This window comes from Panicum virgatum, chromosome 9N, assembly GCF_016808335.1.
Source record: "Panicum virgatum strain AP13 chromosome 9N, P.virgatum_v5, whole genome shotgun sequence".
In the NCBI taxonomy this organism is placed as follows: domain Eukaryota; kingdom Viridiplantae; phylum Streptophyta; class Magnoliopsida; order Poales; family Poaceae; genus Panicum; species Panicum virgatum.
The window spans coordinates 57,710,913-57,783,001 of NC_053153.1; the positions used below are offsets into that span (position 1 = coordinate 57,710,913).

General features: G+C 48.4%; 2 protein-coding genes across 2 annotated transcripts; both read left to right on the forward strand.

The window, feature by feature from the left end:
* Nucleotides 1–8,998: 8,998 nt before the first annotated feature.
* LOC120690841 (allene oxide cyclase, chloroplastic-like) lies at nt 8,999–10,271 on the forward strand. Its single transcript, XM_039973687.1, has 2 exons — nt 8,999–9,529; nt 9,628–10,271. The coding sequence occupies exons 1-2, from the start codon at nt 9,206–9,208 to the stop codon at nt 10,027–10,029; spliced, it is 726 nt and encodes a 241-aa protein (XP_039829621.1). The 5' UTR covers nt 8,999–9,205; the 3' UTR covers nt 10,030–10,271.
* Nucleotides 10,272–20,099: 9,828 nt separating this feature from the next.
* LOC120690401 (probable esterase D14L) lies at nt 20,100–37,193 on the forward strand. Its single transcript, XM_039973040.1, has 2 exons — nt 20,100–20,757; nt 36,367–37,193. Exons 1-2 carry the CDS (start codon nt 20,387–20,389, stop codon nt 36,809–36,811), a joined length of 816 nt encoding a protein of 271 aa, XP_039828974.1. The 5' UTR covers nt 20,100–20,386; the 3' UTR covers nt 36,812–37,193.
* Nucleotides 37,194–72,089: the final 34,896 nt, after the last annotated feature.

Consider the following 72,089-nt stretch of genomic DNA (forward strand, 5'->3'; position numbering starts at 1 on the left):
GCATACTCTTGCAACCACCTTTTTAATGTAGTCAAGTCCTTGAAAACAAGACCCTTACGAACTTGCTTGCTGTCCCCGACATCAGGAGCATCCAAAAGCTCATCATCTCTACCTTCAGCATAAGCATCAGCACAATCCCTGAGATCACTAAATTCAGGAACTAGTGGATCAATATTCGGACAGAAGCGTCTCATTAGCTCAATATCTTCTTCACTCAATGGTGGTAAAGGCCTGTCATCATCTGAATCAATTGCTCTTGCCGTCTCGTACGGCTCCTCATCATCCTCAATCTGAACATTGACACTATTTGATGCATGGCCGGTATTGGAGGAGGGAGGCACATGACAAACACCACCATTGTCGGCCTTGTCTCCTGCAGTTGAACCACAATTAACAATGGCATTGGAAAAGTATATTGAAATCAACAATAGCGACAATAATGATACATGCTAGTACGACACTTACTTGGATGGTTTTGGCTCAAAGGATTCTCCATAGGTGCCGTAACAATATCTTGAGGACCCTTGTCAACCCCATTAGGGGCGGATTCTGCATCTGGGACCACAACCGTATCTTGCAAATGCGTTGCATGGTCTACGATTGGTGGAGGGTCATGAGGTGCTGGAATGTCTTGTGCTGGGGAAATCTCAAGACACGGTGAACTCCAATTGCGAGGGGGAGAGCATACATGAGGACGTGGATCGGTTCTCATCTTCCGGACAACCACATCCAATCCTGGAATTTCATTGTTTTGAACCGCCTTGACAAACTTCTCCCATTGAACCTCTGACACAATTTTTAGCAGCCGCCTATAGTAAACTTGACCCATTTTACCATACTGAAGAACCCCTTCAATTGGGATTGCTTGCTCATGTGAATTCCATTCAAGCTCATCTCTAACCCTTGCAGTCAGCTCACTAAACGTCGGCCGCGAATCAAATATCAAAGGGACCATTTCCATTCCAGTAAAATCAGTATTGCTAAACCGATCTAGCTTCACACTTCCTCCATGGTACAAGGTGACTACATTCTCCATCTAGGTGGTATACGCACAACGCAAAAGTTATTATCGGTATGTTAAAAAAATATAACTAAAGTGTTAACTATATTTTCTAAGTTCAAAACTACATTGCTAACTTGCTAATTCTATTGCTAACTACATTGCGCTAACTATATTCAAAACTATACAGCAATATATTGCAAATTATATTAGAATAACTACAATTGCTAACTATATTGCAATAACTAAATATTCTAAATTGCTACTTCCATTGCCCTAACTAAAATTTCTATATTGCTAACTATGTTGGAGTAACTAATTTTTCTAAATTGCTAAGTACATTGCTATGTACCTACCTTAATTTACTAACTAACATTATCTAACCAATTCTATCAAATCAAAATTGAGTACAAAATTTTTTACCTTGCCGTGTGGGGGCCCGAGCCGCCCCTAGTGCCGTGCCCGCGACACCAGCCGGCCGTAGCAGCGAGCGCCGCGGTCCAACCCCGCGCCGGACGTCCGCAGGCGAAGGAGGAGGACCGGGGTCGGCGGCGGCGGCGCCGCAACGGGCGAAGGAGGACCGGGGTCGGCGGCGCGCACGGGGACGGCGGTGGCGGCTGGGAGCGCGGCGCAAGGGGAGCGGGGAGTGAGTAACTGAGGGGGCCGGGCCGACCGGGGGTACAATATAAAAGGTCGGCGCCAAGATTTGTGGCGCCGAGCTCGGCGCCCTTGGCGCCAACCCCCCCACCACGTGGTGCCAGCGGGGATGCCACGCTGGAAGGGTGCCTAGACCTCGGCGCCGAGATGTGTTACCTCGGGGCCACGATCCGTGGCGCCGAGCTCCGGGGTCCAGAAACACAAATCGTTTCAAAAAGGGCCTAAATGTGAAAATCTTTCGGAAAAAGGGCCAAAATGCAAAAAGTACGGCCCCCGTTACCACTCCATTTATTCTTTTCCCTTCTCTGCTCACTCATTTAGCTCCTGCCATCCTGAAGATCCTTCCTCTATCCGCAGCGGCCTCCCCCTCGCTCCCCTCGTCGGCTGTGGCGCATCCCCCCGCTCCGTCCTCGCTAGCCCCGGCGGCCCTCTGTGCCATCCACGGTGCCTCACTCGCTCCCTCCTCGCTCTCCTTGCCGGCCGCAGTGGCCTCCTCGCCGGCTGCGGCGCCTCCCCCTGCTCCCTCCTTGCCATCCGCGGTGCACTCCTCGCCAGCTCCGGCGACTCTTTGCGCCGGCCCCGGTGCCTCCCCCGGTCCCGCCCTCCGGACCCGGCAGTAGGTTGCGGCCATTTTCTGGGGCTGGTGCTGCTGCTGTTGCATGGTGTCTGCCAGCTGTGATTTGGGTAGAGGCAAACATCATAATCTGACAAGAAATGGCAGCAGCAAGCTCGAGCTTGGTGGTGGTAGCGAGCTGATTATGAAGGGGAAATCTTTGTTTCTAGCTGCTTGATCTCAATTTTGGGTGGTCGGGACCTTTATTCATGCTTTGCAATTTCGATTTGGGTGATCAGGAACTCTATTCCTGCTGGGGGATCTCGATCTGGCGAGGGGAAGTTCGATTTTGGTGTTTCCTTGGTTGCATCGAGTCAAGGTCACCACGACGGGACATCGAGCTAAGAAATCTAACGAGGATGTGGCAGCATCAGTATCAGGTGGCGTGATGATGCTTTGTACTTGTTGAAGTAATGGCACTGGCATATTCATGTAGTTAGTCTGGTGAGGCGTAGGAAGATTTGGCTGAGAAGCCATTGTTGCTGTGTCGTTGAGAAAGATGTAACTAATGATCTACATCTGTTGTAATTGGCGCCACTTTTTAGGATATGCAGCTTTCTTTCCCTCCATTAATTTCAGGTACTGTTGTTTGGCGCTTAAAAAATGTAAAAGTGCGCAGCATGCGGCCATGAACGGAGCGGACGTCTCTGTTTTCTCGGCGTTGGGTTGTTACGGGGCAAAAAAGAGAGGAAAAAGTCTATATCACCCCCTCACCTATGGGGGGTGGAATACATAACCCCCAATCTATGAAACGGTCTATATCACCCCCTGAACTTTCCAAAACCGGTCAAATTAACTTCTAAAACAGTTTTGAAAAATCATAGTAAATCACAGAAAAATCATAAAATAGAAAATCCAATTGTGTTAGACTCCAAATGAGTAGATCTACACAGTGAACATATAATGTGATATGCTTTAGTATATTTTTTTACAGGTATCATGAAAAGCATAGATCTAAAGCCACAACAAAAAAAATATACTAAAGCATACCACATTATATGTTCACTGTGTAGATCTACTCATTTGGAGTCTAATACAATTAGATTTTCCATTTTATGATTTTTCTATGATTTACTATGATTTTTCAAAACTATTTTAGGGGGTAATTTGACCGGTTTTGGAAAGTTCAGAGGGTGATATAGACCGTTTCATAGGTTGGGGGTTATGTAGTCCACCACCATAGGTGAGGGGGTGATATAGACTTTTTCCCAAAAAAAAGAGGGCTGGAAGCAATAGACTCCTTCCATGTGTGCGGAGACACAGATGGAGACACGCAAAAGAGACAGGCAAGCTGCAGTCGGCGTCTCCGTCTATGCTCCGATCTGCTAGTCCAGTCCTATCTCCCATCCACGCATACTCCCTCCGTAATGGTATTATAAGTCGTTTACATTTAGCATACTAAGGAGTGATTAATTAGGGGTAATTTTTCCATGTTTGTCCATAATAAATATAGTAGCGGGTGCATTATAAACAACAACAACCGTCTTGGCCCATTGGCTAGCACAACATGCCCTGAGGCGACGGAAGGTGGAGGTCGCCGGTTCAATTACCCACGCCACCTTATTATCCATCCATAGGTACACTTCGACAAGTGACGGAGTAGTAGTTTTCTCAATGGGTACAGGTACAGTACAGCTCGACATCCGGGGAGTAATTAATTAATAAATTAACAAGAGCCCCACATGACCTCTGTCGGTACCTCTGGACTAGGGTACCCCTCTTGCTATGTCAAAGACTTGCGTAGTTATCTGTAACTATGCCCTAAGGAGCTGAGCAACCGGACCCCTTGGGTCCGCCTCCACCACACTGGACCAACAGACCCGGACCCGCTTCCCGCACAGGGACGGGTCCGGTGTCACCACGTGTCCCGGAGAGGGGAGCGCTGAGCCAAAACAGCCGTGGGCCCCGGACCTCCCACGGGGTCCCGGACCCCCATATACTATCCGGACCCCTCAGTGGGGAGGGAACAAACACCCCGCCTAAGGGGGTCCGGAGCCACCATGTGTCTGCAGGCGCAGGCACGCGCGCGGCCACCTAGCTTCCTCGGGAAGACTCGCCCACCTACCGCATTCAGTGCGGGAGATATTAAGTGTGCTCTGCCACAGCAGAGCCCGAGGACACTTTTGCCAGGCTGTACTGCTGATCGCGCATTACCAAGGCGCATAGTACAGCCGCTGGCACCACCCACGCCACGCGCGTCAGTCTGCTACGCCAGTTAGACACGACAGCTCGGCAACGGAGTATCATAATGCCTACGCGGTAGACCCAACAGTCTATGCCGCAACCTACACTGCCTCAACGAGCGCCTCGCCGATGGGACAAGTGAAGACTCCCTTCGGTCAGAGAGTCTATAGTGCAATGAAGCGTATTCGGGAAGAGATTCTCAACCACTGTAGCACCATTAGTGTCTTTTTGATAGTAAAATATACATCCTTGTTGGGCCCACATGTCGGGATCCAACGCCTGTGTACGCGTCCTCCTTGTGCTATAAAAGGGGGACACCCGCTAGAGAATGGCCCATGTCTCAAAAGGGGCTTAGAGGCAGATGATAGACTCATCCACGAACTCTAGAGCAATAGAACTCTCAGTGGACGTAGGGTATTATACTCCGGAGGCCCGAACCACTCTAAATCCTTGTGTGTTCTTGTGTTCTTGCTTCATGAGTAGATCTGAGGAATAGCTTGCACTTCCCCGAGTAACCACCCTCCGGGATTAGGCGGGTGCACTACGCCACCCGGATGTGGCCCTCCTCCTTGAGCCACAACATCTGGCGCCGTCCGTGGGGAGCGCGCAAGCGTTGGCCAGATCTTCGCTAACCCCCTGGTTTCTGAGGTTGAGCTCATCCTCTGCAACGATGACGAGAAGATGAAGAGTGGCACGGCGTCGCCTACGCCGCATGCCCTGTCACCAAGGAAACAGTGTCCTCGGAGCAGTGGCGCACGGCAGCGGCGCCTGCTGTGTGTCGCTACTGCGACACCTAAGAGCCGGCATGGTGGCACGCAGGGGCGACACCTGCTGCGTGTCACCCTGCGACACCCCAGCGTCGGCCCAATGTTTTCTCTCAAGCAACCACCGGGAGCCCCCTCCGTCGGCATAATGTCGGCTCAAGGCTTCCTCTCAAGATGGAGCTGGAGCCGACAGCTGTGGCTCGGGAAGGATGTCTGTCGCCTTCTCCCTCGCCTGGCTCAAGCCTTCCTTGGAGCTGCTGCAGACAGGCATCGACCTCCACCGCAAGGCGCAGGGGCCCTGTGCCAGCACCAAGGTGGAGCCGGCGAATGTCTGCCCTTCTCCACGCTCCGTGCTTGTCCAAACGAGCACCCGTCCATCCGCTGCGCCAGGGTGACAAGCTGGATTCAGCTTACTATGAGCGGCCATCGGGCTGGCTTCCGACGGCAGTGGCAACGGCAGGGCCACTCCCATTCAAAGCCAAAGAATTTGTTCCCATGCTATCTGAGCGTGGGACAATTCTTGTGCTGGGAAGAGCCCTGCGAGCTCCCAAGGTGATGCTGGATGATGCTGTACAAGCACACCCAGGACGCCTTCGCCTCCGACGATCATGAAGAACCCCCAAGGTGGCCGTTCCACGTCGGCCAGGAACGTGCATACCTTGCGGACAATGGCTGAAGGTTACCCCAAGATAGGATTGAGCATGTTTCTCCTTTGAAAAGATATGGTGCATACGTGTGGTCCAGAGCGGTAAAGGTCCGCCCTTGTAAACCCGACCTCTGGCTTCATCGCACAACAGGTGACACCAGCAAGTGGTCCAGAGCGGTAGAGGTACGCCCTCGTAATCCCGACCTCTGATGTACACCACGAATCAAGTAATAAAGGAGATTTGTTTTCTCAGTCTGATTACACTCAGCTTGCATGTTTTACCTTCTCTAGTGCGGAATCTTTTCTCTTTTCGCTAACATCCAAACTGAGTTGCTGGCTGGTGGTCAGGCCGGGACACCCCTTCTAGCTGGAAGACGGTCCAAACTTCTAGGGACCTGCTCCGGGGAAGTGGTGCTTGTATCCTGGGGTGGAGAAGTTCTGCGTAGCCGCTTAGCCTGGTAATGTACCCTAAGTCTACGCACTTCACCGCCCTGTTACAGGTACCCTAGTATCCGAGGCTGCCGTACCTAGAGGTCCGGACTCCTTTCTAGTATAAGGCTTGGTTTCCTATGCCCCGCCATGAGGTTCGGTAGCGTATCTCGGTGGATCGATGGCGACAGCTCCAAGTCCACTCCGGTGGCCCGCTTCGGCGGAGACCGCTCGCCACGGTCGCTCCAAGTCCACTCCGGTGGCCCGCTCCGACGGAGACCGCTCGCCACGGTCGCTCCAAGTCCACTCCGGTGGCCCGCTCCGGCGGAGACCGCTCGCCACGGTCGCTCCATGTCCACTCCGGTGGCCCGCTCCGGCGTAGACCGCTCGCCACGGTCGCTCCAAGTCCACTCCGGTGGCCCGCTCCGGCGGAGACCGCTCGCCACGGTCGCTCCAAGTCCACTCCGGTGGCCCGCTCCGGCGGAGACCGCTCGCCACGGTCGCTCCAAGTCCACTCCGGTGGCACGCTCCGGCGGAGACCTCTCGCCACGGTCGCTCCAAGTCCACTCCGGTGGCCCGCTCCGGCGGAGACCGCTCACCACAGTCGCCTGGAGCCGGATCCGGGGAAGTGGTGCTCGCTCCCTGGGCGGATCGAGGTCCGTGCAGTCGCTTAGCTTGGTTCCGTACCCTAAGCCTGCACCTTTGCCGCCCTGCGGAGAGCGCGCTAGTACCTGAACCTGGCAACAAGTGCTACGGCCTTGAAGGGGTCCGGAGCACCCGCTCTCAACAAGAGCACGACAACGCCATCAGGATTGCGTCACGATAATGGCCCCACCTGCGGGTTCGTACCTCCCCCAAGGTGGGCCCGGGGGGCCACTGTCGGTACCTCTGGACTAGGGTACCCTCTCTTGCTATGTCAAAGACTCGCGTAGTTATCTGTAACTACGCCCTAAGGAGCTGACAACCAGACCCCTGGGGTCCGCCTCCACCACACCGGACCAACAGACCCGGACCCGCTTCCCGCTCAGGGACGGGTCCGGTGTCACCACGTGTCCCGGAGAGGGGAGCGCTGAGCCAAAACAGCCGTGGGCCCCGGACCTCCCACGGGGTCCCGAACCCCCATATACTATCCGGATCCCTCAGCGGGGAGGGAACAGACACCCCGCCTAAGGGGGTCCGGAGCCGCCATGTGTCCGCAGGCGCAGGCACGCGCGCGGCCACCTAGCTTCCTCGGGAAGACTCGCCCACCTACCGCATTCAGTGCGGGAGATACTAAGTGCGCTCTGCCACAGCAGAGCCCGAGGACACTTTTGCCAGGCTGTACTGCTGATCGCGCGTTACCAAGGCGCACAGTACAGCCGCTGGCACCACCCATGCCACGCGCGTCAGTCTACTACGCCAGTTAGACACGACAGCTCGGCAACAGAGTATCATAATGCCTACGCGGTAGACCCTGTCTACGCCGCAACCTACACTGCCTCAACGAGCGCCTCGCCGATGTGACAAGTGCTGACTCCCTTCGGTCAGAGAGTCTACAATGCAATGAAGCGTATCCGGGAAGAGATTCTCAACCACTGTAGCACCATTAGTGTCTTTTTGATAGTAAAATATACATCCTTGTTGGGCCCACCTGTCGGGGTCCAACGCCTGTGTACGCGTCCTCCTTGCGCTATAAAAGGGGACGCCCGCTAGAGAATGGCCCAGGTCTCAAAAGGGGCTTAGAGGCAGATGATAGACTCATCCACGAACTCTAGAGCAATAGAACTCTCAGTGGACTTAGGGTATTACACTCCGGCGGCCCAAACCACTCTAAATCCTTATGTGTTCTTGTGTTCTTGCTTCATGAGTAGATCTGAGGAATAGCTTACACTTCCCCGAGTAACCACGCTCCGGGATTAGGCGGGTGCACTACGCCACCCGGCTGTGGCCCTCCTCCTTGAGCCACGACAACCTCGTGCTGAATATTACTCGTACCACGTGTCGCGCACCACCGGCCACTTTCCTATAGAGAAGATCTTTTTCCTTTTTTTGAAAGGAAAAAAAACATATTCAGAGACACAAGTCCACGCGCGGCCGTGTGCGAGCAAAGTTCCCAAAGAAACGCAGATCTGAAAACAGCGACCGGCAAAGCGCTGCAGCTTGTCACGGCGCATGTTGTACTCGTGCCAATTTATGGGGAGCCACCCTGGCCGGTGGCTGCCGCTCGGCACCGCCGTGCTTAACCGATGACCGCGCACGCACCGGCCACTTTCCTATAGAGAAGATATTTTTCCTTTTTTTGAAAGGAAAAAAAAACATATTCAAAGATGCAAGTCCACGCTCGGCCGTGTGCGAGCAAAGTTCCCAAAGAAACGCAGATCTGAAAACGGCGACCGGCAAAGCCGCCGCCGCTGCAGCTTGTCACGGCGCATGTTGTACTCGTGCCAATTTATGGGGAGCCACCCTGGCCGGTGGCCGCCGCTCGGCACCGCCGTGCTTAACTGATGATTGCGCACGCACCGGCCACTTTCCTATAGAGATGATCTTTTTTCTTTTTTAAAAAGAATAAAAACATATTAAGAGACGCAAGTCCACGAGCGGCCGTGTGCGAGCAAAATTCCCAAAGAAAAGCACATCTGAAAACGGCGACCGGCGAAGCCGCCGCCGCTGCAGCTTTTCACGGCGCATGTTGTACTCGTGCCAATTTATGGGGAGCCACCCTGGCCGGTGGCCGCCGCTCGGCACCGCCGTGCTTAACAAGACCGCGCACGCACCGGCGCACCTAACCCCGGTCCGCGCACTGTCCTGCTTGTTAAATAAGCACAGCCACTGCACTGACCGCACCCCCACCCACCACTTGCCGGCCACCATCACCAATCCCCCCAGCCAGCGCGGATCGAGCGAGCCCGCCGTCGCCGTCGCCGAGCTCCGTCATGGCCGCCGCGCTGAGGGCTGCGCCGCCGTCCCCGGCCACCGCCAGGCCCGCGGAAGGCTTCGCCAAGGCGGTGGCGGCGTCGCGGGTCGCGGCAGGCGGCGGCGTCGGGGCGGCCGGGAAGAGGAAGGCGCGCGGCGTGGCGGTCCGGGCGTCGCTGTTCTCGCCCAAGCCCGCGGCGGCCAAGGACGCGCGGCCGTCCAAGGTGCAGGAGCTCTACGTGTACGAGATCAACGAGCGGGACCGCGAGAGCCCCGCGTACCTGCGCCTCAGCGCCAAGCAGACGGAGAACGCGCTGGGCGACCTCGTGCCCTTCACCAACAAGGTCCGATCCGTCGTCCGGCCCCGATCCGTCCTTCCCTTCCCCGTCTTCTCTCCAGCTCTCTCTAACCATCCGGCCTCGCCTCGCCTCGCCGCGTGCAGGTGTACAACGGGAGCCTGGACAAGCGGCTGGGCATCACCGCCGGCATCTGCGTGCTGATCCAGCACGTCCCCGAGCGCAACGGCGACCGGTACGAGGCCATCTACAGCGTCTACTTCGGCGACTACGGCCACATCACGGTGCAGGGCCCGTACCTGACCTACGAGGAGTCGTTCCTGGCCGTCACGGGCGGCTCCGGCGTCTTCGAGGGCGCCTACGGCCAGGTGAAGCTCCACCAGATCGTCTTCCCCTTCAAGATCTTTTACACCTTCTACCTCCGGGGCATCCCGGACCTGCCGCGGGAGCTGCTCTGCACGCCCGTCCCGCCCTCCCCCGCCGTCGAGCCCACCCCCGCCGCCAGGGCCGCCGAGCCCCACGCCTGCGTCAACAACTTCACCAACTGATGGCCATGGCGGCTTCTGGTTTCATGTGGAATTAATTGTGTACGGCTATGGCTAGTTTCCTTCGCTTGGACGGACGGACGGACGATTCGTCGTCGTAGACTCGTAGTAGTAGAGCAAAATAAGAGAGGAGGGAGAGAGCTGCGTGCTCCGCTTCGCTTGGCTGCTGGCTCCTCTCCCTCTCCTGATTGTGATCGATTAGCAAGCTAAAGCAGTTGAGATGGCGAAGAGGAGATATTTCCTTGCGTCTTGCGTGATCGGTTGACGCCGATGGGCAACTATAAGAGATGCTGGTGACCTGGGGATGGATGGGGAATTGGGAATCTTGACGTGGTGGGAGCTGCAATGGCAGCTACAGCGACCCGGCCAGCGCTGCTGCAATTGATGCCGCGGCGGGGTTTGCTGCTTGTCGGGGTCGACTGTGTGTGTGTGGCGACAGGCATTGGGCTTGCGCAGGTTTCAGTTGGTTGGTGGCAGACGCAGGACGGCTCGGTGACGCGAATGCAGAACCCTTAACCGCCACCATAGAACAAGCTCAAGACTCCAAGCGCACTGCTACTGTCCACTCCAAGCAGTTCGGATGCAGATCTGGCGAAGATGTTCTCTGCAGACCACAGGTCTGTGAAAACCCCTGTTGACTGTTGTAGCAGCAGCCTAGGATGTTCCATGTCTGGCTACGCGTCTAGTACTACTACTGCCTGTCGTCAGATATACCGGCCAGGCGTTGTGCAAACATGGCTAACCGCTCTGCCTCACCCCCGCGTGGGCGTGAATGAGAGATGCTCCAAATGATTACCATGAATAGGGGTGGTAAAGGGTATTCATTTTTAGTCTAGAAATTTAAAGACTGGACTTTAAAAAAATCAGGCTCTAATCTTATTCAATTTTAAACAGGAATCATCCAGCAAGGAATCTAAAACCAACTCCTAAAAAACACCACAGCTCGAGGACGCGCTGGGCCGCCGGTGCCACCCACTATAGTCCGTTCCAACCCAAGTTGTCCAATAATATTGATGCCACAAGTGTTGTCTCCTGATATTGTCCCACGACGGGTGCCAAACAAAGCTAGCTGCCACAGTCCTCTACCAGCGGCCATACCAATAAAGTGCGATAACCCTTAACCGCCACCATAGTTGCGAACGCTACCACGCGAGCTTAGCAACCCATGAAGCTCACCAACATGCACCAGCCACCACGCGAGCTTAGCAACCCATGAAGCTCACCAACCTGCACCGGAGTCGTGAATGTTTTTAACATATGTTATGATGCCGGAGTAAATCAAAATAAAACAAAAAAGTTTAAGGGTGATCGATATATAAGCAGTTCCCACTCACCTTGATTTCCTAGCCGGGCTACCTCAATCAGTATTCAGTGGCTAATTGTGAGCAGGCCCAGTCCTACTGGGTAGTTAAGTTTCATGGGCTTTTAGGGTGTAGCACAGATCGTATTCAGCATCCAAATAGGCCATAGCAGCAAACCACACAATTCTCTCTCTCTCTCTCTCTCTCTCTCTCTCTCTCTCTCTCTCTCTCTCTCTCTCTCTCTCTCAAAGGAGCAAACCACATGGACCTCTCTCAAATGAAAGTTCAGTAACGTACTAGTTGCCGGTCACATGCCCTGTGTGAGCACCTGCACCTCCTTTTACTACAGTTTTCCAACACTCAACTGCTCAAACCCCAAGGTCAGTCAAGAATTGAGATTCACAGGGAAATATAAGAGCAAGTATTATAGATGACGTATAGTAGGCTGAGAGCTTACGTGGAGGATGAGAGAGAAGGTGGCAGGCGTCTCACCATCAGGGTTCACCTTACCGTTGGGAACCGGTCCGGTTTGACCGGTTACCGGTCAAACCAGTCCGGTCTGGTTCCGGTTTGGGCCGGTACCACACCGGCCCAAATTCAAAATTCAAATTTAAATTCAAAAAAATGAAAAATTCCCAAAAAATTCCTAAAAATACTTCAAGGTGCGACGAATCTAATGGTGTCAAATTTTCTCAAAAATTCGTTCGTTTAACATACTTTTCGGGCATTTAAAATTAAAACAAAAAAGAAAAAGAAAAAAATGAGACGGCCCATTAAGGCCCACTTGGTAAACCGGTCAAACCGGCTGGTAAACCAAATTATGTTAGGAGGGCCCATCTATCTTTTTGTTTTGTTTACAAAAGATGGTCCAATTATCTGGGAGCGTGTTTACTACTCCCTCCATTTTTATTTACATATTGTATTAGGTTTGTGCTAAGTCAAACATGACTAACTTTAATCAAATCTAAGTCGCAAAAAAAAAACTTTAATCAAATCTATAGAAAAATATAGCAACAATGCAACATCAACATATACTTCTTGGTGGATTCAATGAAACAGATTTGGTATTGTGAATGTTTTTATTTCTTTCTATACGTTTGGTCAAAATTTGCTAAATTTAATTTAGGACAAGCCTAATACAACATGTAAATAAAACAGAGGGAGTATCTCCCAACAACCGGGTCAGATTGGATCTTTCTTGTTTGATTGGCACTTGAACAATACATAGGGAAAAAATAGCATGTTAGTACTCCAAAAGTTTAAAGATGTTAGATAATCCCTTGGAACATTTTCCCCTCCTTTTACCCTTTAACGACTAAAACTCAGGTTGCTTTATATCATAGTAGATGTCATGCTTTAAGTTTTAGATTTGAAGCACCTAACATCATTTTAATCCCATAAATAAGAAATATATGTGCAAATAGTCTTGAAAAGACAGTGCTGAAAATATCTATATCGTTTACAACATCTGTCATTTGACAACATTTCTATGAAAATTTCTCAAAAGTATTTTTCTAACATAGTAGGTATGAAGTCTTCATGAAATTTATATTATTAGAGGTACCTATTTTCCCGGCAAAAGGAAGGAGAGCAACCGTATCTTTACTCTTTACTGGGATAAAGCAGGGAACAAAAAAAAGGGTTTTTAGGGGTTATTTGGAAAACCAACTTAAGTTGTTGAGGTAGAAAAATGGACTTATCCAATTAAAAACAGAAGATACTCCACGAACACTTTAAATAATCTCGTGAATGCTTAGCCTCGCATGCAGCAGCATCTGGTGTCCAATCACTCGTATATATCCGTTGCTCAGCAGTACAGGTCCCTATCAGCTTTCCCTAGGATACCATCAAGTTGCTACCCTCTTCCACCACTAGCCACCAGGAAATTAGCCAATTCACTAATCACAAGCTGCGTTTTGTTTGGGCGCTTACACAGAAAGAAGCAAATAAAGTGGCGTGATCAAGTGGCTGTGACATCATCACCCTGTACTGTAGAGTACCACAAAGTTGCAAAAGGTACAGGATTAATTATAGAATTATATAGATGCGATGGGGCCAACTCTCTTTGAGGTCACATCGATAGATGCATGGTTGCTTTTTTTTTTCTCTACTGGAGTACAACTGCAGTATCGATCTGTTCATATATAGATGTTTGCAAATGGAACAAGCTGGCTACTCAGTGTCAAACTGTAGTATCTGTTCATAGATGTTTGCAAAGCAAATTTTTGGTATATTTAGTGTCATAATTTGGTTCGTCCCTACACCTTCGTATTATCAGCCCTCTGTTCTTTTGTGAAGACTTTATACTATACCTTGTGTAGCCTTGCAAAAACTTGTAGAGATCCAAGAATGAAGGTTCTGAACAAGAGACTATTAGGACACTCCTAGTCATGGGCAAGGGTTGTTATCCGTGTGACATGCCAAAGGCCTGTTATCGTAGTGGTAGCATCGCCGGAGGTACTCCCCAGAGGTCCTAAGTCCGATCCCCCTCGGGGGCGAATTTCAGCTCTGGGGTTAAAAAAACTCCCTCGCTTGTCCCACGTCCAAAGCACTGTGGAGCCCGGCCTAACTCACAAGGCGACGGGCCCCCGTGTATGGGTGGGGCAGGGGTTCGGGGTTTTTTTGGCCTGCTGTGAGAAGATCATTCTACCTCTCAAACAATGCCGTGGGGGCGGTCTCACCCCCAGCAGGTCAAATTTTTTATCCGTGTGACATCGATCTTTCGAGGAATATTGCAAAACCACGTACAGGGTGAATGACACACCAATTAAGAAGTAAGAACACATACAACAGAGAGCGAATGGGAGGTAAGAAAGCTACCCGGGGGCAGCAGGGGCTTTGCTCCTAGACTCCTAGTATACCTGGCCTCCATTAAACAAGCCAAACTAAACTGTTTTAGGACATGTTTAGTTGGTGAAATTTTTTGGATTTGGCTACTGTAGTATTTTCGTTTTTATTTGATAATTAGTGTCCAATTATGTACTAATTAGGCTCAAAAGATTATCTCATTATTTCTAGCTAAATTGTGCAATTAATTTTTTAAACTATATTTAATACTTTATGCATGTGTCCAAAAATTTAATATGACGGAGAATCTTAAAATTTTTTGGAAACTAAACAGGGTTCGCGTCACATTTCCAAGCCAAGACAGTCCTGTCAAGTCGACTTCCTCACCTTCCACTTGGTGGGATCGATCGACAGGGAAGGAAGGCAAGAAACAACAACGCAAGTGAGGCAAAGAAAATTACACGGGTTGTCATCAGAGGGAGGCGAATTAGTACATCAAGAAGGACAAAGCGTCCAGCGAGTAGGCCGGGCACCAATTAAGGAGCTCAGCTGAGGTGTACTAGTACTCTCAAGTCTCAACAGAAGATGCCTTGGCTGTAGCTACGGAGCAGGCCCGTCGCCCGTCATCCACTCGATAAGAAAAACACTCGCGAGTACTGTAGCAATGATCAGTTGGTCGTGTACCTCTGGATGACAGCCGTGGATCGGGATGGGACCTTTTTTGTTTGATGCTGCCTTTTGTGCCGTCAGTGGCGAATATGTGCTGATGTGCACGTTCGGAACCGTAGGGTACTGGGCAACTGCTGTACACCTCTCGTTTGGCGTAGGCTCTCAAGCCATCACAAGTTCACAGGATATACCTTTGTAAAAGGCCTTTTAGTATTATACCTAATAGTATTGTACCTAATAGCTCTGGGAGGCCATAATCAACCTGAGTTGTTTGAGTGGAGTTGTGTTCGGCACGTATTGATGCCCCAATTCTACCTGCCGGTGTTGTTGTTTCGTTTCTTTTTCTAGGTTATAGTCTTCCAGGACTATACCCTTGTATTTTTCTGCTATACTAATAGAAACACACTCATCGAGTGTTGTTCGTTCAAAAAAAAGTAAGATACAATAGCTATTGAAAACCCCTATTGATGGGGTTGGTCATTGTCTCTCGTAGCTTCACTCTTTTCCCCTCGCTACAGTAACCAAAGGGGCGAAAAGAGGCGATCGTCGTCTCCGGCGTCGATTCGTTCGATTCCCTTCTCCGGCGGCTACTCTGGCGGCTAAACGCGGAGGGAATCGGGTGGATCGACGCCGGGAGTAGTTTTAGCTGCTAGTATTAGGCTAGGTTAGTGCTAGTAGGCTAGGGTTTGCCGGTGGTGTTGGGCGTCAGCGGGTCGGTTCGTCTGCGGTAGCGGCGTCGGCGGTGACGATGCTCGATCCATGGCGGCTTCTTTTCCTCCTGATGGCCTTTGTTCTTGGCGCCGGCGTCATCCGGTCCGACAGGCCGTCCGTGAGGTATGTTTACCTCAACTCGATGTGTTCGGGTTGGTGGTGTTGCATCCTGTTTGGGTTTTGCTTCTTCCGCGTCGGTGGTTTTCGGTCTAAAGACGGCGGAGCTCTTCTTCTTCCTCACCGGTGTGGACGTCGCCGATGGTCTTTCATCGAGTTCATGTGCGTCGATCTGAGCTTCGGTGTACTGTCTCTTGCGGCATATCCATGGGTTGGGGCCTCCTCATTAGTTGGGAAGAAGTCTTCTCCCTCTGTTCTCGGCGCTCTCTGCTTCTTGCCTCCAGCGGCGGCGGAAGGATTTGGAGCTGCAGGGGACGGCGGTGGAGAAGAAGAACAGGAGATTCCTCATGTGGACCTAGTTGTAACTTTCTATTTTCGTAGGGGTCTCTTTGTAAGTTTGGGATGTAATCCTGTTAATATATAAACCAACCCGTTTCACAAAAAAAACCCTATTGATGCGTACTTTAAGTCATTAACACATCAGAGTAAATGATAGCCGAAATCCAAAATATACTACTATGTTTACCTGATAAAGTGAAGTTCTTTGGTTGGCTACTTTCTCATGGTCGGCTAAACACCAGGGCGAACCTCCTTCATAAAAACATTCGCACGCGAGATGAGGCTAACTGTGAATTCTGCCAGGGAGTCCTGGAGACCGACGACCACATCTTTGTCGATTGCTGTCGTGCTCGCGAGGTTTGGCATCGCCTGGGACTCTCTCTGGCGCCCGGCGTGCATAGAACTCCTTGGCTTGTCGGATGCCATCTGCCTCTCCCTGATCAGGCCCGCACTGACGCCTTTCTGGTGGTCCTTTGGCACATCTGGAAAGCCAGGAACGCGAAGATTTTTGAGCAACTAACCATTCCACCACGCGATGTGATTTGCAGAGCCATTCAAGACTTAGACGTCTGGCATTTTCGGTTCAAGCGTACTGCACAGCACATTCAAGCATGGCGTGATTATTTTCACTCTCGTTGTTAATCCTCTTGTTCTTATCCTCTCACCCCCTCTCTGTAATTTCGTCCCGGTATGCCGGGAGTGCTTATTTGTAAGCCACGTTTCGATCAATGCAATTAAGTAGGTGGGGATCCCCCCACCCCCAATTTTGTTCAAAAAAATGGGTTGTCATCAGAGGGAGGAGAATTAGTACATCAAGAAGGACAAAGTGTCCAGCGAGTAGGCCGGGCACCAATTAAGGAGCTCAGCTGAGGTGTACTAGTACTCTCAACAGAAGATGCCTTGGCTGTTGCTACGGAGCAGGCCCGTCGCCCGTCATCCACTCGATAAGAAAAACACTCGCGAGTACTGTAGCAATGATCAGTTCGTCGTGTACCTTTGGATGACAACCGTGGATCGGGATGGGACCTTTTTTGTTTGATGCTGCCTTTTGTGCGGGCGAATATGTGCTGATGTGCACGTTCGGAACCGTAGGGTACTGGGTAGCCCCGGGAGTTCGGGTAATTCGGGTCGGGTAATTCGGGTAATGGAAAATTCGGTATCTAAAAATGCTACTCGAAATTAACTCGAAAAAAGCAATACCCGAAATTTCGGGTATCCGAACCCGAAATTTCGGGTTCAGATTCGGGTTTTACCGAAATACCCGATCAATTGCCAAATCATTGTCTCTCTCATTAGGCAACAAGTAAAAAAGAGGAATGAAATATAAAAGTAAGATCAACATATCGCTATTATTGCACAAATCAAACAAACAAGCAATCAATAAATATAACAATTAAATTTCTTATTGCTTTGTTGGGGGTCAAGTGAGTGGATTAGACCATAATCTATTAGGTTTTAAAGGAGTTCGGGTAATTCGGGTACCGGAAGTCAAAACCCGAATTACCCGAATTAATTTCGGGTTTCTCAAATTCCTACCCGAAATAGTGATCGGGTAATTTGGGTTCGGGTAATTTGGGTTCGGATTTGGATAATTTGGGTTTGGAGTTCGGGTTCGAGAAATTGTGCACACCCCTAGTACTGGCAACTGCTGTACACCCTCGTTTGGCGTAGGCTCAAAAGCCGTCACAAGTTCACAGGACATACCTTTGTAATAGTCACTCAAATGAAAGGTCTTTTAGTGTTATACCTAATAGTAAGATACGATAGCTTTAAAGGGGGAAAACCCTATTGATGAGTACTTTAAGTCTTTAACACATCGGAGTAAATGATAGCCGAAATCCAAAATATACTACTATGTCTACCTATAAAAAAACTTGTCAAATAATTCAAAACTCCTTAGCTCCTATTGCGATATCCATTATCTATCTCTCTATTAGTACATGTTGAGCGCCTATATTTAGAAGAAATTAAGTTTAATGATGTAATCATATTCTCGTAGCTCAAAAGTATTTCTCCAAGCCATAATTAATTTAAACACATATACCACCAAAACATTAAATTAAAAAAATGAAATAGAGATAACCATAATAGTAAGACTAATAGAGTGCTTTGCAGTATGTACTTGTAGCTTTCTTTGGCAGAAAAAAAAACTCAGGTGAAATGCCATTTCTTCAATAGAATAGATAAATACTGGAAAAAATATATAGTAAAAGGGCTTCAACTGCCATGTCCTTTCTGCCAATTATAGATTTACCTTTGTTTATACCTTTTAACTATGCAAAAATTTTGGCAATCAAGTAGACTCTGTCTCCCCATCTACCAACAACTTCTTACTAACATTTATACAAATTATTTAAGAGGTTTGTTTTAGTCACCATATGGCTCAGTTCCGGAGGGGTTGCCGCCAACTGCTTATCTTTTGCCAAGAGAATGGACGGGCCAAATATTGAAATCAAGACATAATTACCCCAATACATAGTCAATGAGGATTGGATCATTGGAACAATGATATTGCCGTGTTAAAGTACTAGTACAAGAATACCTATGCCGTGCCACTTTAAACTGCCATCCGATTAAAAGTGAACCATTTTTTTTCGTGGGTAAAAGTGAACCATTTTTGACGAGGCAGCACCCACAAGTATAGTCCTTTTCTACCTATAAAGACAAGTGTATAGTTACTCCATCTTATCTTTGCTAAACAATGACCAATCATAGGAGCTTGCACAGCAGTATGTGCCGAACAATTGGCGGACAAGAAGCAAGGGTGAAGTCACCATACAGTTCGATCACGCAGCCCCCCTCCTACTGTTTTCGCCCTACTGTGGATGGCTGTACGAATTGCACAGGTACCGGTCTCCCGGTCGAAGTCGCCGTCAAGATGTTAGGACCAGACGAACACGTCGCCCATCCACGCGGCCCCCACAGGCAGCATACGTACGCGTTTCCCTTTGCTAATCACGTTCACCAAACCATGCCTTGGGAGTGATGATTGCGAGAGGCTAATAATAAGCACCTGTCCGCGCCCAACTAATCTTCCCAAGTCCCAACGAAATGATGCAATTGCGAGAAGGGGCTATAAGTTTTTGCACCCGGGCGCATCCCAGCAATTGAGCGGAAGCCGCCTCCATATTTTGTGGGATTTGTTTCCGCCTCCAGTTTACTTTAGTTAATGAGATTTACTCCTTTTAAGTTTTAAGGTGACTTAAATTTTGTATTTGCTTAAGTCACCGACATGGACTGTTGAATCCAATTCAGGATCAATCTGTGTCTTGTTTTATTTTTGTTTTGTTCTGTTTTTGTTTTTCTATCTTGTTTTGTTTTTGTGTCTAGTGTTACAAGTGACTTACGATAATGCAATATCTAAAATGAGTAGACACATCCCTTAGTTAATTCAATTCAAAGTATGCCGCTACAATTTGTCCGTTTACAGATCCCTTAGTTTTTTTTTCAATTTTTCCAAGCTTCAAATATGCGGCAAAGATATCAAAAGAGGAGGTTGGGAGATCTTGGAATCCTAGATGGAATGCTAAATAACAGCAAAGCTTATCTCCGCGGTTCCATAAATTGCAATCTGCAATTAACATTTGATTTAGCTTTTGGGCAACGTTTTCCACCCACTGACAACCTTTTCACTTCTGCTACCATTGTCCTGAAACATGAAGAAAAAGCTAGGCTTAGAGGGGGAGAGATGTTTCCGAGTGAGTTCCATGATTCAGTTCTTATATCTCAAAATAGATAGATTCATCTAAATTTTAGAGCAAGGATAATGAAAAGAAAATGAGCGAAGAGAGTGCCTAGTTAATTAGTTAACCGAAGTAGTTGTGTCCAAAGGTTGCTTGGACTAGGAGTAAGGTTTCCGAAAATTATTTTTATGCGCCCTCAAGTCAAAAGGATCGGAGAGGATCATGAATTCATGATCCGAATTCTGATCAGATCAGAAGCAATTATGGATGCGATTCTCAGCAACTAATCTTTGCAAGCAAACCATTCCCTCGATCTCCCCCACCCACGAGGACGCATCTGCAATTTCCCAATCTCTCGGAGGGCGTAGCAGCGGAGGACAATATCCAATTGGAGCGGGACCGGGCCGACCAGGGCAGAGCCGCAGAGCAAAGCCAACCAACTGGCAGCAACCCGCTTGCTCCCGCCGCCCCACCAAACCACCCCGGCGACCCCGTCCGTCAGCGACGTTCCCCGCCGAGCCCCCGTGTCGCCGTCGCCGAAGCCCAGAGCGCCCCGCAGGCCAGCAGCCACCGCGTTCCCCTCCCCGACCGGCAGAATCCGGTCCACGCCCGCCCACCATTCATCCGTTTCCCACTGTGCGTCCCCGCGGCCTCTGCTCCGCCGCTGCTCTGCTCCCCGCGCCCCGGGACGAGCCCCGCCGCGAGGAGGGAGAGCGAGCCGCGAGCGCGGGCGCAGGAGGGGGGATCTCCGGCATGGGGATCGTGGAGGAGGCGCACAACCTGCGGGTGGTGGGGGAGGGGAAGCGCGGGGTGATCGTGCTGGCGCACGGCTTCGGCACGGACCAGTCCGTGTGGAAGCACCTGGTGCCGCACCTCGTCGCCGACTACCGCGTCGTGCTCTTCGACACCATGGGCGCGGGGCCCACCAACCCGGACTACTTCGACTTCGCCCGCTACGCCACGCTCGAGGGCTACGCGCTCGACCTCCTCGCCATCCTCCAGGAGCTCGGCGTCGAGTCCTGCATCTACGTCGGCCACTCCGTCTCCGCCGTCATCGGCGCGCTCGCCTCCATCTCCAGGCCCGACCTCTTCACCAAGCTCGTGCTCCTCTCCGCGTCCCCGAGGTAATTCATAACTGAATTTTGCTTTGAATTCCCCTTGCTTAGAGTTCGTTCATACTTTGGCCCTGTTCAGTTTTAAGTATTAAATGAAGTCTATTTATAAAACTTTTTGCATGGTTGGGTTGTAAATCGCGAGACGAATCTAATGATGCTAATTAATCCATGATTAAGTAATAATTAGCGGATGACTACTGTAACATCACTGTTGCAAAATCGTGGATTAAGTAGGCTCATTAGATTCGTCTCGCGATTTACAGCCCAACCATGCAAAATTTTTTGTAAATAGACTTCATTTAGTACTTCAAATTAGTAAGATTTCTTTGCACTTTTTTGCGTTTACGACTTTTTGTGTTTACGGGGTGGGAACTAAACAGGGCCTTTGTTCGTTGTCTGCATCTGTTGATTGGGAACTGGGGAACAAATTGACTGCCGGCAGGCAGCTGTTGATTTAGCTTCTGCGCTTTAATTTTGGTGAATTGAGCTACGAGCTGTCTAGGTACTGCATGCTAGCAGTACGGAACTGTTGGATTTGTCGCTATAGGGGGGAATTAGAGCCCTTTTGAGGACTTGAAACAGGAAATCTATACTATATGCCTGTCAGCATGCATGGCTTGTGGTTCACCGTAAGTCCGTGACTAGGATAGCATGTGAACATCTCGTCTCGAAGGATCCACCCTTGTCTTATATGCTCAATAGGATTGCATAGTGGACTCACCTTTCCAAATCAGGTGGCCCTGTTACCCCGCCTAAATGGTGACAACACTTTATGGAGGATGGTGATCAATCATCTACAAGTTCTCGTAGCTGCTAACGGCCTAACATGACCCATACTTCTTTACTTTGGTTACAGATAACAGTTGAGTGTTGTACTATCGGATCTGAAATTAAACAGTTGACTTGAGAAGGAAATAGGGCCATACCGCCATAACTAATGATCATGATAAGGTGTTGTACTCAAACTTGTACAAGGTCGTTGTTATATGTGGCTACTAACTGCATGTTCTTTTCTTCTCTAGCTTAATATTGATCTTGTCACTAAAGTTTACCGAAACGAAATGCTAGTTGCATCTTTGATGGGATGTTAGACAAGTGGGTAAGCTGTGGTTACCATAATTTGCTTTACCAGGCAGCAAAAGCTACAAAATGTTCAGTGCAGCAGAGATTAGAGAACAACAGTTGTTCACGGTGGAGTTATATGAAAAACTACATGCTGTTACACAGGATATGGGAAATATAGTTTTAAGAGACCTGATTTAGCCTGGTTGAGGTTACATACACTCATAAAGAGAATAACAATGCTTTGGAGGAGAATAAAATTCTCTGTGTTCCTACTGTATCTAGTACTATGAAAGCTAATCCATTATAAGGTGCAGCACGTGAATTACACATGTGCAATTGATCCTTGTTTGGCGTTGTTGTTCACCTTAAACTGCAGAGGGCATCTTACTATCATATTTGTTGTGCTAACAATTTCCTAGCAAGAATTTGGATCAAAGAACAAATTAACAAAAGCGAAAAATGTGATGTGATGCATACCTAGCCATTCAGAATCTATTTTTAATTTTCTTGCAGCTAGGAACTATTAAACGTTTTTGTCTAAATATGGTGACAATTTTTATGACCCAAATGGCCTTAATCTTGCTTTCTTAGCTTTAGTTCCTGGATACCATAATGAGTTGTGAAAGGTGCAATGCCATGGCTAGAAAAATTTGACTGCTCGCAACATATGTGTAGAATTCTAAGGCCATCTTGATTGTAGTTAATGTTTGGTCTTTTCTAGTGTACATGCAAGATATTGCTAGATACCTACTGAAGCAGAACTGAAGGTTGGTGGTGCAGTGTGTACAGATTAGTAGAGTAGGGCTTCCTAAGGGAGCTAGGGACTTAATTAGATCACAGCGCATTGGATCTGGTTTTCAGTTATGATGAGCATGCTGCTGAATACTGCAGTTGCAGGGATGTGCACTAGACAGAACTGTGATACGAAGAAGAGAATTTAGTGTCCTGAATTATTTCTGCATCATTATTCAGTGCATTGTGAATTCTAATAACAGTAAAAAAAATGCATTCACATTGAGATTGGTGCTGGGCATAAGCTACTGGGACATTAAATGGTATCTGCTTTCCATAGTTCCATTCTAACTGCGACACTGGACTCAAAGTACCAGGAGAATAAACCATAAAGTTATCACAATACGGTATGCTCATAGCTGGATAGTTGCTGAAGAAATAAATCTGAACATTGTGCAGGGCAAGCATGGGCCTGCGTTAGAATTTTGAAGAAACATAAGCCAGAGATGCTATAATTCAAAAACCAAGCCATGTACTCCAAAATGGCTCCTGTATCTTGCTTGCCATTGAATCTGATGTATATGTCTAATTAATGATGAAAAAATTGTATGTAGTGCAATTTTGGGCTTAATATGCGTACAAAGTATTTAGTTTGCGAAAGGTTTGTAGATGGGGACCATCAGAATGATAATGAAAAAGTAAGTATTCAGGACAATCTTTTTTGTTATATAGTTTTTTATTCTTGACATACAGTGCTCCATATACACATAATACTTCCACATTTTACTTGGGGCCGTTTGGATCCTCTGATTTTGGAGGAATTGAAATCTACTTAATAATCTAGGCTATTTGGCTTAGAATTTGATATCCCACCACTTTCCGCAGTTTAGATATAAGCATATCCTAAATTCCTAGGGTGGGAGATGGAAATTGATTCTATACACCACCAAGCTATGTTTCTATTCCCTAACTTATAGCACGCGCTCACTCCTCTATAGTAGAAATATAGCACATAAGTATCTGCCTCATATAGCCAACAATAGTATACAAATATATTCCGTATATAATCATATTAGCTTAATAGATTTGTGTCTAAATTATGATTATTAGAGTGGAATTCAATTCCAAAGTTCCAAACGGGGCCTTAGAGGAATTACTTAAATGTAATGCTGGACCTAGTCAACGTGCGGTGCCACCTTTTGCCTGCTGAATCGGTTAAACCTCCTCGAATCACTGATACGTTTATAGTTCCAACAGTTTATCTCTCAAGTTCAAGGCTGAGTGCCATAAATTTGTGTACTGTGTAGCAATTGGAACAGGATGCATGACCTGACCCTTATCACATTTTTGCAAATGTCCTCCTAGGTGCCATTTTCTAAAGTTACTCAGATTGATTATGTAGAACCTTTTTTGAAGGAATGATTATGTAGAATTCATGAAGTAAAATATCATATCGTGGTGAAGCATGGACATTTGATCAATAAATTAGATTAATATTGCACTATAATTATAATTTGATACTGATGTTCTGTGAAGCAAGGTTAGGTTTGAGTGTTTTTTTTTCTTTTTTGGGGTGGTGGTAAGAGTCACAACTTCTTCTGAACCAACCGTGTAAAACTTGAAAATAAATTATACTTCTTGTAGGAGAGAATAATGAGATGTATTTGTGGCAGATCCACCTGAATTATCCCGGCTCAAGTGCGCTGGCCATCACCATAAAGGCAACACCGACACAAACGCACTTCAAACGGAACAATTCTTGGTCTGTCGGGTAACGTCTCGATACAACAACCGGTTCTCGGATCGAACAAGCATACTCCGCACGAAGGCGAGTCCAGCGATATTACAACCACATATTTTACAACACAAGCATAGTAATTATTACACAAGTCCAAAGTAATATTACAGGTCCAAACTTAGTAAAACAGTTATACAAGCCATAAGATTAAAGTTCAGAGTTTAAAGCAGCGGAAAGAAAACACGACGGCTACAACACGTCGCAAAAGCATGCCAAGCTAACCCAAGCAAGGTATCACTCATCGGAGTCATTGCTAGCCGAAGACGGATCCCATTCTATGGACCAGCCAGGAGGCAAAGAGCAGGGCCAAGACAGACTAGCGATCTGGTCCTCAAAACTCATACCTGAAAAAGGTTTCAACAACAAGGCTGAGTATACTAATACTCAGCAAGACTTAACCGTCAACGGATATACTTAATCCACCTAGCTAGACTATGTAGGGTTTTGTAGGCTCTGGTTTTTCTTTTGCTGAAAAGCAATAAAGAGTAGGTCCTTACTTCACATTTTAGCTTTCCATATTCTAGTTGATTAACCATTCTATGTAAGCAACTACTCCTATTCAACCATGGTAGAACTTTAAGCAAACATCAAGATTGATCATCATAATGTTACTCTTATAACTCTGTGTGGCAAAGGGATCAGGCAGTCCCAAACCGTGAGAAGCGGACGATTCGAATCGAATTTGTTAACCTGGCCAGGCAGACCTAACACACACGTTTGGAACACCGTCGGGTCGTTCCCAAACAACCGTTTACCTTTCATTCCGACCAGTGGATAGAGTCACTCTCCCCGACTGTCATACCTTGAAATTTTTGAATTTCAGGATGTGATTGAAATTAAAAATAAAACAATAATTTTCTCATAATTTTAAAATTTTTCCAACATTTTTTTCCTTACAGAGAATTTAGTGTAAAAAACAATTTAGTTGTTTTCTAAATTAATTGACATTGTTTTGTTTGTGTTGCATTCATGCTGAAATGTATTGTTTTATTGTTTGTTGTTCAGTTTGAATTTGAATTCTTGAATTCAAATTTAAACTAAATGTGTTAGAATCGTCTTCCAAAAAGGTAAAACATTTCTTTTTTCTCTAAACCAATCCAGCCCGGCCCAACTCCCCTTCTCCCTATTTTCTTTTTTTTCTCTTTCTTCTCCCGCGGCCCAGGAAACCAACGCCGCCGGCCCATTTACCTCTATCCCGGCCCAACCCGACGCCACCCCTCTCCCCTCCCTGTCTCGCCGCCAGGTGGCCCCCACCTGTCGGGCTCGTCCCCGAGCTCGTGCTCGAGCCGGACTCCCGGCCGAGTCCGACCCGACCGCGCGCGCGCCCCGCCTTCCCTTGGCCTGCACGCCAAGATGCCCGTGCGCCCCTATATAAACGCCGCCCCGCGCCCCTTGGAACCCCAAACCCGCAGTCGCCGCCTTTGCTTCGCGCAAGAACCCTAGCGCCGCCGCGCCATTGTTGGAGCTCGGAGTCCGCCGCCGCGCCACCGTTCCGCTGCTTCGATGACGACTTCGAGGCTTCCCAGAGCTTCATGTGGAGGTATAGGAGCTCACCAACCCCGTTTCCCCCTTCCTCGCACTCCGCTTCGCTCGGGCCCGTTCGCCGCCGCCGCCGCTCCGCCATGCGCTGTCGTGCGCTCTGCTCCGCCCGTGCTAGCCCGCGCCTCTGCCCTAGATCGCTTTGCCGCATCGCGAGCTTGCTTCCCAACCCAACCCCGAGCCGAACCGAGCCCGGACGGCCGTTTACGACCAAGTCCGGCGATGCGCCGCCGCGCACGCCTCGTCGCCGGCGCCTCGCGCCGCCGCCAGCTCGCCCGACCCGCTCGCAGCCGTCCGATCTCGATCCCAGGGTCCAGATCCAATCCAACCTCGGGTCAAACTAGCTTATACCGGTCAACTGTGGTGGTTTTGCAGAAAAGCCCCCCCCAGTTTCTAGGAAATCAACCCGCGGTCCCCTACAGTTCAAAAATAAGTACTAAATAGCCCTTGGTTTTATGTTTAGACCCCTGGACTTTTCTGAAATAGAACCCGCCGTCCAAGAGATAGAGTTTTGCATGCTGGCCCCTGTAGTTTAGGTTTAATTTCATTTTAGTCACTGGTTTCTTTAGAGCTAGCCCCTAGAAGTTTAAATCTATCGCAAACAAGTCCTTAGAACCTTGTTTTAGCCATATCTTTCACGTTTTAACTCCATTTTCATCGATTCTCGCGCTCACGTGATCCTTGCAACGTGTGCGATAGCTTTATGACCTTGTTATCCTCTGTGAGCACAGTTTTCTGTGTCTTGCAAATCTTTTCTGCTAGCTCTTAACTCTATAGTTAATCGCGACTAGATCCCTGAAGCATCGTTTATCCCATAGAATCGCCGTTTTAGTTCCGTTTTCCGCGTTTCTTGAGCTCTCATAACCATAGCAGTGAGCCCTATCCTTTAGTACGTTCTTTTAAAACCTTTCTTTTGTTATGGTGTAATGTTCTTAGTTGTATCTTTTTGTTTGCTTTGTATGGTTGCTCGTTGATTGCTCCGAGTAGAAGGATCGCTGTTTGAAGATTGAAGATCAAGAGTTCCAAGTGAGCAAAAGCTGAAGAGCAGTAAGAGTAGCTTTTCGTTAGAGAAAGACAAGTGACCCTAACCATACTTCTATCTATGTTTTATTTACAAGATGATATGATTTAATTGGAACATGGAGAACCACCCAAGAAAACCGTACAACCACAATACTACATGGCTCTAGTCTTGGCTAATAATTAGATGATCTATATGTCGTTCCTGGGGTGTTTGATTGGTAGATTTTGGGTTATCAATATTTGAGGAGCGGGTGAAGGAAGCTTCGTCTTCTGAGGTACCGCAGAAAGCAAGAGACCAGTGCGTACATATAGTGATTCTTTGTAAAGGCCTCATAGTGTCCCTATGCAATCACACCTCGGAAGTGTGGTATTGTGACTGATCAGCACATATGCGTGGTTGGGTTCAAAGTTCTTCAGAATTTTTACGCGAATTGTGGTGAAAGTGTACAACCTCTGCAGAGTGTAAAACTGATATATCAGCCGTGCTCACGGTCAAGAGCAGCTTGGACCCTCACATGATTAATAAACTTAAAGATGGATTTAAATAATTTTCTGGTTATTTCTTGTGGCCTTGCTGAGTACCAACCATAAGTGTACTCGCCCTTGCTTACTGCTGCTCAGAAGGAAAAGTTGATGTGAAGTCTTTTGAAGATGATGCTGAGTTCTAGGCGTACGCAACCCCCAATCGATTGCCTGTGAAGTTTGGAGTCTCCGTTTCCAGGATAAGCTGTAAACTCTGATAGTCTTTTAGTTGTTGTTTTTCTCCTTTTCGTGATATTGTACTTATTAATTCACTTATAATGTCTCTATATGTATGAAACTTGATCCTGTCATACATATAGATATGCATTCGGTTTTGTCCTTAAAATCGGGTGTGACACCGACTACAGGGCACTATCTTCCTCCCTGTAGCCGTGGTGTTGCGCAACATAAACATAAATAAAAACATATCTCTAAGAGAGAGTGAAAGGTATATCCACTCACTAGTCCGATCGGCTACTAGGCTTACCGCGTACCATATTTACGGCATGTGGCTAGTACGTTCAAAAACTTAACCACCGCTACCACACACCGCGACCTTAGCAGAATTCATCAACACAGACGGGGTCTCACCCAAGGTCATGATATCGAACACGACCCCGTCCGTCGTCCTTATATTGATAGCAGAAAGTAAACAAGCAATTCCTATAGAGCTCGCGAGTGACAGGCAATCACTTGACTTTTACCGGTCCTGTAAGCTTAGCAATTATTCGAACTCAGGTCTAGTGTTCAGTACATAGGTTCCTAGGACCATGCATCTAGGGTTTCAATTTAAATCCTAAGAACTGTAAATGCACAAGTAAGTAATAACAATAAATTGTAATAATTTGAAATACTGGGTTATGTCCAGGGCTTGCCTTCTCGGTAGTCGCTAACTAGATCAGCCTTGGGCTCTTCCGAACTTTGGTCCGGGGCTTCAGTTAGTACAGCAGCGTTCACCTGGGCTTCTGGATCACCTTCTTCAGACTCCGGGATCAACTCGTACGTCCCGTCCGATAAAACAGTCGTATCTATATGTGATGCATGAAACGGTATTATAAACACACACACACGAGGTGAAGACACTGCAGTCTAACAATTTGCAAACAAGCTTAACACATGGGCAGTCATTTATGGAGTAGTTAATTAACATCTCTTACTCCACAAAACAACTTGATCAACTTCACAAAAGAACTACACTATCTTCATAAAGCAAGTGGTAGTTGTTTCCTATAGCAATTAAAACATGGTTTGCTAATAAATCAACAACTCAATAGTCAAACAGCAACAAATTCAGCAAACATTAATCTAAACAGAAGGTATACAGAGTAATTAATCATGAAAATTTCATATGAATTCATATAGCCAATTATTCAGAACAAATCATTTATTCAGACAACACCTGGATCAATATTGAATTCTTCAGAACAAACAACAATACTTATGAAGCTCAAAATTTTTCAGAACATGTTTATTATGCTTATGAACGTTCCATAAATTTTTGAGAATTTATTTAGACACAAAACTGAAGTAATAATTTTGACAATATTAAACCACATATGGTAAAACTAATTAGTACAGAGAGTTCTATAATGTTTCTAGTTTTAAACGTTTACAGGAATGAATATATGACCAAAATAGAGTTCCATAAATTTTCTCAGATTTTTATAAGCAAAGAAACTATTTACTATAATTAAAGCCCACTAAACAAGCATTAAATCAAAGATATAGTTAGACAGTTCTAAAATTTCCCAAACTTGGGTAACAGCAATTTTGTAGTAACATGTAAGCATGGAAAAAGTTTCACACTCAGAACTCTAATATTTCTACCAGCACAAATATATTAGCATAACTAGTAGATCAATGAATCTTGAAACTTTGAACAAGCTAATGATGTCAAATAGGCTTCAAATTTTTACCAGACACTAGTACTATTGCAAGACACAATCAAGCCAAAAATCACATGTAGTTATTGAGTAGAACTCCTAGGTTGAATAAAGCCTATTTATTTATTCCTTTTTCTTGGATTAAAATATAGACCAAAAATGAAGATGTGCATGTAACAAAACTTGTAGTTCTTGTAACAAGGATTCCAAAACATTTGGGTTTGTATTTTTCTGATTTGTCTACGAATTTCTAGGTATTTTCAAAGTTCAGCCTAGAAACAAATGAGACAGGATTAAAAACTTGCATCCAGGACCCTAGAATTCTAAAAGTATTTGCAGGGGAGGAATGGCGCTGCAGATCCCGGTGAGGTCCGGCCTTGAGTCGAGGGGGAAGGTTAGGAGAAAGAAGGAGGAAGTCCCTGCGCACCTTTTGGTGGTCTTGGATCGGTGTGAGAAGGTCAGGAAGGTGCTCGACGGCGGTGGACAGGGAGTGGCGGCGGAGGTTCAACGGCGGCGTGGTTCTCCGGTGAGGGATTGGCGACAAGGGGAGGCTGGTGAGCTTCGCGGGACCAAGGTGGAGCTCGCTAGGGGTCCAGAGGGTCAGAAAAGGTCGGGAGCGGCGGGTTCACGGCGGCGTCTAGCTCACCGGAGTTCGGGCGGCGGCAATGGTGTTCTGGGGGCTCTGGGCTGGGAGCTAGTGAGTGAGCGAGTGGATTGGGTTGCTGGGGTGCTCTGGGTGCTGGGGCGCGCAAGAGATGGGGGTCCGGGGTACTGCGTCGGGCTGGCCACGGTGGCGGCGAGGTGGCGGCCGCAGAGCTCGTCGGGGTGGCGCGGCGAGGGAAGGAGGGGTCCAGCGCGAGGGGAAGTGGGTCCAGCGCGAGGGGAGGTGCCACATGAGGCGGTGGGGGAAGCAGGAGGTGGCCTGCGGCCTCCCACGGCGGCGGCGCCGCTCAGCAACGGCGGCGGCGCCGCAGAGAGGCAGAGAGGCAGAAGATGAAGTTTGGACTGATTTGCAAAATCAAAAAAGTTCAAGGGTCCCACTGTAAAACTAAAATAACTTCTAAATTAGGGCTCAAATGAAAAAGTGCCCAACATGAAAGTTGTTCAACTTTTCAAGATCTACAACTTTGGTGTTGTGCAAAAATTGATTTGACCAAAGGTTAAAGAGTTATTTCAAAAACATAAAAAGATTTTGAATTTAATGGACTTTTGTCTTTTCCGATGCAAATTCACCTCAAATTCAGACTAAAAAGTAAAATTTTCTGCCATGTAATGGTTGCACTAAATTTTGCAAATAAACCCTCCACCAAAACAATAATCACACATCCTATTCAAATAAAACTATAAGAATGACCCTACATCAATTCATATTTACACAAATAGGCTTGATATTTTTAAAATAGACCCTTGCTCAAGCAATTTCACACATGAAGCACAGAAAATAAATGATGTTCTACTGTGCAGACACCTAGGGTGTCACAGTATTCCTCCAAACCCTAGAATGGTGGGATATATAGATCCTATACATGGGCCTCTATACATAGGCTCACATATACACCAACACCCCCCCGCAATCTGAACTACCAGTGCAGCGGTATTCAAGACTGGACAACAAGAAAACCAACACCCCCCCACAGTCTGAACTACCGGCGCAGCGGTGTTCAAGATTGGACAAGAAGAGAGTACAAAGGGCAAATACCCCCCCCCCCCCCCCGCAGCCACAACTAGCCACCGGCTACGTTGAGGCTTGAGCGAAACTCCGAGAAGGTCGAGGAGGGCAGTCTTTTGGTGAAGATGTCAGAAAAATGGGGGGTAGTCGGGACATGGAGTACCCGAACATCACCGCACGAAGTGTAGGTCGATCTCCATATGCTTCGTCCGCTGATGCTAGACGGGGATGGTGGATAGATACACGGCGCTGACATTGTCGCAGTAGACGAGCGTGCTCTTGGCAAGCGGACTGTGGAGCTCCGCCAAGAGCTGTCGTAGCCAGGACGCCTCCGCCACGCCGTTAGCGACAGCCCGGTACTCCGCCTCAGCACTGGAGCGGGAGACAACCGGCTGCCGCTTGGATGACCAGGAGACTAGGTTGCCGCCCAGAAAGACGGCATAACCAGAAGTGGAGCGACGAGTGTCCGGGCAGCCAGCCCAGTCAGCGTCGGTGTAGACCACCAGCTCAGCAGAGGACGAGCGGTGAAGCACCAGGGCGAGGTCCACAGTGCCACGGACGTAGCGGAGGAGACGCATCAGCGCAGCAAGGTGTGACTCCCGGGGATCATGCATATGGAGGCAGACTTGCTGAACAGCATAGGTGAGGTCCGGCCTGGTGAAGGTGAGGTACTGCAAAGCGCCAGCCAGACTCCGGTAGGCAGTAGGATCAGCCACCGGATCACCCAGATCAGTAGACAGCTTCACCTGAGTGTCGACAGCAGTGGAGCAGGGCTTGCAATCAGTCATCTGAGCCCGCTCCAAAATATTGAGTGCGTACTGCCGCTAGTGAAGGAGAAGGCCAGACGGGCGAGGCTCAACAGTGATGCCCAAGAAGTGGTGGAGCTGACCTAGATCCTTCATAGCAAACTCCTGCTGCAGAGAGGAGATGACACTCTAAAACAACTGTTGACTGGAGGCTGTGAGTACAATGTCATCGACATAGAGTAGCAGATATACAGTCTCATCCCCACGGTGGTAGATGAATAGAGACGTGTCAGACTTGGCCTCGGTGAACACCAATGTCAGCAAGAACGTGGCGAACCAAGAGTACCAAGCCCGAGGAGCCTGCTTCAGACCATAGAGAGACTTGTTGAGTCGGCAGACCATATCCGGACGACTCGAGTCCACAAATCCCGCTGGCTGAGAGCAGTAGACAGTCTCTGACAGAGTGCCATGAAGAAACGCATTCTTCACGTCCAGCTGGTGCACAGGCTAGGAGCGCGAGAGCGCAAGCGAGAGGACCGTGCGCACAGTAGCAGGCTTCACCACTGGGCTGAAGGTCTCATTATAGTCCACACCAGGTCGCTGAGTGAACCCCCAGAGAACCCAGCGAGCCTTCTAGCGCTCTAGTGTGCCATCAGCCCGACGCTTATGCATCCAGATCCACTTGCCAGTCACCACATTGCAACCAGAGGGACGCGGCATGAGGTCCCATGTTTGGTTGGCTAGAAGAGCCGCGTACTCCTCTTCCATCGCGCGACGCCAGTGAGGATCCGCCAAGGCGTCGCGGACAGAGGAGGGTACCGGAGAGACCCGCGGCTCTCCCTCGGTGGCAGAGAGAGTCGCGGCCTGAGACACCATCCGCCGAGTCACCATGTGATGCATATGCCGAGGATCCCGATGGACGACGGACGGGTGGTACATCGCCGGCTCGGCTCGAGAGGGAGGGGGGCGGCGACGGCTCCGGTGGAGGCGTCGCAGGAGCCTCCGGAGCAGGAGGCAGTGCTAGTGTCGGCACCGAACAACGCCGGTACACCTGCACCGGCTCAGCGTACCGCGGCGGCGCTGGTGTCGGCGCTGAACGATGCCGGTACACCTGCACCGGCTGAGCGTACCGAGCAGGTGCAGGGGAAGGCACCGGGCCCACGCGTGGCGCAGCAGGAGACACCGGGTCCGCGCGCGGCACGAGCGGAGGTCCAGGGGCCGCGCTCGGAACAGCAGGGATCACCGGGAACTGTGCCGGTGTACCGGGAAAACCTGCAGGGAAAGGACAGACAGGAAAAGGTGGCTGAACCACTGGGTCAGTCGGAAACAGAGACTCCAGCTCGGGGTCAGGAGAAGGTGTGGAGGAGGTGGAGTAGGGGAAATCCGACTCGTCAAAGACGACGTGTCAGGAGATCAGGATGCGGCGAGAGGTGAGGTCAAAGCATCAGTACCCCTTGTGGTCGGGGAGTAACCAAGGAACACACAACGAGTCGAGCGAGCAGTGGCAGAGGTGTTAGGGTAACACGCACACCCGAAAACCCGAAGGTGATCATAGCGAGGAGGGGTTCCGAAAAGAGCGTGGTGTGGAGTCGGAGCAGGAGAATCAGTGGACGGAAGATGGTTGAGCAAGTAGGTGGCGGTGTGGAGGCTCTCAGCCCAGAAGTGCGGGGGCAGAGAGGCCTGGATCAGAAGGGTGCGCACGACGTCGTTCGTCGTGCAAATCATCCGCTCAGCCTTGCCGTTCTGAGGAGAGGTATACGGACAAGACATACGCAGCTGAACACCCCGAGAGAGGAAGAAAGAACGGGAGGTGGAGTTGTCGAACTCCCGCCCGTTGTCACACTGGACGGCCTTAACGGTGAAGCCGAACTGAGTGGACACCCAGGCAAAGAAGTGGAGGAGGGTGGGGAAGGTCTCAGACTTGGCGCGCAAAGGAAACGTCCCAAAGTAGAGCGAGAAATCATCGACCACCACCAGATAATACTTATAGACAGAAAGGCTAAGAATAGGAGAGGTCCATAGGTCACAGTGAACAAGATTAAATGCATGCGTCGCATGCGAAGAAGAAGAAGAAAAAGGGAGACAAACATGACGACCGAGCTGGCACGCATGGTAGAGGGGCTCAGCAGGAGCCCTAGCACCAGGAACATCGGTACTACGATTGAGCTGAGCCAGAACGTCGCGGCCAGGGTGACCAAGACGGCGATTCCAGGTGGTGGAAGACGGTGTCGCGGCAAAGGCGGCAGACTAAGACGGCCAGGGCGAAGAAGAAGGCGAGAGTGGTGCAGCGGAAGAAGGAAGACGAAGGGTGTAAAGGGGCCCCGTGCTGTCACACCGGAGCCGCGGACATCTTGAGGCCGAATCCTTTACAGTGAGGCCAGAAGAATCAAACTCGATGAAATAAGAATTGTCAGCTATAAACTGACGAATGGAAAGAAGATTATGAACCATATGAGGAGCAACAAGGACATTGGGAAGACGAAAAAAGCCAGGAGCAGAACCCACGGCGGTGACAGGAAGGCAAGACCCATCACCAACCATGATGGAAGAAGGATAAGAGGGGTGTGGGGGTCGGATAGAAGAGAGGATACCGGCATCTGGGTTGGTGTGGAAGGAGGCATCCGAGTCGGCGATCCACTTGGTGCTGACCGGCGGCGTCCGCCTCATGGCGCTGAAGGACTGCGCCAGTGCGGCCTGGTCCCACCCCCAATCCAGGTTGGCTGCTGGCTAGGTGGAGCGGGCGGGGTCCAGAACAGCTCGAACAGGGGAGCATCAGCGGCGAGCATGGCCGCCGGCTGGGGCTGAGGACGAGGGCCCCCCTGACCCTGAAACGGCCACATCGGGATGCGCCCTGGCCATGGGGTGCTAAAGGATGACCAGGGCGTACCTCCAGGGCCAGGAGCAGGAGTGGGAGCCGGAGTCGGGTCCGGAGTGCCCCGAGCACCACCACCACGTCCCCTCCGCCGACGACGCCCTCGGCCGGTGAGAGGAGCACCAAGGAGTGGGCCGATCCAGGGTCCAGATCTAGATGGCAGAGTCTGGTTGGAGGACGAAGCGCCGTGCTCGGTGAAGGGGACGACGGGCGGGACCAGGAAGTGATGCGTCTCCGCGGCGACCCGACGAGTCGGAGCGTCGGCCGCGGAGCGCTTGCGCTCCTAAGCTAGGGCAGACGTGCGGGCCCGCTCTTGAGCCGCCGAAGCCTCGGACTTGGCAGCGAGGAGGGCCGCGGCGAGTTCGGCGGTGATCTGCCGCCCGCGGAAGGCGGCGGCGGCGAACGGCGCGTCCGCGGGGGGCATACCAAATGCAGGCACGGCCGCCGCGGGCGCGGGAAGGGGAGGCGGCACGGGCGCGGGCAGAGGCGCCGCAGGCGCGGCCACAGGCAGCACAGAAGCGCCCTGGGGCGGCCACGCGCACGCAAATTTGGCGGCAGCGGCGCCAAGGGCGCCAGGGAGGCCGATCTGGGCTGCGGCGGCGAGGGCCAGGGCTCCCTGGGCAGCGGCGGCGTTGGCGCCCACGCTCGCACCATGCCCTCCCTGGGCGGTGGCGGCAAGGGCCAGCAGGGGCCGCGCCGCGCCTTGGGCAGGGGCGGCGGATCTGGTGGGACGGGCCTGGGGCGCGACGGTGGCGGCGTCAAGCGGCCCGCAGGGCACGGCATGGGCGCCGGCGGGGCGGGCACCAGGGGTGGCGGCGCCCAGGCCCTGCCCGCCTGCAACAGCAGCAAAGGTGCATGGCAGCAGGGGATCCCGCGCGGCCGCAGGGCCCGCGACCCCCGCGGCAGGGGTGCGCCAGGCAGGGGTGGGCAGACCAGCGCCCAACGGCCTGCGCCCGCCGCGCTAGGGGTTTGCGCGCCCGATCCAGAGGCAGGGGCGGCGCCCACGGCCGGAGGAGCACTGGGGCAAGGGCAGCGGCGTAGGGCGGACGCACAGAGCCCGCGGCGGTGCCCACGGCCACGCTGACCCCTGCGCCACCAGGAACGGCGGCAAGGGCGGCGGCAGCGCCGGCCTGGGGCCACGGCCGCGCCGCGCCTGAAGCAGGGGATGCGGCGCCGGCGCCCAGGGACCCCCGCCGCGCCAGGCCGGGAGCAGGGGATACAACACCGGGGGAGGGGGCGCCGGGAGCAGAGGGCAGGGGAGGGAAAGAGGAGAAGGGAAGGAGGGGCGGTGCCGGCGGCCGGCCGGCCATGGTGCCGGCGGCGGCGGCTGCAGCTAGAGGAGGAAGAGAGGAAGAGGGAGAAAGCTAGCTGATACCATGTAGGAGAGAATAATGAGATGTATTCCTCCAAACCTTAGAAGGGTGGTATATATAGATTCTATACACGGGCCTCTAGATGGGCCTCTATACATGAGCTCACATATACACCAACACTTCTATTAGCTACTTGATAAATATCTTTCGTAAAATGATACATCTGCTTGACTAAGAAGATGATAGTGTAGCAGGCATCACCTAAATTGTGCAGTTCATCTCCATTAAAAGTATAATCGAAGGCCATGTTTGGATGCTGAATATCTGCTAAAAGGGGCACACCTGTAGATTTTAGAAGCACTTCTTTCCTTGATTAAATATCTATTATTTTATTTCCTTTCTGTTTTTTCTTTTGTATTTATTTTCATCAGTTCCATTCTGTCTTTTATGAAATAGGTACCTGAATGATGTGGACTATTATGGAGGCTTTGAGCAAGATGAGCTTGATGAACTCTTTGAGGCCATGCGATCAAACTACAAGGCCTGGTGCTCAGGTTTTGCACCACTGTGTGTTGGAGGAGACATGGAATCGGTGGCAGTTCAGGAGTTTAGCCGGACACTATTCAACATACGTCCAGACATTGCACTAAGTGTTGCCCAGACAATATTCCAGAGCGATGTGCGCAGCCTCCTCCCGCTCGTTAGTGTCCCATGCCACATCATTCAGAGCACAAAGGATCTTGCAGTGCCAGTCGTCGTGTCTGAGTACCTGCACAAGCACCTCGGCTGTGATTCTATTGTTGAGGTGATGCCATCTGAAGGCCATCTCCCCCAGCTTAGCTCTCCAGACATTGTCATTCCTGTCTTGCTCCGGCACATTCAGCATGATATTGCAGTCTAGGTTGGACAACGATTCCTCCAAGACGATGAGCATCCGAAGCTGTCTACTGTCAGTGTTTGTGTCCCCCTTAGTTTTCAACATAGGATCGCATCTGTTTGATGTTCTAATAAGATTTCCATGTTGTTATTGGTGGTGGAAATTGTAGTATATATGTCTGTGTAATCCATTGGCTGTCTAATGTAGGCTACCATGTTGGGTGCTCTGACATCTTCAAGTCCTTCATAAACTCATTCATGTCATTTTGTGGTTTTCCCATGAAACTGAAACTGCTACGCTATTGTATGTTGGCGTCCATGACCATGTTAGACTGAAGGATGTGACTCTGTAGTTACATTATGCTTCTCTGTAGTTACGAATGAAACTCCTTCCATGTCTCAAAAAACTTGTGGTCATGGATCATTGTGAAGAATTATTCGACCAACTTGTACAGAACCTGATTGAGATATGTTGTTATTGGTCGCTGTGATCCGAGAGGTCACTACCTAAAAAGCTGAAAGTTCCTTATGGAAAAAAATAAGAAAAAGCTGAAGTTTTACAGGAATCCAATTCTCTCTGGTCTATTCTTGTTTTCTCAGTGGCACTATTATTTTGGTGATTTGGTCCCACTAACGCTAAATGTGTGGTCACGAATCATTGGTGAAGGATAATGTTTAGGTAAATTTGTTTCTCTCTCTTTTTTTCCAAAAAGAAATATTTTAATTCTTTCATGGGCTCGCCACATGTAGAGTATTATTGGGCAACCGTGTAGTCATCAAAGGCTGACTTTTTGAGGAAAAGCCGTCTAGAAAATAGATTGTCAGATAAACCAAACTACCGAGAATAGTTATCTCAGTCCATATTGGTACATATTCGGTAGATCCTTTCATTCCTATGTTCTACTTCTACCAAATGTTCCTAGTAGAATATTGGTATCAATGTCTTTTAATAGGTCCTCGCAAAAAAAGCCTTTTAAAGGGACTAGAAAGTAAAAGAAAAATCTAAATTGCACATGGTAAATGTCAGGGTTCTGATTTTTAATCTGTTCAGCACGGTCAAATAAACTCGCAGTATTTCTTGAAGAGTGAAGACTAGGCACAAAACCTTAAGCTTCTACCCAACACCACATGCTGAAACTATAGATGTTCAAAAGGCCCGAGGCACGATAGCCCGGCCCAAGACCCGATTTTTTGGCCCGGCCCAAGCACGGCACGGCCCGATGGTTACTGTGTTCGGGCCGGCTTGGCCCAGTACGCCGTGCCGTGCTTGGGCCGCCAGTGGAGCACGGCGGGCGGCCCGGTCCGGCCCAATATTTAGAATTGGTCTGTTTATGGCCCGATCCAAACTTCTCGTTTTCTCTCCCTCCCTTATCCTTTCCATCGAATCCCCATCCTTTCCGTCACATCCCCACTCCCAGATGGTCATATCCCTTCCGCCACCATCGATGGCTCGGTGGTCGGTGCTGCCTCGGCGGCTCGGCCCCTGTTCCTCACCGGCCCCGTCCGCCCCTCCCCTCACCGGCTCGGCGGTAGCGACGGCCAGCAGCCACGACGCGGCGGGGGCAGGCGGCGGGCGGTGGTGAGAGGGTGCGGCGGCACGGGGGCCAGCAGCAAGCGGGCCTGGAGGAGCGGCGGGCGCAGGCAACCGGCAGCGGGCGTAGGCGGCCGGCGGAGGTCGCCAGGTCGGTGGCGCGGCGGCGGCGGTTGGCGCGGCCTGGTGCAAGCGGGGGCCGGTGGGCGCGGTGGCGTCGGCGAGCCCGATGTAGGCTGGGGCTGGTGAGCGCGAGTGCGCGATGGCGGCGGCAGGCGTGGCCGCCTGGAGCGAGCGGGCGGCGGAAAGCACGGGCACGATGGAGGCCCAGTGCTTTTTGGGCCGGCCCGGTACGAAATGGGCCCGTGGGCTCGTGCTTGGGCCGAGGATGCAGCCCGTGGGCTGACCCGGCACGGCCTGCTAAGATATCGGGCCGGGCTAGGCACGACACAGTTAAGGCCAGGCCAAAGTGGGCCCGGACCCGGGCCGGGCTGGGCGGCCCGAATACACATCTATAGCTGAAACAGTTACTACAGATCTAAGTTCAAAGAACACAAGCCCTCAAGGGAGAAGAAATAGTGTGCACGACAGTATGAACACATCAGCGAGGCTAAGCAGGGTCATTTTTCTTCAAGCAGCAGCGTCTTCAAGCATCTCGGGTGGCTGTTGGCTTCCCAATGACCCAACGCGCCACTGACAGCGACATTATAGAGATTGATGAAGTCACAACAAGCGTCTCGTTGTTGACGGGAACGTGCACAACACCATTAAACCTCATGTGCTACCGAGACTTTTATAACCACTAGCCTACTAACCCTTTCGCATGATTTTTATATAAATGAAGCATCCCTATCGGCCCGCATCTGGCTTACTGGCCCCTGTCAGCTAGCCCACGGCCCATACGCCTGCTTGGCACCGTGGCCGACGTCAGTGGCGACGGGTCGACTTGGGCTGGCCGATAGGCTCAATAACACTTGTTAAGATAACAGTTAGACATGTTTGAAACTGAATTTCAATCTCCAAACGTTGATGAACGTGGCAGTGGGCCAGTGGCGCAATATACTAAAGAATGGGACCAGTATACCTTATTATAACACACTCGTACACTTTTGTGGCAATTGGATGTATTTAACTTGTTAAATCTGAGGGGAGGGGGGGGGGGGGTAATTGAAATGTAAATTTCAGCACATATAGTTGAGCATAATACTTAAGCTTGTTTCAATTAATAATACAAATTTTATGAACCAACTGGAGTACAAAAAGAAAATATGCACATCATATACCGCCCTACTGAGTTTACAGGTAACTAAAGCTCGTTTGCTATCTGTTTTGGACAAATAAAAAAAAGAAGGAAACATGACATATGCAAGGCATCTAACGGAGAAAAATAGAAAAGTAAAAATTAACCACCACTATCATTATGATAAAATTAGCCTAAAATATCCCTATGCCTAATTAAAAATCACCCACCAATGTCATTATGAAAAACTAAATATAAAATATCATTTAGCTATGTATCAGTTACAAACATATACATAAAAACTAAAGCTAACAACAATTAATCAAAATAAAACGAAAATAAGAATAATTATATGCATAATATTATTAAAGCTCAACAAATTAAATTATTATTATAGGTAGATCATATTTGAATTGTTTTAACCAATAATAAGACATAATTTACGATAATGAACGGGGTGATGTATGGTAAAAAAAATAGTATAATCTTTAAGTAAGAAGACAACGACATGCGAATTTTTGAATTTTTAATATTAATCGCGCAAATGCACGGACTATACGCCTAGTTTAAAAGTTAAAACGGGATGATGGGGGGCGGTGGATTGCTTGTGTGGGCATCAATGTGACAATGTGGCCACTTGTCGCCCAGGGCTTGTCAGGCATGGGATGGCCGACAAGGGGTCCTATTTATGCAATAGATCCATTTTGCCATCTGCTTTTGCTTGTTTTTAAACTAATCAGATTACTAGAAAACAAAAAAAACTAAATTCGTAGACATCATTTCTGGAAGACAAGTGGTTTATGTTTATCCATGGATTTTGGGAGCTCATCTCTGCTTTCAAATAATATTGAGAGGAATTGATTCATGGGACTACGTTATTAATAGTTGCATAATCTATCAAGGAAACTTGTTTACCTTTGTATCATAACTGTTCTATTTTTTTGTGTTGGGACTTGGAGGATTTCAATTATTTGCAAATATCTAGTACAAATTTCTCACTTTTATATCTTTCATTTAGTGGTTCCTGTTTTATATCAGGATTTTCTCTATCTTCCAGAATTTAATCAGAAGCAGTTTGCAGAAAAACAATAATTGCAACAGAAGAGAAGACTCTCCGTTACCAACTACCACATCTTAAGGTTTTCTTTATAATTGATAAACTGTTATGTGTCATTGCATCGAAACAGTTTCAACCATAAGTTCAGAGGAAATTGTAAGGGGAAAACTGTCGTTTTGTCAGAAGATCAGACTGTGTAGGAAATGGAAGAAACGGAGCAGGAAAATACAAATTGTGCACGCCTGTCCTGCTGTTTCCTCTTCCTAAAAAAATGACATCCATGGAAATATTCCAAGAGTAAGCATCAAAGCATCATGTATGTGAACATATGTGAAGCTTTGAAAATTTTGTCTGCAAGAATGGAAAAAAAAATCAAACACAAGGCCTCAAAGTTGCCTCATTCAAATGAACAATGAAATACTAGTATAAGGCCTGGGACAGGGCAGAGACATCTAGTCTAATCTTGTCGGCGGAGATTGATGACCAAATTAATCGCTGTGTTCGTTTGGCTTGTCAGCCAACCAGCCAGCAGTATTGTTCTTTCGTACTAAATCAGCACCAGCCACCAGCTACCAATCAGCAGTACTGTTTTCTCATAACAAATCAACACTAGCCATCAGCCACAGCCAAGCGAACACAGTGAATATTTCACGGAAGGATTTCAGTGCAGGATTAGCTCAAACTGCACTTTATTGCCATACTGTTCTCGTGACCGGGCAAAGCTTTTTCCGTATAAGAAGCTTCCACGAATTATCTGTAATAAGATGCAGCATGAGCGCACAGGTCAGCAGGACGACCTATACTACACTGACGTGAGTTACGAATCGTTTTTGACTCGTAGCTGATCCTACTTGACAAATTAAGCTGAAATGGACCCGGCTCATCTGGAATTCACCGTTTTCTTTTTCTTGCGAGGGCGTCTGGAATTCATCTTGATCTAATAAGAACTTAAAATGCTCCTCTGCATTGTGGATCATGGACTTGTTTTCAGTTTTCTACTGGTAAACCCCTGTGAAAACAAGGCACACGAATTCAGACTTGTAGTAGAATACTCGGTCGTGCATTCGGCTGCACATCTTTTTTGTTTCTTTTTTTTTTGGCAACTCCTGATGAATCTTCTCAGTAAAAGGGTCCTGCAATACTTCTGTATAATTGTGTACATTGATTGGTTAGTTGATTTGAAGCGTCTGCATCAACAACAATATGTGTAGTTAGTAAAACAAAATGATTAGTATATATGCACCAAACGAAATGCGATATGCCTAGCAACTGATTCTACTTGACGAATCGAACATGCATGATTAGTATGCACCTGAAGGTGATAGATGCTGACATTACTGCTGCTGAAATGGATCGCCTTGTGTGTGGAAATATTCATGTAGGATCTGGAAATAAATGATCCTCTCCATATTGGATCTTGGACTTGTTTCAACTGATAAATAGACTAATTCCAGTGAGAAAAACAAATAAAGCACATGATTTCAGACAACTTGTAGCAGATTACACGTGCTTTCTGAGTTTTGGTTGTCTACCCTTTTAGTAGTTCGTTGATTTTCTAGCACCTAATGAATGAAATGAAGCTTCTTAGGAAACAGCTCTACCAATACTTTTATGGTATAATAATATTCGTGTACTTTGGTCGCTTGATTGGCTTGAAGCGTCAACATCATATCAACAACTTTTTATAGACGGCATTTAGTATCAAGAGCACATGGTAATACACCACCTGAGACGATGTAATCCTCCGATCCGTACAACGATAATAAGCCAAGTTAGATGCAGAAGGCAAGTAAGATTTTCATGGAGACTCAGCCAGCTTCACCATAAGGATGCAGTGGTGCTTTTTTTAATTTTTATATAGTCAGAATATTGAACAGATTCAGGTTAGGACTACAACACTGCATTGACTTTGAACAGATTTGTATTGAAAACATCATGAACATGATTTAAATAATTGTAAGAGTAGTATATTCTCACAGATACAACATAAAATGGGTTTTGCTATGGTACTCCAAAATAACTGTGGACCGTAGATCTTAAGGGTGAAAATAAAGTATTACCTCCTAGAAGGTAATAGTATTTATATATATTTAATTCTAAAAATAGAGAAAATATAGGAACTAACTTCCTATTAGATCTTATCTCTAAAAAGATCTAACGTGCTAGATAAAGTTCCATTGTTTCAACGTGACATGATGGCTATTTATTTCGGAGTGCATATGAAAGAAATTTCATTTTTCAATGTGAATGTCAAAACGTGTCAGATCACAACATGTGTGGGTCAATCACCAAGAAGATCTGAGGCACCTGCTTGACATACACGCGTCCCAATTGCTACTACTCCCATCAAATGACTATTTATTTTTTCCCGTAACTGACCGTGATATGGGTAATGGGTTGACACTTTACAGAAATTAAGATAATGACATGTGACATTTTAATTTTAAAAATAGAAAATATCTTCTTATTAGATCTAACTTACAAGCATAAGTGTATCAGATCAATCGATTAGTTTTCCTAATGTGTGAATGGTAAACATGACATGGATTTGTTCATAACAAATAGAGTAAAATGCACTGGGGTCCTTAAACTAGTGAGGGTGTGTCAAATAGGTCCACGAACTCCGAAAATGCAGATTTGGCCCCCTAATCTATTTAAGTGTGTCACTGGAGGTCCAAAACCCCTTTGACTGGGTCTGACCGCCTACGTGGCTTGCCACGTCGGTCCTACGTGGCCTCTCTCTCCCACCCGCCCCCTCCCCTGTTCCGGCTTGCGGCCGTCCTCCAGCGGCGCCACCCCTGCCCCCCCTCGGCTCCGCTCCCCTCCCGGCGCCAGGTAGCGAGGCTCCGCGGCGATGGACGAGCGGGCGGCCGGCACAGACGGCGGACCCTCCTTGCGGCTCGGCGGCCTGCGCGGGCCATGGTGGCCGGCGAGCGCGAGGCGAACGCGCCATGGCGGCCGGCTACCCTCCTCCCTCCCCATCGCCTCCCTCCCTCTTCTCCATGTCGGCAAGCTCGGCCACGACGGTGGAGACCATGGCCGCAGCGGTGGAGGCCGCGCGAGATCCGGCCGCGGCTGGCCGACCGCGGTGCGGCGCGGCGGAGAGGAGCGGCCTCGGTGGGCCAAGCGTGATGACGGGCGGAGCACGCGGTGGCCAAGCGCGACGGCTGGCGGAGCACGCGGCAGGCCAAGCGGCGGCGAGGCAGGCCGCAGAGGTGCGCGCACGGGCGGCCGGCCGGAGCGCCGCGGGCGGAGCGGAGGCGACGGCGGCTCGCCCTTCCCCTGCTCCAGCGGTGTCGATGTCGGGCGCGCGGAGCTCGTGCTCACGCGCGCGGCGGCGCCGTGCGCGCGGTGTGCGTCGGCGACGGCGGCCGTGGCGGCGGCGGACGCGGACGCCATGGCCGCAGCTCTACGCCGAGCACGGAGCTCGCGCGCGCGGATGAGGACGGCGGGGCGGCCGTCCAGCGGCATCCGGGCGTGGGAGGAGGCGGGGAGGAACTGCCGTCCCTCGTCGAGCTCCGCCGGCCTCGCTCCTCGAGTAGCAAGTTGCGAGCTGGAGCGGGAGCGCAGAGCAAGCGGTGGGGGCGGCGCGGAGCTCTTGGCGGGAGCTGGGGTGGTGCGCGGGACCGCCGGCGGTGGTGCGGAGCAGGTGGCGCGGGATAGGGCGGGGGCGGCGCTCGCTGGCGGCCCAAGACTGCGGGGGCGGTGCTCGGGGGCGGCCAGGAACGGTGGTGACGGGGGTGGGGGCGGTGCTCGACGGCGGCTCGGGACGGCGAGGGTGGGGGCCGCGCTCGGGTGAGGGAGGGGGAGGGAGCTCCGCGGGGCACGCATGAGCGCCATGGCCCCGGGCTCGAGCTCGGAGCGCCGCTGCCATGGCCCTTCACCCCACCGGCGAGGGAGGGGGAGGGAGCCCCGCGGGCCGCGCACGGGCGCCATGGCCACGGGCCGGAACAGGGGAGGGGCGGGTGGGAGAGAGAGGAGGCAAGAGGGAGAGAGAGGCCACTTAGGACCGACGTGGCAAGCCACGTAGGCGGTCAGACCCGGTCAAAGGGGTTTTGGATCTCCAGTGACACACTTAAATAGATTAGGGGGCCGAATCTGCATTTTCGGAGTTTGTGGACCTACTTAACACACCCTCACTAGTTTAAGGACCCCCAGTGCATTTTACTCTAACAAATACGTGACATGGGAGACATGTGAAGGTAGTTTTGCTTAATTTGTTCTAGTATGATGGCCAGTCTCACCTAATATAAATTACCATACACTTCAAGATTTGGTTATTTTTTATGGTACGTACCAAACAAGTCCTGTAGGTTTGATTTTGAATTATAAAATACTAGTCTATCAATCCGTGTTCCTGCACAGGCGAATAATTAGAACTAATATAAGAATGAGGTCAATAAATATAATTATCTATCTCACACTCTTTTCATCTATTAAATATTCTAGCACATACTCTAAAATATATATTCATCATTATATAGTTACAATAAATTTTATTTTTCATCACACCTCCATATGTATTCAATATATGTTTTGTTGAACTATTTGTTTATGAATTGATATTTTTATCTCTTCCAACATACATGAATATATAGTGATATATATCATGTGTAGTATTTTTAAATAATAATATAAATAATATATTAATAATTAGAAATATTAATTTAGAATTTTATATTGGTGCACTTTAATATATTATTATAATTATATAATTTAAATTTTGATTGAAATAATAATGACATAATTGGATAATTTATATGCAAATTTAGGGAGGTATTTGTATTATTCTTATAGTGGCATAGGTGGGTAATTGACACAAAGATTAGGCAGTTATTTTAGATTTTTTATAATGGCAGAGGTGGATAATTTAGATACATATTTAGGGGGTTACTTTAGTCTATTTTTATAACGGTAGATGTGATTAATTTATTAGAAAAGATAACAGATCCGATGGTTATTATAATTAGAGTTGTTGAATTGATGGCTAGATGTTTCTGATTTTTGTGAGAATTTATAGAATTTCTCTATTTTTTTAGAGTGTCCACTTAGAATCCTAGGTGACTTCATGTGGAGGCTCCAAAGAAGCATCCAAATAGTAATAGTAAGATTTGCTTGTGTTGATATGGCCGGCAATTTTTTCATGATGCGTGTGCAGGAGGAGCTGGGGTCTCCGTGCATGAGAGCAAACAGGAAACGGAAGCTGCATGATTTGCGGAATGTTGTTGTGATTTTTTCGGATTTACTTTAATTACTTAAATAAAAATTCCAAAAATCAACGGCTATGATTTCTTTCTACTTTCTTACCTCCTAGGAGGTAATTGGAGTACCGTAGCAAAGCCCACATAAAATACAAAGATTATTATGCATGACTTGTACATGCTTCTTCCAGCCACAGATCCAGTCTACAAACCTGGTTTGACCATTATTTATAATGAAGAAGCACTTCAGGCTGCTGTTTAAGTTTTCATCGTCACCCTTTTTGTACTTTTATTAGTAAACTTATGTTGTTGTTTCTCTATGACAACGTTCACCAGATCGCACTGAACAAACACCCATTTCTTTATCGAGACAAAGGATGTGGCTAGGATTTAAATATACATATTTTAGTGGTGCTGCTAGGGCCTTCTTTCCATGGTGATGCGGCAATGCCCCCCGATGCATGTATTTCAAACGAAGAATTTGGCTCCTTTTGCTCTATGAAAAGTGCAATCTTATGTTTGAAAATAATTCCACAAAAAGTGCAATCCTAGAGATTTGATCTGAGCGACCTACCTAATTAAGTGGTCAGATTTGATTTGAATGCCAAAACTAACCACATGTGACAAACAAATGAGAACATAAAAGTCTTTTCACGGCACCTCTAATCTGTCTGAAATTACTAGAATAATTACACTTTTCATGGGATAGAGAGAGTAGTATAATATAATCCAATATATAAGTCTATTCGAGATTTGTTATTCGCCAATATTTTCAACTTCAACGAACAGTATCGAAATATCAAATAGCAGATTAATGATATTACTAATTTATATTCGGAAAAAATATTTAATGAGGGCTTGTTCTGCTAATCTCCTCCGCAAGGTGATTGGGAGGGATTGGAGGGAATTAAAGAGGATTTTTGGTGATTTAATCCCTTCCAACCTCTGCAATCCCCTTCAGGTCTCGTTCGGTTATATAGTATTTACTTTAGGTCGAGAATAGACTAGATAATTTATTGGGTCACGTCGGGTTCGGGTCGGATCAAAAGAAACCTGACACTTTTCATCGGCCCGTACCCGGCCCGACCCGACCATCGGGCTGAATTTTTTGGCCCGAGCCTGACTCGTCACATGGTCAGGTCGGGTCGGGTCGGGTCAAACCCGATTTTTTGTGTATAAAATTCGGGTTGGGTCGAGTTTCGGGTCAAACAATTTGGCTTGAGCCCGACCCATTTTTTTGTCTGGTCAAAAATATTCGGCCCGAGCCCGGCCGATGCATTAATCGGGTCGGGTTGGGTAGCCCGTGATTAGGTATAGTCGAGAATAATGGTTTTGAATAGCAGGCTATAGCTCTGCTGTAACCTTGCTATAGCTTTTTTAGAGAGTTCATGCTATGCTATTTGTATTTATGCCGCTATGGCAGCTATGGACATTAAATTGGGCTATAGATGCGCTAAATGGTATAGCTTTAGCACCGCTATAGCCTTATCCTTAGCCCAGTGCTACTATTTTCGTCTTTTGGACAACTGAATATTTGGTTGTATAATTTTTCTTGTATTGTCAACTTAAGTAATGTTCTCCTAGCCCTAGAAACATATTTATGTTTATGAAATTTGCTAATTACTATGTTTTTTTTGTGTCTATTTGTGTTTTTCATAGTTTAGTAGTAAACCGCTATTTGCTTTAGCCTCTTAGCCTCGGGAAAAAAATGTGCCGCTATTTGCTATAGTGCGCTATTTAAAACCAAGATAATAGGTATAATAAGAAATTCATGATAGGTACAACAAGAAACCGGAATTTATTCCGGGTTGGGAACTATTTGCAATAAAATAGTCATAATAGGTGTAACAAGAGACCAGAAATGATTCCACACCTCTCATGGATTGATCTCTTGTTGTATCTATATGAATCTATTTTATTGTAATTAGTTTCTGATCCGGAATAAATTTTCCTCTCTTGTTGTATATATATTATGAATTTCTTGTTATACCTATTATTCCTAGCCTAGAATAAATCCTATAAAACCGAACAAGCCAAGCCATGACGGTTTTTTTTCTCCCTCCATGTTTTTTTACCAGAGAATGAAGAAATTTCGTTGCTGCAAACCCCAAAGTCGGTCAGTTGACAATACTACGCTGCTAACGAGAATCACGAGTCATGCATACGCCTGCAATTCTTGTGAGCACAATTGGTCACAAAAAACTAGTAATATCCATTGTCCACGTGATTACGTGAAGGCTGCTAATAAGCTGCAGTTATCAATCACAAGTATCACGCGCGCTATACACAACGTTGGATGTGAGGCCTCGATCAGTGCTTAATTTCTTTTGTCGTGTGCAGCTTGTATTTGCAATTTTTTTAGATTTGTATTTGCAAAATTTTGACTGACGACGACGACGCTCTTTGCTTTGTAGTTTGTATACACGTCCGCTGACTGAACTGACTGGGCCCCTAGCTGACTCGCCGGTCGGTGAAATTGGGCAAGAACGGATGGATGAGACAAGGACGTGTGCCTGCAAAAATATGCATGCATGGGAAAGTCGAAACCCTGGAGGGTGCTGCTGTAAAAATGTTTAGGCAAGAGGTCAAGTCCGCAGTCAAAACTGGTCTGGTCTTTGATGGCACCTGCATGTGCAGAAATCCGCAAAGAACACGTGTGAATTTAATTTGTTCTGGGAATAGTTTTCTTCCGATCGATTTGCCATTTCCGGGAAGCTGCAAGCTAGCTACTTGTTCTAGTAGTGTACGTCAATCCAGATGGGCGTACGGTTTCTCGTGTAGCTACTGGTTTCACATGTAGAGTTGGCATTTTTTCAGGGAGTTGATGTTAGCTTTTAGTTAATATAATTCGTAGTTTTTCTTAGATAATAGTATGTATCAGATATCACAACCGTTCACCTAGACTGTGATGTGTGTTACTGAGAAATGAGGTACAGTTAATATATGTGACAAATTGTGTATAAAAAACTTCCAGACTATCCGATGACTAAGTCCTTTGGGTAGGTGCATATATTAGCTATATATATAGGTTTTTTTTTTGCAAAAGAAGCTATATATATTTATACCGACGCCACTATTACCGTCAAATAGTGAGGGTCGGCATAACTATATGCCGATGGATGGTTGGTCGCTATAACGATTTATAGCGACTACAATGCAGTCGCTATCTTTGGGTTGTGGTATAGTGAGTTAACTTATATCGAAATTATAATAATTATCAGTTAGGGTTAGACGAAATGCTCGTGGCTCGTTTGCTCGCTTGATTCGTAGCCTGCTCGGCTTGGCTCGGTACAATTTACTAACGAACTGAGCAGCTACACGCACCAGCAGACCACCGGCCCGAATATACTAGCTCAATAAGTCCAATAGCTCGTCTAGGTGTGTTGGGATCTTCGGCTCGATCACCAGACAGAGGAAGTAGACTTCGGGCGAGGGTTAAAACACAAAGAAACAAGTTGTACAATAAAAATTTCACTATAGTTTGCACAAAATGTTCCAACCCATACAATGTTGGGTGGGGGGGTATTTATACCCCCAAACCTTATTACATCATACCAAAAATGCCCCTCTGGTCCCCACGAAGGTCAAGAGATTACATTAGGGGTATTTGGTAATTTCCCTAAGTCGGACAATCCGACTTGGATACTCCTACTCGGATCACATGTTTCTTGCCCTTCGGGAACCTTCGGTAGTGGTCTTCAACAAGCTTCGTGTGGCGCCACCTTCATCGTTCGTCATTCTTGAGTCGCCCGCCGCGCCCGAAGGTTCTTGTCATAACCTTCGAGAGTATGGCTCCGAGCGGTCCTCGGAACCTTCGGGTTCCGTGATGTGCGGCAACCTTCAGTGACGACCTTCGACAAGCTTCGAGGGACTTCGCCTTTTTCATCCGTCACCTTCGCGCTGCCCGAAGCATCTCGAAGATTCAGGGCATCACCTTCGGACGCTGGACCTCGACGAGCTCTTCGATGCTTCGTCATCTTCGGCGAACCTTCGAGTCGATGCTTCGTCATCTTCGGTGAACCTTCTGGCATCCTTCGGGTCGCGCCACCTTCGCGAGGGGGCGATTGCCCAACAGTAGCCCCTCGCGGGCGAGGTCCGACTCCGGCCGGCCGAACCCTCGAAAAGACCAAAATTGGTCAAGACACCCATGTGAAAGGGTCTCCCCCGAAGGTCGGAGGTGGGCGAGACCCGAAGGTATTTTGTTACACGTGTCGCGGTATGATTTGCCGTCGTTCTGACTTCTCCTCGATTTTACCGTTGAGTGAACAGTGCGAAGTTACCCCCCTATAAAAGGGGCGGGGAGGAAAGGTCGCTTTCACGCTCTCATTCTTTATGAACTTTCGCTCGCTTGTTGAATTTGACACGCGGCGCTTTTCGATTCACCCCATCCTTCGGGTCGTGAAAGCGACCCGTTCCGACCCATCCTTCGCGGCGGTTGTGGAAAGGGAAGGAGTGCTCTGCTAAGTCTTTGTGAGTTATCGCTTCAACGTTTTTGCTGGGATCTTCGAGATTTGTTCATTACAATTCTGAATATTTGGTTTGTTTAGGGATGGCAAGGTTGAAGGTTACTGCCAGGCCCATCGGATCCGAGGACATCGAACCTTCGGAAGAGGAGAGAAGGCAGTTGTCTGAGGCAGAGGAGGATTTGACCAACGTGGACGCTGATCCTTCGGAGCTGATGGGGTCCCGGGAGAAGCCTCCTCCTACTCTCATTTTTGGTCAGTCGTGGGCGACCCGGGAGTTGGTCGAGAGTTATTGTAACACCTCCGGTGTTTAACACTATATAAAACAGGCAATTAACATGCAATGACACGTTAAACCCTCCCCCAACTTCTCAATTACTGCAAAGCCGAAATTCAGTTTAAACACGCCAAAAAGTCAACTCTCACACTTTTGCTCAAATGAACTTTTGCCCAAAACGAAAGTCGTAGAGTTGGACAAAATAAACAACTTTCGTGTTCAAAGTTTTTCAAGTTCTAACATGAAAATTTGAATTAACCCCGAAAAACAAGCGGGATCATTAAACTTGAATTCAAATTTTGAACTTCCAAACCATCGCTCAAATGAAGTTTTGCCTGAAAGGAAAGTTGTAGGAAATTTAATTTTGAACAACTTTCGTGTTCAAAATTTTTCGAGTTTCAATTGAAAATTTCGAGTTTTGGCTAAGTCAAACAGTGGACTTTCTTTTCTCTCTCTCCACTCCCTTTTTCTCTCTCCTCTCTCTCTCCCTCGCTGACTCCCCCTCTTTGCGCGCGCAGGCGTTCAGGCACGCCGCGCGTGCGCCCGCTGCCGTGCTGAGCCGCTGCCTGCCCCGCTCGCTGCCCGCTGCCTGGCCGCGCGCCGCTGACTCCCTCCCCTCTCTCGAGTGCGCACGCCCCGCGCGCCGCTGACGCCCAGCCCGTTGACGCGCACGCCGCGACAAGCGCACGGCGACGCGCCGCCTCGCCGCCGTAGCGCCCAAACGGGCCGGCCGTGCACCTGCCGCACGCACGCCACCCCGCCATCATCGCCCCGCCCCCGCTGCGTCGCTGCCCCGCTGCTGCCTTGCCGCTCGGCCACGCCGACGCGCCTTAAACGCGCACGCAGAGCGCCACGCCACCCTCGCCGCCGACGCCCTGCTTCCCCCGCGCGGGCGCCTAGTCCCCTCCTCGCGCCCTCACTTCGCCATTTAGCTCGCGCCGCGCGTGTGCCCGCTCGCTCACACCCCATTCCCCACGCCCACGCCCCACCCCTTCGCCTAGAACGGCCAGCGCCGCCGCGCCCCCATTCCCGCCCGCCGAGCTACGGCTCTCGTGGAGAGCCCAGCTCACCCCTCCTCCACCCCCACCGAGCACCCCACGGGCTCCATTCCACCCCAGGCAACTCCCAGGCCCGCCCATCTCCGCTCGGAGCCTCCCAGTGCCGCGGAACGCCGCCGCCCACGCCATTGCCACCGTCGAGCACCCCTCACCGCGGAGCCCCTTCCCCGCCTTTCCCCGACTCCAATCGACCCCCGAGCTAGCTTCCTCATGGCGCCGTGAAGCTCCCCGGCCTGCTCTTGCCCCTCCTCCCGCACCGGAGCGCCGCCGCCCGCTGCAGCCGCCGCCGCCGCTCCCTGGGCGCCGCCGCCGACCCTGCTCCGACCATCCCCGTCGACCACATCACCCACCCCTAGGTAGAGCTCGGTGAGCTCTCACCCCTGGACCCCATCCCCGCCGCCGGCGAGCCTCCTCCTCGCCGGGAAAACCCCCGCCGCCGCCTCCCCTGTCTCCTACCTCCGGCCAGGGACCCCGGCGCAATTTGTTTTAGGTTCCAGGGGGTTAAGTGAAAGATTCCGGGGCCCCTTTGCAATCTGTGTTTTTGTATTTTCTAGATTTTCCAGTGAACTTGTAAATTCGATTAAAAATCGTAGAAAAATCGGAAAAATTCAAACTCAACTGTTATGGAATCTTTGCAAAGAGATCTACAACTTTTGTTACATACACTTTTTCATTTGCTCAATAGTTTTTACTTCATTTAAAATACAAAGAAAATGTACTTTATATTAGATCTCGAGTTACAAACATGAGTTGTTAGCCATTTTTGGCCAGTAGGGTACATGTTAGGTGTATAACCTTGTGTAAAAGTTTCATAGACTTTTGATATGCCTATCTACCGGTTTATTTAAATCTTGCTTTATGCCTACTTTAAATTAGTTTGTTTGTACATACTGTTTAGCTTTGTTTAATGAGCTCAAACTTTTACAGTGCCTTTAAATTGATGTTTAGTTACTGTACAAAAATTTTGAGAAATTTTAGATAGGTGGAACCAGTCCAACTAATTAATAGTATAGCTATTTACACTAAATCAAGAAAATAGTTTATTTGCATAGAAAAATCTGATAATTTTTCTAGGGGATTAAATTGAGTTTATAACCATACTGGTAAAATATGAGGCTCTGGAACTTAGTATAACAGCCTATGGAATTTAATTTCGATCCATGCAGCATTACATTGTGCTATTTTTCATGCCCTGTAAAATGCTTGTTTAATTGTAAAAAATTTATGGCAGGCTTATCTTTAGGTATAAAACCTTCAGTTAAAATTTCATTACCATTACTTGCATATTTTGACCTGTAAAATTCATTTTTTTTCCAGCAGTAGCTGTTTGTTTTATTTTTCGTGGTTAATAGGCTGTATAAAATGGGCTGAAAATTTCACAGTAGGCAAGTTATTTATATATGTATCATACATAAAAATTTCAAACCCAGAATCTCTGTTTAACATTATTTATGATAAGGACATGCTTAACCTAGTAATAAATAAGAAAAATCTTCTTTTGCTGCATAGGGATAAAAGAGAAAACCCATCCGAGTTACTTTGTGAAGTCAGTACAATGATTATTACTCTATAAAGGGTTGTCCAAAATGATGTAACATAATCTTTTGTAAATCATCTTGAGTTTGTGTTGGAGTACAATTCTTTAGTGAAGAATTGATTAAATCATATCACTAAAATAACTCACGCGTATGCATTTCATATAGATTCGACTACTCTCCCTGACGGTACGTACGAGTTGGTGCCGGAGTCCGAGAGTGAGCAGCGTGAAGCTCAAGTAAATCTGACTGAAGCTACCAAAGACCCGAACCCAGTTTCGGAAGAGCCCACAGCTAGTTACGCTCAGGAAGGCAAGCCCCGGAGCATGTCCTACCTATTTTAATTTATGCAACTATTTGTATTCCTGTTTATTGCGCATTTAAGTTGCAGGAATTGTTTGGAACCTTAGTTGCATGATCCTAGGTACCTATGCTTGAACACTAGTATGTGTAGGTCGCTAGTTGGCTATGCTAATGGTTCGGTAGAAGTCGAGTGATTTCCTGTCACTCGCGAGCTCATAGGAGTTGAATGCTTACTACACACTGCAATATAAGGTTTACGTGCGGGGTTGTTGTACTTGTGATACCCCGTCTGTTTAGTCAAAATGGATAAGGCCGCGGTGTGTGGTAGTGGTGGTTAAGCGTTTGAACGTACTAACCACATGCCGAGAATATGGTAATCGGTAAGCTTAAGTACCTGATGGAACCGGCCGTGGAACATACTCCCCACTGTCTGGTCTATGGTCACGCACGGGTGCAGGGCACCCTAGGACGGTGGGCCTGTTTCATGCCCGGGGAAAAAGGGGAAAAGTCGCGTGGGTGACTGCATTTCCCATGCGTGTGTTTAGGTCTGCCTGGCCAGGTTAATAAATTCGATTCGAATCGTCCGTCTCTCACGGATATTGAGACTGCTTAACCCTTTTGCCACATAGAGTAAGAAGTGGAACAATGATGATGAGAAATATGGTCGAATGATGAAAAATAATTACTTTCCACCATGTATGCTTTAGGATAGATGCTAATGTAGAATGGTTAAGCCTAATAGAACTTGAAAGCTAAAATCGGAAAATAAGGACTTACTGCTTTTCGGCAAAGACAAACCCCTCAAGCCAAAAGCCTTGCATGCCTAGTTAGAGGGTTAGTTATATCCTAGTCGGGTAAGCCTTGCGGAGTATTAGTATACTCAGCCTTGCTTGTGGCTAAATTTTTATTTCAGGTAATACTTTTGAGGACATGATTGCTAGCTTGACTTGGCCGTGTACCTTACCCCCTGGTTGGTCGGTGGAGTGGGATACGACTCCGGCCAACGATGGCAATGCCGAGTGATGTCATGTACGGGCTTCATCATGACATCATGTATCGTCGTTTAGAACTCGTTTTATTTCCGCTGCAGTGAACTCTGAACTACTTTCTTTTCGAATTTCAAGTACCTTTCAATGATTTCGAATTTGGTTTGTAATAATTAAGTTAAGACTCTGTAATGTAATATATTTGTGAAATGTTGTACTCTCTGGACTCACCTTCGTGTGGGTTACATGTAAGCTTTGAGTTCGATCGACGCTCAGGTGGATTCTTCGGGACTTTACCCGACAGCACTGCCGAATTACTCCATTTGAAGTGCGTTTTAGCCGGGATTGTCTTTAAGATGATGGTTAGCGCACTTGAGCCGGATTAATTAGGGCGGTACTGCCACAGCTGGTATCAGAGCCGACTCTCACGGTTTCACGCCACATACGGGCAGAAGTGCGCGGGCATGAGCACAGGCGCGTGGTCGCAGATGCCAAGGCATGTGGACGGGCGCGTGCGAGGCACGGACGTTGCACAGGGACCGTTGGCACTGGACGCACGGACGTGGCACATGGGACCGTTAGCACTAGACGTATGGGACGTGGCCAAGAGAGGAGATCCTGGTGGTATTTAGGTTGGTCTGGTACTCGACGGGGACGTCGAGTCCTTAGGGGGGATGATTGTAACAGAACGGGCCAAATGCCAATTGGGCCGGGTTACTGTAGCGACATGCTACTGTAGCACGGCGGCAGTTTAGTCCCGTACTGAGAATAGAAATGAACCCAGACCAGCTTAAATACCGGGCCCCGGGAAGCTAAATAACTCCGGTTGCAACCTCTTGCGCGAAGCGAGGACGAAAGCGCAAGAGAGTTATTTAGCAGGTGTGATTTACTCAACATGCAGAGTAGATCTTAGCCGTTATCCCAGGGTAGGTCGTTACAATGGGGTCCCGGGAGAAGCCTCCTCCTACTCTCATTTTTGGTCAGTCGTGGGCGACCCGGGAGTTGGTCGAGAGTTATGAGCAGAAAGGGTACTTTGGCCCCGGAGTTTGCCGTGCCCCTGATGATGAGACTACACCGGACCCTCGCGATGGAGAGTGTGTGGTGTTTAGGGACTTCTTTGCTGCTGGTCTGCGTTTTCCGCTGGACCCCGTCTTTTCGAAGATTCTGGCTCGGTTTGGTCTTCGGATGCACCACCTTACCCCCAACGCCATCGTGCAGCTGTCGAAGTTTTTCTGGGCGGTCAAAACCTTCGAGGGGCCAGTTAATGTGGATGCTTTCTGTAGACTCTACGAGATGCATCCACAGACGCGGAAGGTTTCTTTTGACGAAGATCCGCAAGTATATTCTGCTCAGAGTGGGTGTTGTTCGTTCCACCCAAGGAGGACCAACAAGACCCATGGAATCGACAGGATGGAGCTATCTTATTGCCAGAAGAACAAGTGGGAAGATAATTGGGAGCAGTACTGGTTTTATGCCAAGATTTGGTTTCCTACTGTTGATTCTTCGGAAGGAGTCTCCTATCCCCTTGCCACGAAGGTTGCAGAGTTCAAGCACATTACCAAGGCAGACTTCCGGAGGACAGCGGCCGACTACAAGGAGTGCTGCTCCGCATTTGCTTCTGTGGCGCGGGTCGTGAGCGGTCATGATCTGATAGAAGAATATCTGGCCGCGAAGGTCTGGCCGTTGACGAGGGATTGGTTACCGGGGGCCTTCTCGAAGGTTCGAGTTGCTGGCTTGAAGGATAAGCTTCCTTTCCTAGATTTTGGCTTGCGGAAACCCGAAGATGTTTCTGATGATATGATCGTCGAAGAGATCGAGCAAGAGGCAGTTGCTATTGCCAGTCCTTATCTGACGAAGGAACATGATTCATTTGAAGCTATTTGCTCCGAGAAGATCAGGTTGAACCAGAGTTTTCTGAAGATGGGAGTTTTGTATGGCCCCCGGGAAGCTCCTCGTGAGAGGAAAAGGGGGGCAAATACTTTTGCGCCCTCCGTGAGGTTGTCCGAAGGTCCGACTGCCAAGAAGTCCAAGAAGGCCGAGGCCGTTGTTGCTCAGTCTGCGAAGGCTTCGAAAGTAGTCGCTGAGAAACCTTCGTGCACCTCCCTGATCAAGGCTGCGGTGGGCGCGGCGAAAGAGTCAAGGGGGGAAGGTATCTTTCCTTGCAGTTACTCTTTTCATATTGCTAGAGAGGATTTGGGAAGCAATGCTTTTATGCGGGAGCTTCGTGCTACGGAGAGTAGCGTTCCCTGGCGCTCGCGCACTGGTGAAAGGGTTCACCTTTATCTTGATCAATTTGATTCGTTCCGTGCAGAGCCAGACACTGTAGGTGCTGTCTTGACGGCAGTGCAAAAGGGGGTCAAATCTTCCCTTCGGGTTGTGAATCTTCTGGACGAGGAAAGTGACGAGGAAGCACCTTCGGTTCTCGCGAAGGTTCAGCTCGAGAGAGGGGTGGAGCACCCCCAGCTCTTGCTTGAAGAGATGTCATCCCCAGAGAAGGATGATGACATGGAGGGGGGAAGGAGGTTCCCACTGGAGGATCCAAGGGTGCTGACGGGAAGGATGATTTCATGAGAGCCCCGAGTGATTTGATTGCTTTACAAACCGGCGAAGATGACAAAGCCCAAGGGACCGCGGGGGTTGATGGCCATTTGATTGAAGCGAAAGATCAGTTTTCTGAACTAGGTACCTTCTCGATCTCTAGACGCCTTGCTTTCCAAGGGCCTGACATTGACCCTTATCTTCGGTACCCCCTTCAAGTAGATGTTGCAAGCGTGATGAAGGAGATCGGGGATTTGCTGGGGCTGGAACCTTCGGAGGCTAAGACTGCTGGAGTCGCGTCGAGGAACCAGCCTGCTCTTCCCGGGGACGTCGAGAATTTTGATGTCGAGGGTACGACGCTCTGGCCTTGTTTTCTTTTAGATCTTGTGTTTTGTGCAGTTTTGTCATGTGTTTTGGTGTGTGTAGGTTTTATGAAGAGTTTGGGAGTTTACGGGACCAGAAATCTTGGCCAGATCACGGCGTCATTATGCGCGATGGTTTGTGCTGTGTGTTGTTGAGTTGTCTTTGATTGGCGGTGTTGGTTTTGAGCCTGGTTTTCTTTCAGGCTTTGCTTGCCAGTCGTGCAGCTGTGGGTAGTGCGAGGAAGGATGAGCATGATTTTCTGGCTCACTCTGCTGAGAAGGCTCGCCTGATGGAGCAAATTAGCACTTTCGAGAAAGAAAATGAAGATTTGGAGAACCTTCGCGGTTCTTTGATGTCGGAGAACGAGCTCCTGAAGGGGAGGGTATCGGAACAGGGAGAGACCATTGCGAAGATGCAGGAGAAAATAAGCCTTGACGAAGGTGTTCTTGAGAAACTTCAAAGTGTGGTAGAGAAAGATGCTGCGAAGGTTATTAACCTTCAAATGGGGGTTCGCCAACTCAAAGCCGATGTCGAGAGAAAAAATGACAAGATCTCAGAGCTTGAGAAGGAGGTTAAGGAGGACCGCGCGATGTGGGAGTCTGCCTCGCAGGACATCTTAAGCAAGAGCGCGGCCATCAGCGAGGAATAGCGCAAGGCTTTGGCATCTTTCAGTGCTGAGCCCTCGCCTTTCTCGGAGGACTCCGAAGGTGGCGCGTCAGGGCTGCTCGATTGACTGTTGGGTGAGTTCGAGGATCTAGGTCAGATTTTGGCTAGCGTGTCGGACAACACTGCAATCATGACTTGTGAGAGCGTCATGGCTGTCTTGGCTCGCGAAGGTTGTCGAGAGCTGGAAACAATTGGCACGCGGGACTATGCCTTTCCAGATTATGCTGAGCTAGAGGATGAGATTGAGAAGGTTCAGACTGTTAAAAAGGCTTTCCTTCGTAAATTTTGGAAGCTTTCTGGTCGGCAAGTGGTTCAGAAGTGTAACACCCCATGCACTAATTACCTTAATTAGGATTAATTGAGAGCTTAACATGATCATTAGTACTAATCGTGCACTGTTCATGGGTCTAGATATTCTTTGGCTCACTCTCTTCTGAAGTCTCCTGAACCGCCAGCTCGCTTTCGTTATCAAGTTGTCCACGGCGCCACGCTCGCTCGCTCGCACGCCACGACGCCGAGCTCGCCGGCCCTCCACCGCCCCACCCATTCCCGGCCGCACCCCCTCCGATCCTTTTCGCGAGGGCCTCCCTAACCCCATCCCGCGCCTTCTCCGCCGCTTCCCCGGGCGGTTCCAGCCACTTGCCGGCCGGAATCGACCCCTCCACCATCGGCCGCCATGGAACCTTCTCCCGAATCTCCGCCCCAAGGTCGATTCCCTCCCTCCGGTCAGTTCTCCACCCGATTCAAGGCCCAGATGAGCCGGCCACGCCTCCCTCGACCTCCCCAGCACCTTTCCCTACCGGAATTGGCCTCGCCCGGCCGGATCACCATTGGAGCCTGCAGAAGCTTTGGCCTGACCGTCGACCCGTCACTCCGGCTGCTTCCCCGCCGATTCGAGACCATGGTACGCTCCCCCACATCGCCCTCATCCTCCCTGACCCCTTCCCCGACCTGCATCGGCTGCCCCCTCATCGGAGACCGACCTGCAGCAGCACCTCAACCACTGCTCCGCCGCCGGCGCCATCCCGACCACCTCCGACCCCGGCCCTTGCATCAAACCGGCCTAGGTGAGCCCCTTGTTCTTCCCTACCACACCCCTGCAGCCGGCATGGCCTTCCCTTGCCAAAAACCGAGCTCCTTAGCGCCTCCTGTGCACCAAGTTCGCGTGGGGACCTCGTGCAACAATTGAGACAAATGCAGGGGGTTTTCTGCAATGTCATAGGCTCATAGGAATAGTGTTTTAGGGACCAAATCGCTTGAAATTTTGAAAATGCATAGTAAATAGTAGAAAAATCATAAAATAGCAAATTAAGATGTTTTGGAATCCTTGTAAGTAGATCTATGCAGTTGAATCATAATATGATGAGTGTTAGTTGAAAGTTTTTTTTGTAAAAATAGATTTATGCTTGTTAAGGTTTTAATGCTAGTGTTGTTTATCTTTTTCATAACTGCTGTTATATTGTTTCAAATGATGTGAAAATTTGATGGTAGGCTTTTCATGTGATGTATGTTCTGTAGTAAAAATTTCAGATTTATTGATGCATGTATGACTGAGTTATTGATTTAGCTTGGATAGTGCTTTATAAATAGTTTTAAATGCTTTATAAATAAAATATAGATAATAAAATGGAAAATGTGATTCCACTGCCCTTGTATGATGTTATGTTGGTCTAAGAAAATATAATATGGCCATGTGTTTGCAGAAAATATGAAGTTTTACATTTAACTTGCTCTCACACGATTAAGTGCAATAAATATTTGTGTTTTTTATAATCAATAAAATATAAAACCTGAGCATGTGAAATTTGTACAGTAGACTATTAGGAGTATCGGTGATCTACTGTGATTTTGGTAGAATTTATTGTGCACTTTACATGTATGATCATATATATATATGCCTATATGTCTTATTATCTAAATGAATTAAGAAAGGCTTTAAATAAATTAATTTGGGGATGGATGCTATGTTTTCTGGTGATCATAAGTCATGTATGACATGTTAGTATGTTGCTCAATTGTGTTAGTTCTGTTTGAGCTTTCAAATGAGATGTGCATGCTCTCTTTTAACAAAACAAGCAATGCACAGGATATCTGTTTAATAAATTCTTACATAGGTTGCTTGAGTAATTAAAATGTGGCTTAGGTGGAGGCTTGGCTCCTATGGCATGTTTAATGTAAACCTTACTGCTGTGAGTGGTGTTTGAATGCGAGCACCTATCTTGGTTATAGCTCCCTTATATGTATAGATGTTGCTCATGCAACTCTTGTTTAAGCTTGATATTGTTTGCATGTTTGCTAAAGCTAGCTCATGACCTTCATTCATATGGATGCTCAGTCGTGATCTTGTGTCTGTCTGGCTTGCTCTTTTTGATGCATTGTCTATTGTACCTCCGTGCATTCATACATCCGCATTGATGCATCTCATTTAGATACACTAGATGGACAACGCGTGCACATGAAGCACGTGATGACGGAACCGAACCCCAAGATGGCGTTGGTGGATGTATCCTGAAGATAGAAGGACCAGCTGGAGTAATTGAAGACCCGGCCCAAGGTCGGAAGAGCCCAAGGCCTTGCTAGTACTAACACTAACTTTGTGTCAAACCCAGGCAAGCCCCGGAGCATAACCCTTAATTTTAGTATTCAATGTTTATTATATAATTATTGTGCATTTACGTTTCTAGGAGTTGATTGGAACTGTAGATGCATGATCCCTAGGTTTCCTCAGTTACTCTACTAGTGTGCAGGTCGTTAGTACTACCATGCTTAATTAGGACTCGGTAGAAGTCGAGTGATCCTATCACTCGCGAGCTATAGGTCCTTGTTACTTATGGCAAAGTGGTTTGAGAATGAATCTGTGAGAAAAGAAGAATGGAGACCGGGCGGAGAGGAATTGGATTATGGATATGGAATGTATGGAAAGTGGACCTCCGCCTGTGTCGATTGAGGACCGTACCGTTATTGGCACATTGATCGAGAATTGAACAGTACTAACCACATGCCGGAAGTAGGAGATAGTCGAAACCGGTAAGCTGTAGACCTGATTTACAATGATAGCTCGAACTATGACCTGCTACTCTAGGAGTGGAATGATGGCGGGTGTTGGAGTGTATGTCACCTCCGGGTACTCCAGTAGTTCACCGAGAGGGGCCCTTCACCCGGGTTTTGGCAGGCGTGGTTTAGGTGTCGTGGTAATGACGAGAACAGTTGACGCGTGTGGCCCGGCGTGGTTTGCATGTGTCGTGTGAGTTAGGTCCACCTTGCAAGGTTAAATCGGATCGATTCGCCGTGACTCGTGGTTATGAGAGCCTTGATCTCTCTGTCACATCGTAGTAAACAAGTGGAACGAGAATGGCAATGTGATGAGATATGTTTGTGTTACTCTTGGGAAAAATATAACGTGATACACCATGTTTGCTCTAAATGTTTATGCAAATCTAGTGATATTTGTACATTAAACTTGAGCTAAAATATTGAAAGTAAGGATCCACTATTAGTCGCTTTCCAGCAAAAATAAACTCCAGAGCCAAAAAGCTTGCATGCCTAGATAGTGGGCTAAGTATACCCATGTCGGGTAAGCCTTGCTGAGTATTAGTATACTCAGGGTTTGTTGTTACCCTATTTTCAGGTAGCTGCTACTGGTTGGAGTTAACCAGGGTTCATATCGGTGGGCTCGATGTGACGTCCTCACGTCAGCGTAGTAATCGTTGTTTTTCTAAACTAAACTTCTCTTTAATTTCCGCTACATTTTGAACTCTGATATTTTATGTAAACTTGTTTGTAAGTTCTGCTTATAAATTAACTTTGAGAACTTTTGTCTGCTTGTAAGTTCTTGATTAGACAATCGTGCCTGCCAACCATGCTCTTTATGCTCGATCGCTGCGTATCCATGGCGTAGGTGTTATCGTGAGCGGGACGGATTGGGAATGCTTTAGTTTTGCTAATCCAGGTGCTAGTGTCGCTGAATTCTTGAGGTGGTCTGATGGGAGCCTTGGGTAGCACTTGAATTCGTGGATGCCTGACTTTGTATTGGATCCGATTCATCCTTTGAGATGGCTTTAGTTTATATGTGTTCCATCCTTCGTGGTTGCTCTTGTTTTGGAACTGTTCCATCCTTCGAGATGGCTTTTGTTTTAGAACTGTTCCATCCTTCGAGGTGGCTTAGCTTTGGAATTATTCCATCCTTCGAGGTGGCTTTGCAGATCTCCGGAGGGATAAGAGCTTTTTATTTTAAAAGCGTCTCCCCCCTCCCAAGCTCTTGTTTCTCTGGAGGTTGGGTATATTTTGAAAGCGTCCCCCTCCTTTCTTTGCAAGGTTGTCCTGGGGTTTCATTGTTTTGATGTGACGAAGTCTTTGGGAAGAAGACTGCAATATTGTGCGAAAGCGTCTCCCCCTGGCTTTCTTAGTGTATAGCATACACTTTAATTTGTAGCCGAAGGTTTCTTGGCTTCGACTCATGTTTCGAGTCGACAGCCCCTTGGCTTTCTTAATGTATAGCGTACACTTTAATTTGTAGCCGAAGGTTTCTTGGCTTTGACTCGTGTTTCGAGTCGACAGCCCCTTGGCTTTCTTAGTGTATAGTATATACTTTAATTTGTAGCCGAAGGTTTCTTAGCTTCAACTCGTGTTTCGAGTCGACAGCCCCTTGGCTTTCTTAGTGTATAGCACACACTTTAATTTGTAGCCGAAGGTTTCTTGGCTTCGACTTGTGTTTTGAGTCGACAGCCCCTTGGCTTTCTTAGTGTATAGCATTGTTGTCGGTCGAAACCCACCGGCGAGCAGCGACAGGCAACACGAAGAGCCGGGAGATCGCCGGGGCGCTGGCAGGCACTGCTCCCTCGTCGACGGCTCGCAATTCCGTCACGCGCCCGGACAATGTATGGAAAGCTGGGCGTGCCACCTGACCTATACCCGATCAGGAGGGTGCGAACGTGCTCCAAACAGTTTCCTGCATACAAAGACACGTGTAAATGTAAGTCCGAGCCGTGGTCGGCTCCCCGGGACGACTCTTGCAACGTCTTTAAAGAGCCGATCAAGTCCCGGTGTCAGATTGGATCTGTGTCTATCCGGATATTGATGAATAAAGCAAATAACTATAAAAACTGCTTCAATTAAATCTAATTAATCTAATCCACGATGATAACAGCTTCACTGCTAGATCGGAACATCCTACACGTGACTAGGCCTAATGAACATAACAGACAACTAAACCACAACCTAAAACAGAGGCCTAAGAACTAGCCAGAGCCGATTCCCGGAACAATCCCTATCAAGGCTAAGATAAAGCGTCTATTACACCACCGGATCATCCAATCCGTTTGCAAGGCCTAACCTAGCAGATATTACGCCAATGCTTAAGATAAGAGTAAATCATGACAGATCAGATCTACTAGACATAAAAGAAGCAGGGTGTTGCTCCTGTGCAACTAATTCTATGCGACAAGAACTAGCATGAGATTGAAACGTGACTGCACAGAGACAACATGATATTCGTAGATGATAAGCAACGAAGCACAACAGATCTACTAAAAGCCATGCTACGAACATCAGGATAACTAGTACTACTCGCCATAAAAAACGCTTCAGTACGAGTAATACCAAAGTAAAAGCAAGAACAATACTGCCCTGATCGCAAGAAGCGATCAGGGCAGCATGGCACTTACTTGGATGAAACCCTAGGATTAGGGGTGGCGATGCGCCGAGAGTTGTTGTTTGCGAGACGTGATGACGCTCTCCTTTATGAATAACAAAGGATACATATTTATAGTCCGGAGACTTGGGAAACAATCTAAACTAATCTTGTCCCGATCGGACTCTATCTCTAATCTTAAACTAAATCTAAGGATACATGGCCCATGTGGCCCAGATGCTCACGCAGGAACCGATTTACAAGTCTTCTTAGTCTTCTGCTTTAAGCCCATCTTGCTTTCGGCCCATAAATTAATCCTGTTAATTTATGGCGATAACACATGCCCCCCTGGTTTTGGCAATAATAGTTCCAAAACCAATCTGTCGCTTCATCTTCCCGTTAATGCTCATTAAACACACTGCAACCACCAAGGAAGACGCAATGTCTCTGCAACTGGCTCCTTGTAGAACGTGAAAACTGCCGATCCATTTTCCATCTTTTCACTATTTAATCTGACCCCGAATCGGCTCTTCTTCACAGCAAACTTCTTCTTCCTCCCAAAGCCAGTAGCGCAGAAAACCCCAATCCTCCAGCACCAGTAATGGCAATCTCTTCCTCCTCCGACTCAAACTCCTTCAGAGACTCTTCTTCTTCCTCCTCTCCTTCTTCTTCCCCTCTCCCTGCTTCTTCCATCGACTCCATCCCGGAGAGTCGGGAGTCGACACCGGAGTGGGACCCGACCGCAGCGTACGAAGCACTAGCTCCTCTGCACTGGGATGCAGAGGAGTTTGACTTCGGGGTCGTCTCCGAGGAGGATGAGCCCGAAACTGAAGGAGAAGACCTTCGGCTCTTGTTCCAGGAGGAGTCGGAGAACGGCGAGGAAGAAGACCCTCCTTCTTCAGACGGAGTCGACTCCTCTTCGGAAGAGAAGATCGACTCCCCCTCCGATGATGACGAGCCGATGGGCGGAAAGCCCTTCCGGTTCCTCGGGTCCTCCGAGGAGGACAGCCAGGAAGAGAACAGTGGCGGCAACGACGAGGGCTGGAGCGACTTCGGGCCCAAAGGCGGCAGCAGCGCCTTCAGCAGCGACGACGACAGCAATGACGGCAGCATCGACGGCAGCAGCGGGGATGTGCCGGCCCGAAGCCCCAAGCGTCGTAGGTACTAGGTACCTACGAGTAGTAGTAGGTAGCATCGTAGGGGTAGGATCATAAAGCCGAAGGATTAATTCCTTTGTAACAATCGGCTTTCCTTGTAATGAACTTTTCATTAATGAAATCGACTTCCCTAAATTATGTGTGTCTGATATTTACTTTCCAAAAAGCCGATGGCAACGCATCAGGCTTCTATAAATATCCAAGAGCTGACGGAATTCAAACTAAAAGCAACCCGCACAAGAGTAGAGTATTCCTTCCACCTTGAACTCGACAAACTCTTGAAACCGAGCATAATTCGAAAACCAAGCCCCACAAATTCGAGCAAGAATTCTCCAAGTAGCCGGAATTCGAATCAGAGCCTGCAGCAATCAAACCCTAAGACAACGAATCTGAACCATGGCAGATTCTGCAACTCAGACGACAAGCTCTGCAATCAATGATGCGGCAATCTGCGGCCTGAAGGTAATATTCGGCCCAATCCTTTAGTTTTCTTCAGCTTACTAAGCTTCTGAAACTGAAACTTTGAAACACGACACCATACGCATACTTCTGAATTTCTGGTGTCAGACATCCTTTTGCCGCATCCCTCCAATCCAAAATCTTTCTGTCTTGGCCCACAAACCCATGAAAACCCCATAGATTTGATCTCTTGTGAAGCAAATAGGATCACTTTTGTGAGTCAAAACATCGATCTAAACCTCTGGGCCGACTGCTTAAGAGCCTGGCCTAACCCCCCTGAGAGTTGGATTACATGGTACAGCAGAGTAGCAAAAGCTCATATGCCCTTGTGGCAGGATTTGAACATAGCCGATGCACTTAGCTTATCACTGTCACCCCTTGACAAAGATGAAAATCTTCTGAAAACCATTGGCTACTTCTGGTCTGATGCCCTGAATTGTTTCCTCTTTGGTCATGGACCCATGACCATTACTCTGCTGGATGTTACCATGATCACTGGCCTAGACATTAGTTCTCCTAATCCTGCCGCTCACAAAATGGCAGAAGTCCCCTTCAAGCTTTCTTCCAAAGTTAACTGCACAAACTGGGGCACTTATATGAATCAGCACATGAAAACAAAAGGTCCAGTGACTGAGAAGGAACACACAGCCTTCTTAAATCTTTGGCTAGAGCATTTCATCTTCTATGGTCCTTCTTTAGCTCCAACCAAGAATTATCTTCCCTTGGCCTATCACCTGGCCCATGGCAATCGCACCGGCCTAGGTAAACCTTTCCTTAGAGAAACCTACAGATATCTCCATTTGATGACATCTAACTTGCTTAACCAAAAGAAACTGAGAACTGGAGGCCCTTGGTGGTTTATTCAGTTGTGGGCACAACTGTACTTTCATCACCATATCCCAAACTTCCAAGGCCTGGCCAAGAACTCTTTCCCTGACGAGAGTGGCAAACCAATTAGATGTACTAGCTACGGTCAAGCTTTATTTAGTTTCCCTGGCAGTAAATTAAACTCAACAGATGCAGCAAATTGGTTCAGAGTCCTCTACAAAGGACTAGATAATCCTCTCTACTTCCCATTTACTGAATCTGAATCCTTCGAGAACCCAACTGCCTTCAGATTAGATAACTTTGCCGATGACGACAGCACTCGGCATTTATACTCTTTAATGATCCGACCTGGCTTCCTCCCTGTTGGCATCAGCACCTCTAATAGAATTATCAAGCCAGGTTATGAATCTTACCAGCCAGCCATAGCAGCTCGGCAATTTGGCCTAGGACAGGTCCCTCCCCACTTCCATATTCACCACTTGGTGGAGAGCAGAGCCGATCTGCCTGACGGTCTCACCAGTTCAAGATGCTACAGCATGTTTGATGACCTCCACATCCCAATACCAGCCGATCTGTCCTTCACCTCCTCATCAATCGGCTTTGATACTTGGTGGAACATGTGGAAAACTCATGTCTTCAGAGAAGCTCTAGGTCCTCGACTGCAGCAAATCGATCCTGAATACGTAATCCCCGAGGAAGAGGTACTGAATTTATGCACTTTATTCCCTCCAAACTCTCTATTCCTTTCTCTTGGATAATCCCGCTTTCTTCGTTAGCAGCAACAAGATGGTCCAGAACTTACGACTAGCACAGGGAAGCCATTCCACTTTCTTCCAACTGCTCCTGATGTACTCTTCTGCAAAGAATCGCCACCAATGAAGAAAGTGATAATGTCTGTTCAGCCAGACTTACTTCAGTCGGCTTCCAAGCGAAGACAAACTTTTGCAAGCGTTGCCCCCCGAGTCTTGACCAAGAAAAGGAAAATGATCACGAGGCGAGTGATCAAGAAACCAGCCCCAACTTCCCCGAGCCCATCAGAGTCTAATACCAACCAGGTAACTCATTTCTCTGAAACTTCTTCTTTATCTCATACTTGTGTACTCTGGTTGACTGTAATTTTATTTCCAGGACGCAGCTGAAGACATCCCCAATGCGGAAAGCCTGGAACAACATGAGATGGCTGCAACTCCTGATGCACTGATGGATGTAAACGAAGAACAAAACGATACGGTTGATGTTCTCGATGTCAACACAAGCTCTAACAGGACGATTGCTCCTGAATCGCCCAACACCTTTTCAGAACAGGTAACACTACAAAACCAATTCTGAATCAGCCGATAGCTTTATAAATGCATCTTGCTCTAACTCCAGATATGTCCATAGGATTTTAACATTTCAGGTTTACTTTCCTTTGACCCGGCATCAATGGGTCTGACTCTCCCTGGAGCAGAAACATCATCTTTACAGCAATCGGCTAACTTGGCACATCAGCTTCAACTCATCAAGGATCTACTATCTGCTCCGATCACTGCTCTGGTTGATGATTCCAGCAAGATAAAGAACATCTTCGAGCAAATAGAAACCCAACTTCCAGAGCCGTTGCAAATCAAGCTCTGGCCAGCCAGCAACCTTCCATTCTTTCGGATAGAAGTGAATAAAGCACAACAACGGATGGAAGCACATCGCTCTCAAGCTTCTCTGAAAGCTGACATAACCCAAAAGTGCAAAGCCCTCAACCAGAAGAAGGCAACTCTAGATACCAAAGCTGACGTGTCTGCCAACAAGAAGCGACTCGACCTCCTGAAGAAAGAACTGGCAGAACTCGAAGAAAAGGTTTGTACCACCAAGAAGCTCATCCAGGCCGAATAAACTTCCATTGCAAACTCCGAACAAGAGACCTAGGAAATAACCGAGAAGATACAAGCAGAGTTTGCAGAGATAAGCACCATGAGTCGGCAGATAGTAACAGGCGATGACAAGGATGATGAAGCAATCATAGCACGAGCAGACGCCGTCCGTATAGAAGCCATCCATGTCATAGAAGAATTCCAGAACCAGTAGATAGGCTCGAGATACAATTAGTACTGCCTGTTAACCTGAAACTTGTAACTATTTTAAAAACAACTTAAGTCGATGGTTAAACACCGGCTGTTACTTTCTCTATTTTTTTTACTGGCCAACTCAACGTGTTGGCCTATCATGATTTTTTTTGCGGCCAACTCAACGTGTTGGCCAATTACACTGCAGCCAGATGGATCTCATCGGCTTTTCGTTACTTGCCTTCCCACATGCTCGGGAAATACTTCTTGAGATGTTGACCATTGACAGCAACAGGAAACTTGACGCCGTCCAATTCCTTGAGCATGTATGCATTCCCAGGCAAGACCTGATCAACCTTGTACGGCCCATGCCAAGTTGGAGACCATTTACCAAACTTTTTATCTTTAGTCCCTAATGGCAATACTGCCTCCCAAACTAAGTCTCCAACCTGGAAATCCTTAGGCCTGACCTTCTTGTTGTACGCACGAGCAACTTTAGCCTTATTTTCGTTGATCTTCTCCAGCGACCAAAGCCTTAGTTCTGTCAGGTCCTCCACATTATCGTTCATCAAGGCTGCATACTGTTCAACGGATAGATCATTCTGGAACTCGACACACCATGATCCGGCCGTGATCTCCCATGGTAACACAGCGTCTTGGCCGTAGACTAGATGGTACGGCGACGTCTTAGTGTATCCATGACATGAAATACGATATGCCCACAAAGCTTCTGATAACACCTCATGCCAGCGCCTAGGATATTCATCGATCTTTCTCTTTATGAGCTTGATGAGGCTCTGGTTGGATGCTTCATCCTGTCGATTAACTTGGGCATAATATGGAGATGATCTGATCAGCTTAATTCCCATGTCATCGGTAAACTTTCTGAACTCCTCCGATATGAAGACCGATCCTCCATCAGTCGTAATAGTTTGAGGAATTCCAAATCTATGGATGATGTGTTCTTTGACAAAGCTGATCACATCTCTTGACGCTACTGACCTCATGGGTACTGCCTCCACCCACTTTGTGAAATAATCTGTGGCAGCTAAGACCCATTGGTGACCCTTGCTAGACGATGGGTTGATCTGACCAATCATGTCCATGGCCCAACCTCTAAATGGCCACGGCTTGATGATAGGATTCATTATTGATGCTGGCACTATCTGAATTTTGCCAAACCTCTGACATGCCTGACATCCTTTGTAATACTTGAAGCAATCTTCAAGCATGGTAGGACAATAATATCCCGATCGCCTAATCAGCCACTTCATCTTATGAGCCGATTGGTGAGTACCGCAAGCTCCTTCATGAACCTCATGCAAGAGCCGATTTGACTCTGAAGGTCCCAGACATTTAAGTAGTAGTCTGTTGGGGTCACCACCTTCGGTCAGATCGCCGGAGGAACGCAAAGACATCGAGTCAAGGGCGAGCCGAAGGTCTACCAGCAGAAGGTGACACATCTTCGCATTTCTTCGGGTCAGGAAGCGAGGACGGTGCACCCGGAAGACTAAAGCTGACGCCAGGAGCTATCGCGGAGATGTTTCCGTCTTCACTGTTCCACGAGCAAGAAGGCGGAGAGGAGCGAAGACTTGGTGACACGAGTCTCGCAGAGTACTTAGCAGCGGGTCCGGGAGCTTCGTCGGATGCGGAGAAGATGCCGGGGTCGGCATGGGTCCCGCTGCTGAGCTGTGGCGCACTCAAGTTGTAACGGGCAAATTACGCTCGTATCTAGGAATATTTCGGGAATATTACCGTTGTAGGGGTGCAATAGAGTAATTGTACATTGAAGTTGTAACGCCACCTATAAATACCCTGTGTAATGTTCATTGAAGGGGATCTGAGGGAATGAAGAAAGAACACTTTATTACTTGACTTCCGTGTTGCCCATTACTGTTGTTGTGTTCGTCCGTTCCGGAGACACTCTCCACCAACAGTTTGGCGCCCACCCGTCGGTTCGATACACCACATGGCGGCAACGAAGAAGAGAGGGACCACCGGAGACACTTCGGAGGAAACGACGATGACAACGCCCTCGCAGGGCGAAGCAGCAGCAACACAGGCGAACGGGGCTAGCAGCGACGACGTCTCCGTCGAAGCCTTCGCAGATGGCCAGCTTGAAATCAACCTTCTGGACATCGGCGTCACAGCCGAAGACATCGCTGCGATGTGTCGCATCGACGCTCGCATCGAAGAGGCACGAAGGGTTCAGCAGCAGGCATTGGAATCCGGACCGTCGGAGCCACAAGTGATGACAAGGGCGAAGGGGAAGCAGACTATGCTCACCGAAGCAGAGCGTCAAGAGCAGTACAACAAGCTGAAGGAGGAGGAGCTTCGCTGCAAGGCGATGCAGGAGAAGCTCCGTGCCCAGCGGTTGCAGCTGGAGCAATTGCAGGCTCCACCAAGACCACCCCAGAGGGAGGCAGTCGTCGCCAACCCGCGACAGCAAGAACCACCAAGGTCCCGCCAGGAGTTCGTGCCGGTCGAAGAGATCTCTGACCATTCTGAGTCGGACGGCGAAGAGTGTTACCGAAGAAGCCATCACAGGATATCGCCATTGTCCGAAGAGCTGGAGGAGGTACAGTGGCCTCACTGTCTTAACCCAACAATATTGCCTCAGTTCGATGGGGAGTCAGACCCCGAAGAGTTCCTCCTCAAGTACGAAGCCACCATCGAAGCATCAGGAGGAGGCAACGCATGCAAGGCAAAGGCGCTCGTCCTCGCATTGAAGGGCTTGGCGTAGCGCTGGTATGCAAACATCCCCCCGGGAACCATTCTGTCTTGGAAGCAGCTCCGCATTGAGTTATGTTCAAGCTTCCGCGCCGTAAGGCCCGACGAAGTCACATCTTGCGACTTCCACGACCTAAGGCAAGGAAGCATGACCTTGCAACAATATCTCCAGAGTGTCATGAAGCTTCGCACAAGAGCACCAAATGTTGCCGACCAGAGCATCATCGATTCGGTGGTGAAGGGGATCAATCTGGGACCATGCGGGGAATACATATCCCGGCGTAAGCCAAAGATAGTCACGAAGCTATTCGAGATAATGCAAGAATATTGCATATCCGACCGGGCGAAGAGGAGAAGGCTCGAGGAAAAGAACGAGCAGAAGAAATCGCGAAGCAACGAGAGGTCCCATTCGAAACCATGGCACGCCGATGAGCCGAGGCAGAAAAGAACAGTGAACAATGTATCCGAAGAGGGACCCCGAGAGGACAGACACCGTCACAAGGGTAAAGGCGAATGGGATCGACACGAAGAAAGATCCAACTGCGATGATCGTCACCATCGCGAAGACCGACAAAGCAAAGGACGAAGGGACAGCGGTGGTCGAAGGGAGAAAATTCCGTTCTGTTTCTTCCACGGCAAGGACAAAGGCCACTGGACAAACGAGTGCCCTTTCGCAATTGAAAGGAAAGAGGAGTTTGATCGGCAGAATTCCCAGCCAGCAAAACCAGTCAATCATACCTCACAGATACCGCCTCAGTCTTCGACAACGGCAAATACTTGGGCTCCTACACCAAATTGGCCGGTGTCGTACCCGGTGTTCAATTATAACCCACTACCATATGCACCATCTCCGCAACAATCATTTCCAATGCTACCACCACCACCACAGTACAATCAATCATGGTCCAGAAGCTCGACACCGCTTTCTTGCGACACAACAAATTTACCTCCACCGCCAAAACTAGAGCCGGGGCAGATCCCCGAGCGAGCAATCGACACACCTTCGGGCAGCAGGGTCAACATCATCAATGCCATCTCCGGAGGATCCAACGAACCAGTCCATGAGACAAAGAAGCAGCGGAAAGAATATTTCAGAATAGTCTCCCACGTCAGCGAAGGCCGATGCTTCCGGACAACGTGGTCGCATGTCCCAATAACTTTCACGCAGGCAGACCTTCGACTGCAGCACTACCCACATAATGACCCCCTCATCATAAGGGCGAACATTGGCAAAAATTCAGTG

Coding starts and splice junctions, on each gene's coding strand:
- LOC120690841 (XM_039973687.1), top strand. CDS start 9,206: ATGGCCGCCGCGCTGAGGGCTGCGCCGCCGTCCCCGGCCACCGCCAGG. Junction 9,530..9,627: donor TCGTGCCCTTCACCAACAAG/GTCCGATCCGTC, acceptor CGCCGCGTGCAG/GTGTACAACGGGAGCCTGGA.
- LOC120690401 (XM_039973040.1), top strand. CDS start 20,387: ATGGGGATCGTGGAGGAGGCGCACAACCTGCGGGTGGTGGGGGAGGGG. Junction 20,758..36,366: donor CTCCTCTCCGCGTCCCCGAG/GTAATTCATAAC, acceptor TTTATGAAATAG/GTACCTGAATGATGTGGACT.